This window comes from Capsicum annuum, chromosome 6, assembly GCF_002878395.1.
Source record: "Capsicum annuum cultivar UCD-10X-F1 chromosome 6, UCD10Xv1.1, whole genome shotgun sequence".
NCBI classification, from domain to species: Eukaryota; Viridiplantae; Streptophyta; class Magnoliopsida; order Solanales; family Solanaceae; genus Capsicum; species Capsicum annuum.
Genome location: NC_061116.1, coordinates 128,041,885 through 128,113,973, shown reverse-complemented (window position 1 = coordinate 128,113,973; position 72,089 = coordinate 128,041,885).

The following is a 72,089-nucleotide window of genomic DNA, read 5'->3' as shown; positions in this document are numbered from 1 at the left end:
TAATTAAAAATTCAATTCAACTCAATGTAAATATTCACTTACAAGTGTGCATACATATCTACTTATATAATATGCTGGGATAGAGAGCAGGGCTTAACATGTACTTTAAAACTCTAACCTAGATTTTGTAGCTTAAGTATATATAATAGTACCCACGCACTATATGGGACCCAACTCTTCCCCCTGGTAGGGTCCCAGTGTGAGTAGCTGCACGAAACTGAGAATAATCTTATATATATGCATGGTGGACTCAAACCTCCCAATCATAAACTAAGGTGACTTAAGTACCCAATCATGCAATGTAATGTGGGGGCTCAAACCTCCTAATAATAATAATTAGATGGACTCAAACCACCCACTCATAAGCAAGGGGACTCAAACCCTAGGTCGTTAAGATCCCCAACCGGCAAATGTAGTTTTTAGTATTGGTCCTTTGGGACTGTCATATTCACAACCCAACTAGACAATCCTTTTTTAAGAAATAGTAAGATATTTATCACACATTCCCATTCATTGAACCATAATACACATTTAGGCATACACTATTGGTATTATCATACTAGTTCATTAAACCATAATACACATTTAGGCATACACTATTGGTATCATCATACCAACTACACTTGTAAGGTAACAACATCAAGCCATTCCAAATTCCATTAACTTGGGGAAAATAACTCCCTTAATTGATAGAAGAAAGGGGAACACCGACTCCCCTGGTTTATTAAATCATACCATTGTTTTTGAAATATCCCTTTATATCATGCAATTGTTTTGAAAGTAGTTCCATGCAATTATACTTATACTAAAAACAAATTATACAAAATTTGGTTGGAGTTATTACTAATTCAATTGTAAATATTAAAAAAATTTGGGGAACTCACAATCCCTTAGTTTATTCACCATGATCATGCACCCCACAAGTTCAAAATCATAAATAAAGAATAAGGAATTATATGTAAACCATGGGAAATATTGTTAAACATAAACATTCAAAACCCACAACCCATATTCCAAAATTGATAACAAATCTACATGAATAACTATTTAGAACACATGATTTTAAAAAATAATAGTTGGGGAAGAGTAACATGCCTGAAATATCAAGAGTTATGGAGAGATGTTACCCTTGTGAGCTATAATTGATTAATTTCTTAGAAACCCTAAGTATCTTACTTTAGAGAATTTAGAGAGTTTAAGAGAGTGTTTTGATTGTGAATAGTATTATAATAAAGTCACACAGAGGGTTTTAGTCATGGGTTCTAAGTGGGATGGAGGGAAATCACTAGGATGCCCTTATTTAAAAGACCGAAAACTGACGCCCAGTCACTACGGGTGGCCCACAACTCATAGGGTCATCCTATGACTCACTTAGTCAAGTCGTATTTTAGAAAGTCTCCAGGGCTACCCTACACTGATCTAGTTATGAGTCATACCAAATGACTCATACTCAGATATTACAACTCACAATATTCTAGTTGCAGCACAATAGGAACTTAGGATAGTACACTAGTTTCCCTATGATTCACTCCCTATGACTCATTATGAGACCTTATGACTTCTAGAGTCCATGTCATATTCAAGATAGAAAATCCAAAATGACATACTAGCCAGGATATGATTGGGTCTCTAAGACCCGCAATGACACCCTACGACTCACAGGTGAGTCATAGTAGTAAGCTCAAAGATCAAGAAATTTTTGGGGTCTAAAAATCTGGGGTGTTATACTTAGGGTAGAACTTAATTATAAATCATTTGTTTAAGTAGTCACTCCTCTCTTGGGCTTATTTTAGGATGCCTAATAGCTTTACAATTACTAGTTGGAAGCCTAGGCCTATCTTTGGATAGTTATCTTGCCTTTTTATGGTTTTTGGGGAATTTTTCATTATGTTACTCATTCCTTTAATTCATTGTATGTTAGGTAGATCTTTTATTATCTCATTTCTTATTTGATCTAATATGTGCATTATTATGCATATATAGATATATTTAGATAGCATGCATACACTTATCCATTCTTGTACTCTGGATTTCATATGGTATGAAGCTAGTTTTTATTGACTTGAATTTTTCCTGGCCTTATCCCATGTTTTATCATATTCCTTTAGTTTGAAAGAACATATTTTTCCAATAGTGATCTTTTAGAAATAATTTTTCCACCTTTGTAAAGCTTGGACTTAGGAAAATTTTGGTTGTTTTATTTTTTTTATGGTAAGACCTAATGTAAGATTTTGAGAGTGAATGGACTTGATTAATTGGCTACATCCGATGTAGATGTTGGAAAACCTGAGGTAGATTAAAGTTATATCATTGCATGGCTTACATCCGGTATCAAATATCCCACATATTGTATTCATTTATCCATATGCGCTGCTTGTAGTTAGTATCAAGTGTTGTTTACAACTTTCATGGTTGTGGGGGCCAGTTAGGTTATTTTGTTTGTTGTTTGTGCCTTTCGGGATTATTGGTGCTTAGTTAAGTTGTAGCTAGATTACTATTGTTTACTTTTGGTAGCCTATTTACTTACTTTTATCCCATGTACTAATATTACCTAACTATTCTCCTTTCAGCTATTATGTCAGTAGAATAAGATTAAATTGCACTTTATTGTATTTATATATTATTTGTGCGCACTTGGCCTATGACCTACTGGGTACAACATATTTTTCTACTTATACTACATTATTTCTTCTTTTTTCTTGAAGAAGATCTTAATATAAGTTCTTTCCATTGATGCCTACCTCATGTGGAGCATTTTGATTGAAAACTTAGGGTGAGCTTCTAATAACCGGAGTTATTCCATATGCCTTTACTTTTGGAATAACCTTCCACTTGTATATTCAGATACAAACTGTACATATTATGTCTATTTAGTACTCCTGGTGTATTTAACAACATTAGTATTGATGGATACAAATTATTAGGATGTATTTTGTATATTTTTCTTTCTCACTCTATATATTGTCTTGTAATCCCTACATTTGTTGTGTGTCTTTATATTTGGCCTAATCGTTCTTTTGATTTGTTCTTTTATTCTACTAGCTTAATATTTATTATTCTGTACTATAGGGTTCGACTTACCTACTAATGGGTTTAATAGGTGCCACCATGACCTAAATATTTGGGTCATGATAGTTTAGTATCACTGCCCTAGTTAATCAGTATTATTAGTACAAGACCAAATGTCAGGTAGAGTCCCATAAATCAGTATGATAATGTATGTATCATTTTTTTGAGAGGCTATATGACATTATTAAGAAAATTTAAACATTTTGATTCCTTACTGTGTGCTCTGATTACTTTTGGTTTCATAAATCTTACTTTCTTCACTCTTTTGTAGATTGTTAGGATGAGGACTATACTAGTTGAGGGCGAGGACCCTTTAGTAGTACTTAGGGATATAGATAGGTTTCAATGTAGGGTTTAAGGCCAAGCTCAAGATGCCACACCACTCGATACTAGGCTAGATTGCCCTCACTAGAGCTAGTTATTGGTCAACAACCAATGCCAATTAATCCACCACTTCAGCAACTAATGCGACCAATCTTAACTCCATCCAAATTTGTGGCTATGTCAACACTACAAAACACTCTTGTTCACTTATTTAGTATTATAAGAGGAGCACATCAAACATCAGCTCTGGAAGTGACTCATTATGTTCAGGGTATAAAAGCATAATATAATGTTATAGCTATTGTAATACCCCTCAAAATCCTAAGCTTAATTCATTCCTTTAGGCTTGTCAAACAGTCCTAGACTTAGAATATTTTTAGCTAAGTACTCAGACTTAGTGTTATTTTAACCTACGAACATTAGCAGTCATATTTTCTGACCTTACATCCATTAAATGTTGATGTTTAGGTTGATTCATGATCAAGAATGTCCATAGGTGTTTTTGAACAAGTTTTAGATTTTTTTGGACTTCATTTGAAGCCCCTTTGGAATCTTAAAATAGTGGATCAATGTAATCTTGGCATGCCGCATTGACTATCGTGTTGATAATATTTTCCCTAGATACCAGCATCCAATTCCAGTGAATCTACGTGATCATGGCATGACACATTGGCTATTGCATTGATGCCATCTATACGCCGCATTGGCAGCCCAATTTTTAGTCATTAAAAGACCATATTCTTGGGGGTATTTAGGTCTTTTTCCCTTGACCCTCAGCCCCCAAAACATGAAATTAGACTTCCTATAGAGCAAGCATAGTCATTCTTTCTCAAATTTGCTAAACAACAAAACCATAGAAGATCAAATTTCAAATCAAGAACTCAAGATACAACCATAAACTTTTACAAATTCTTCAACAAAGGTATGTGAAGTGTTCATCCAAGAGTTCCTTCCACCCTTGGAGTCCAAAAATCTCTTGTGAACTTCAAGTAATTGATTTTATAATTTCCATGGTTGGAATTAAAGTGTATCCATGATTCCTATTTGGATTAAGTTCCTAATTCATGATTATATATATATATATATATATATATATATATATATATAGATGTATATATATATATCATGTGAAATTAATCATTATATGTGTAGATCATGTGTATCTATGATAAACCCTTGACTTATGAAATTAGAGATGAATTATGATGCTCACTTGTTGTTCAATACTATGTGCATATTCTATGTTCACCAAGTGCTTGATAAATTGTCCTTGTGAACTATTAAGAGAATGAAATCATGTCAAGATAGCTTATGTCCAAGTTATGCATGCCCAAAATGAATGAATGATGATCAAGTTCATAATTTACATATTTCATGTTATGCCATGTCTCTTAGTTTATACTATCGAGTCCTTGGGGTACTTGTACCCGACAAAGAGCCATGGTCAATCATAGAACAGTATCAGTCATGACACAACCAGTAGTACTCTAAGTTAGTTACAGAACTCAGGAAAACTTAGTAGATTCCATATTAGTCCAGTCTAGTTTAGTAACCAGTTTAGACCTCAGTAAACTCAATCAGCTAACATAATTCAGTAGTATTCCGTCAGTCAACGAAACTCAGTGAACTTAGTTTAGTTCAAATAAATAGTAAATCTTAGTAATCGTTCAGTCTAGCCTAGTACAAACTAGAAACTAGTTCAGTGTATATTTAGTTAGGAGTAGGATTTAGCACTTAGTTAACCCAGGGATGGGGGCATTCCTATCAGCAGAGGGTGTGACCCTTAACAACAATCCCTACATTACAGAACTACATAGCCAGTATAGTTTGAGGTATCTTCCTACCAGATATTATGAGGGTTGATACTTCTCATCCGAGTTAGCCTGCCAGCGAGGGTTGACGAAAGAGCTTCCTATCAGAGAGGCTTAACTCATAGCTTATCCTTACTCGTGGCACGGTATTGATATCCTTCCAACTAGAGTTACAGGTTGGAACCTAAATCCTATTAGAATAGGGGCATATCGGTTAGATGATTACCTCCCACAGTCTCAATTCCAGTCTTAGTCTAAGAATAGAACTCAGTTCAGTTCTATAGATTCAGAACTATCAGACATAGTCACTCAGCTTAGTACAAAACTCAGTATGGTTCCATAGTATTTAGAACTATAAGATATAGTCATTTAGATAATCAGTAATACAGTATTCATAAACTCAAATATCGATTATCAGTATTTCAATTCAGTACTCAGTAGTAGCATGATTTCAGTTACAGTTTATGTATTTATGCATGTACTCTTACTCAGTCATACTCATGTTATTCAGTTATTATTATGCATATATATGAACCCATGCATATCGGCCTACCTCACTGAGCATAATAGTCATTCAAAGTATTAAAGCATAATTTTCTTGCGCTATGATGTCTTATATCATAGGTTCAGATGCACGGCCTCCTGAGCACTCTTAACAGTTTAGATTATCAGCATTCAGAGTAGTGGTGAGTCCTCATAGATTGAGGACATGCTTTTTATTTATAGTACTTTAGTTTTATTTTAGTATATGGAGTTAGTTGGGGGTCTGTCCTATCAACTCTACAGTTCAAACAGTTAAACGTTTTTTCAGACTAGATATTTTCAAACAGTTGTTTAGTTTTTTAGTATTGATGTTCAGTTTTTGTATTTTGATACCGCATTCAGATTCATTTACAAATTTGAACCTTATGGCACATATTTTTGCCTATTTCTACAATCATTACAATATTTATTACACAATTATTATAGCAAGTACCAGCCATAGGTTAGCTTATGGTCCTTCGGGATTATGACCACCATGTCGTATCTAGGGTATAGACTCGGGGAATTAAAAACTTGTTATCAGAGGCTAAGGTTCAAAAGCATCCTAGGAAGTCTGAAAGCTGTATTTAGTAAAGTTTTGTGCATGGGTATATTGCGCGCCACATTTATGGACAAGAGGCTACGAGATGGTTTTAGGAAAAGTTTCTCTTTTTTTAGTATTCATGTCGTGCGAGTGAGAATGAGCTCCAGTTACACTCTCTTTCTAATCCTAGCTTCTCTTCCACTTATAGAATATGCCTTTAAAGAGGATTAAGGGAAGAGGAATGGGAGATCAGTCATCCCCTCAGCTCATCTATCCAGATTCTTTCAGCGAGCATGTCTATTAATCTTCTTCTAGATACTCAGCCCATCTCTTTCCCGCCATGCAGAATGCACCAACAAAACATAGAGAATTAAAGAAACAGTTAAAGGATCTATTAAAAAAGGGATTCATGAAACCCAGTGTGTCCTCGTAGGGCACACCAGTTTTATTCGTGTATAAGAAAGATGATTCTCTCAAAATGTGCATATATTACCATCAGTTAAACAAAGTTACGATCAAGAACAAGTATCCACTCCCTAGAATCGATGATTTGTTTGACCAACTTTAGGGTACCAATTATTTCTCTAAGATAGACCTCAGATCAGGCTATCATTAGCACAGAGTCAGGGAAAGTGACATCCCAAAAATAGATTTCTGAACTTGGTACGGTCACTTTGAATTTTTAGTCATGTCCTTTGGTCTTAACATTGCCCCAACAGCCTTCATGGACTTGATGAACCATGTGTTTGAGCATTACTTGGACATGTTCGTCATAGTCTTTATAGATGACATTCTTGATTACTTCTGTAGTGAACATGATCATGCAGACCATCTCAGAATAGAATTACAGACTCTAAAAAACCATCAACTATTCGCCATATTTTGTAAGGGCGAATTCTGGCTAAATTCAGTAGCATTCCTTGGCCATATAATTTTTAGTGATGGCATTAGAGTTGATCCACAAATGACCAAACCAGTGAGAAACTAGTCTAGGCCTATCTCTCCATCAGATATTAGGAGTTTCTTAGGTTTGGATGGATATTACCGATGGTTTTTTAAGGGATTTTCATCTATTGCATCCCCTATGTCCAGATTGACTCAGAAGAAAGTCAAGTTTTAGTGGTCAAAATCTTATGAGAAAAGTTTTTAGGAGTTGAAGAATCAACTCACCACAACTTTAGTTTTGACCCTACCATATGGTTCCAATGGTTTTGTTGTGCATTTTGATGCTTTAAGAGTTAGATTGGGTTGTGTTTTGATACAGAGAGGTAAGGTCATAGCCTATGCCTCTAGACAACTTAAGCTCCATGAGAAGAACTATTATACTCATGATCTTGAGTTAGCAGCAGTAGTTTTTGCCTTAAATATTTAGAGGCATTACTTGTATGGTGTTCATGTTGATGTGTTCACTGATCATAATAGCCTGCAGTATGTGTTCTCTCAGAAAGACCTCAACCTCTATCAGAGAAGGTGGTTGGAATTATTGATAGACTATGACATGAGTGTTCTGTATCATCCAGGCAAGGCTAATGTAGGTACTGACACTTTCAGTAGAATGTCTATAAGTAGTATTAACCATGTTAAGAACAGTAAGAAGAAGTTAGCCCAGGAAGTTTATCAGCTAGCCCGACTAGGTGTTCACTTAGTCGATTCAGAAAAATGTAGTCTATGGGTGCAGAGTAGCTCTGAATCATCCCTTGTTTCCGAAGTGAATAAAAAGCAGGATAGGGATCCCAGTCTAGTCCAGTTGAAGGAATTAGTCAGAAATTAGAAGGTAGAGGTTTTCTCCTAAGGGGAAGACGGTGTTTTGCATTGTCAGGGTCGTCTGTGTGTGCCAGGTGTAGATAACTTGAGGCAGTGAATTCTCACAGAGGCACATGGTGTGTGTTACTCTATTCATCCAAGGTCCATACAGATGTACCGTAATTTGTAGGAAATATATTGGAGGAGTGGGATGAAAAGAGATATTACAGAGTTTGTGGCTAATTGATCAATATATCAGTACGTTAAGATTGAGCATCAGAATCCTAGTGGGTCCATCTAGGAGTTTAGTATTCCTACCTTGAAATGGGAAGAAGTGAACATGGACTTTGTGACAGGCTTGCCTTGTACTCATCTTCAGCATGATTCAGTTTTGGTCATTGTAGACATGATTACCAAATCAACTTATTTCCTTGTAGTTTATACCTCCTATTCAGTCGAGGATTATGCCAAACTCTATATCAGGGAGTTGGTCAGATTTTATGGTGTTCCATTGTCAATTATCTCAGATAGAGGTACCCAGTTCACCTCTCACTTTTGGAAAGCATTCTAAAAGGGTCTTGGTACTCAAGTTTATCTCAGTACAAGTTTTCATCCTCAGACAAATGGTCAAGTAGAAAGGACCATTCAGACCTTAGAAAATAGACTGCGAGCATGTCCAATAGACTTTAAAGGTAATTGGGATGACCACTTGCCTTTGATTGAGTTTGCATATAACAATAGCTATCACTCCAGTATTTAGATGGCTCCGTTTGAGGTGCTTTATAGGAGAAGGTGTAGATCTCCCATTGGTTGGTTTGAAATGGGTGAGGCCATAGTGGTAGGGCCTAACTTTATGTTTGATACCTTAGAGAAGGTCCAGTCGATCAGGAAAAGGCTTAAGACCACTCAAAGCTAATAGAAATCGTACGTAAATGTGCGCAGAAAGGATCTTGAGTTTGAGATTGGTGACTATATGTACTTGAAGATCTCTCTAATGAAAGGAGTGAAGTATTTTGCCAAGAAAAGGAAACTCAGTCCCCGATATGTTGGTCCTTATCAAATTCTCAGCCATTTTGAAAAGGTGGCTTACGAGCTTGAGGTACCTTCAGATTTATTTTCACTTCATCCAGTGTTTCATGTCTCCTTGCTAAAGAAATGCGTAGGTGGCCCATCAGTCATAGTCCCTATTGAGGGCATAGATATTCAGAACAACCTCTCTTATAAAAAGATCCCAGTCGAAATCCTTGACTATCAGATTTGCAGACTAAGGAACAAAGATGTTTTTCTAGTCAAAGTTCTTTGGAGGAGTTAGTCCATTGAGGGAGATACTTGGGAAGAATAGTAGACATACGAACCAAGTATCCTTATCTATTCTCCACTAATTTAGAATCAGCTCAAGGTAATAGTTTCCTTAAGCTTATTAAGTTTCATATTCATATTTCAGTTACAAACTTGGTATCAGCTACCATTGCATGTTCAGTTATATGTTCATGAGCTAGTTCAGTCATGCATTCATGAATTATGTTCAACTATATCCATGCATCAGATATGCATGTTCAATATGATAATTCAGAATACCAGTAATATCAGTCATATAGCCGTGTTCCAGATGTTCATGTCTAGTAAGTAAGTCAGTCTCAGCAGTCTCATTCGAGGATGAATGTTCCCAAGGGAGAGATAATGTAAGATCCTACAAAATCCTAAGCTTAATTCAGTCCTTTAGGCTTGTCAAGGGGTCACAGACTTAGAATAATTTTAGTTAAGTACTCAGACTTAGTGTCATTTTAACCTACGAAGGTTGGCAGTCTTATTTCGCAACCTTTACGTCCATTAAATATTGATATTTAGGTTGATTCATGATCAAGAATGTCCGTAGGTGTTTTCGAAAAAGTTTTGGATTTTTCAGACTTCGATTGAAGCCTCTTTGTAATCTTAAAATAGTGGATCAATGCGATCTTGGTGCGCCACATCGACTATCGTATTGATTAATATTTTACCAAGCTACCAACAATGAATTCAAGTGAATCGATGCGATCATGGCATGGCGCATTGGCTATCACGTCGGCAACCCAGTTTTTACTCATTAAAAGACAGCATTCTCAGGGGTATATAGGTTTTTCCCTCGACTCTCATCCCCCAAAAAACAAAATTAGACTCCCTATAGAGCAAACACAGTCATTCTTTCTCAAATTTGCTAAAGAACAAAATCCTAGAAGATCCAATTTCAAATCAAGAAATCAAGAAATCAAGAAATCAAGATTTGACCATAAACTTTAAGAAATTCCTCAACAAAGGTATATGAAGTGTTTATACAAGGGTTCCTTCCACCCTTGGAGTCCAAGAATCTCTTGTGAACTTTAAGTAATTGATTTTATGATTTCCATGGTTGGAATTAAAGTGTAACCATGATTGCTATTTGGATTAAGTTACAAATTCATGATTCCATATATATATATATCATGTGAAATTGATCATTATGTGTGTAGATTCATGTGAATCCATGATAAATCTTTGACTTGTGAAATTAGAGATGAATTATAATGCTCACTTGTTGTTCAATACTATGTGCACATTCTATGTTCGCCAAGTGCTTGATAAATTGTCCATGTGAACTATTAAGAGAATGAAATCATGTCAAGATAGCTTATGTACAAGTTATATCATGCAAGTGTTTGTCCCAAATGAATAAATGATGATCAAGTTCATAGTTTATATATTTTACGTTATGCCATGTCTCTTAATTTATGTTATCGAGTCCTGGGGGTATTTGTACCTGACAATTTAGATGATTACCTAGAGCCATGGTAAGTCATAGAATAGTATCAGTACGACATAATCAATAGTACTCTCAGTCATTTACACAACTCAGGAAAACTCAGTAGAATCAATATTAGTCCAGCCTAGTTTAGTATCCAGTTCAGACCTCGGTAAATTTAGTTAGCTAACAGAATTCAATAGTATTTCATTAGTCAACAAAACTCAGTGAACTCAGTTTAGTTCAGCTAAACAGTAAATCTCAATAACCATTCAGTCTAGCCTAGTACATACTAGAAATCAGTTAAGTGTCTATTCAGTTGGGAGTAGGATTCAACACTGAGTTAACCTAGGGATGGGATATTTGTGTCAGCAGAGGGGTTGACCTTTAGCAGCTATCCATGCATTACGGAACTACGTAGCCAGTGTAGGTTGAGGTATCTTCCTGCCAGACATTATGAGGGTTGATACTTCTCATCCGAGTTATTTTGACAGCGAGGGTTGATGAAAGAGCTTCCTGTCAAAGAGGGTTAACTTAGAGATTGTCCTTACTCGTGGCACAGTATTGATACCCTTTCAGCTGGAGTTACATCTTGGACCCCAAATCCTATTAGAGAAGGGGAATTTTGGTTAGATGATTACCTTCCACTATCTCAGTTCTAGTCTTAGTCTCAGAATAGAACACAGTTCAATTCTATGAATTCAGGACTATCAGACATAGTCACTCAGCTTAGTACGGAACTCAGTATGGCTCCATAGTATTCATAAATGTCAGATACAGTCATTCAGATAATCAGTAATATAGTATTTATAAACTCAAATATCAATTATCAATTTTCTAATTCAGTACTCAGTATTAACATGATCTTAGTTACAGTCTATGTATTCATGCATGTACTCTTACTCAGTCATACTCATGTTATTCAGTTATTATTATGCATATATATGAACCCAAGCATATCATCCTACCTCATTGAGCATACCAGTACATTCAAAGTACTAAAACATTCTTTTCTTGTGCTATGATATATTATATAATAGGTTCATATACACGAGCTCCAGAGCACCCTTAGCAGTTCTGATTATCAGCTTTCAGAGTATTGGTGAGTCCTCATAGTTCAAGGACATGCTTATTATTTATAGTACATTAGTTTTATTTTAGTAGATGGAGTTAGTTGGGGGCCTGTTCCATTAACTCCATAGTTCAGATAATTAGAGGCTTTTTCAGACTAGAATATTTTCAGATAGTTGTTCAGTTTTTTAGTATTGATGTTTAGTTTTTGTATTTTGATACCGCATTCATATTTATTTTATAGATTTAAACCTTATGGCATATATTTCCGCCTATTTTGACAATCATTACAATAACTATTATAGAGTTATTACAGTAGGTACCGGTCATGGGTTTGCTTGTGGTCCTTTAGGATTATAAGCACCATGTAGTGTCTAGGGTACAGACTCAGGGCGTTACAGCTATCCATGTTGTGGGTCTACTGATGCTGGTTATTGCTCTGCTAATAACAGGTTAACACGTTATAACTATAGGAGGCACACTAAGGTGCATATACATACCGATAAGGCGCTTAATTTTAAGGACCCTCACGGTCATTTTCCTTGTTTTCATATATTTTCAGTGTCTAGAGCTTTTTCTAAAATTTTCCGAAGTTATTTATGACTTGCTAGGACTGTCAGTTCCATTTTGGGTGGTTCATTTGAGAATTTTAGTGATACTAAATATATTGTGGAATATTTAATTTAAATTTGTATTTGGTATGAATACAATTTGTTACTCTTCTAAAGTGATTTTGATAAGTATAAAATTCTTTAGTTATGATATATCTATATTACTTTATAAATATTTTTATAACCTTTTAATATTTTAAGTGGAGATAGTGAATCTAGGCATGTTAAATTATTATTATCATATAATAGAGGTTTTATTCGAACTAATTTTCTATTAATTACGGTAAATTAAAAAATATTATATTTATTTTACCACAAACCTATGTAGTATCCAATTGTATAATAAGATGTTAATTTTTATGGTGATGACACCATAATCTCCATATGGAAGATAAATAACATGGATGTAGCACTTGTAATGAATTTTAAACTTTACATTAAAATCTTTGCCACCTATGTTTGATTCAATTATATAAGAGAAAATATTTATCACGTATCCATTATGTTAAGTGCCTCTTATTTTTGTATATATATATATATATATATATATATACATAGTAGCCTTTCAGTTTAAGCCAAGCTTATTTTGCCGATTTGCCCTATATGTATATGTGTATATCATTAAAAGGTGATAGGATGAATTTTTGTGGAAAATTATTTTTTTGTTGTTACATTTGGTTCAAAAAATAAATTAACTATCTACATCAATTTTTCTAGCTCGGGTTCTAGTAGGGCACTATTCAGAGGCTTTTCAAAGAGGTTTTTAACTTTGGCATCCATGTAGTCTAGGCTTGCCTATATTTAGATTGAGCTTAGTTTTAGTAATTGTGTTTTATTGTGTTAGTTGTGATAGTTAATTTTAGTTTGTGTATCATTTAATACAGATGTTGTGCCTTATTTATACGGTGAAGACCCTGTACTAGTAGATTAGATTTTGTTATCTTTTAGTATAATGTAGTATTATGAGCTTAGCATGTGGTATTTATATTGTGAAACCTTTGAATCATCTCCTTTTAATTAAGTTACACAAATAATTATTTAAATGTAATTTAACTATAGTTTAACATTAACATATACCTTATTTCTGTCATTTATTGTGAAATTTGACACATTATGGCATCAATTATAATATTGTTTGTGTTTTTAATTTTATGGTTGTATATTATTACTATAAGTTTCACTTTGAGTATAACATCTGGTAGTGATGAGTTGGGAATTCATGTATTATTTATTATTATTCTAGAAATTGTGGTTTTTTTGAGTTTAGGTTTAAGTCTGCCATCTGATTATGAGTTTTGCTGTATATCGTGTATGTTGCCTTTTGTTAATACCCATTATTTCTCATTTGAATCTTGCATGTGGACTTTAGTTATTATCTACCACTACCGGTTTGAGTTTAACGTCTATTGATGTCTGTTCAAGCTCGATGCACATTTGGGAAACTAATACAGTTTTTTTGGGATTGATTCAGTTATGGATTATTTATTTTATGTTTTTATAAATACTTTATGTCCCATCAACTGATGGGGAAATGGGCAGGTTAATTTTCTTCTTTAGTGTGCATGACGGGCTTATGGGTTTGGTTTGCCTTTTATTACTGCGTTATTTATCTTTCTTTATCTCTTTTAATTATTCCTAATTGCATTTGTGTTACTTGATAGTTTTTTACCTTTTAATCCCTATTACTGCTGACTTAGACTGCACCCTTACATTTTAATTATACTTTTCTTGTGTTGAACTCAACGGCCGATGATGCATACTAAGTACCCAATGCTTTGGTACTCATACTATACTTTTTCATCTTTCCTCTAATGTAGATCTAGTACTAGCAGCCAACGTTGACATTATTCCTACTTTCTAATACTAATCAAAAGCAAGGTGAGCGTGCTACTGTCCAAGGATGATCCTTCTCTATCTGTTATGGTTTAGTATTTTGTATTTAATATTTTTTGTACATATTGTGTATATTTTGGATTCTGTCTAGTACTCAGGTATCTTTTATTAGTGGCTCTAGTACCAACCTTACCAGAACTTGGGAAGGATTTTTTTGTATATTTTGGTCCTTTTTCTTCACTCATTTTGATATACTTTAAATGTTTACTTTTTGTCTTTTTTCTTATTATTACTACTATTATCATCATATGTTGTCATTCCTGGTTTCTTCCCGTTATCGCATTCCCTATTATTTTGGGCTATGGCTTGCCTTGCCTACTAGTGGTATAAAGTAGGTGCCATCATGACATTATAAATCGGGTCGTGACAGCTTGGTGTTAGAGTCTAGGTTTTACTAGTATTGTTAGTACAAAAATCATGTTTAGTAAAGTCCTAAAGATCAATGTGGATCCTATCTTTGGGAGGTTATATAGTACTTTTAGGGAAGTATCTTATTTTCCTGATCCATTAATGTGTGTTGATCCTGAGATGGTTTTTAATCTTTATGGGTTCACTCCTTACGTAAATGACTATGATGTAAGGTGGGGAGCTACAGATCAGGACTCCGAGCCTACTTCTAGAGTTATAGTTAGGGTCCAAGGTCGACCTAGAGGTTAATAGAATGATACAGAAGTAACCCTAGTTCTATATGAGGCTAGGGATCCATCACCTAATCCTGTCATTGCTCCTGAGACCGAGAGAGATCCAAGTATTCTACCACTACTGTCACAGGTAGGCAGGGGGAGCCCAAGCTCCACCAGGTTTTATATCTTCTGCAGTTCTTCGGGATATATTGGTATAATTATTGGAGTTAGTTAATTGTCCTCCAATCATGAGAGCTCAACCAACAACACAAGATGGTGTTTATTTAGTGCACAACCTGCAGCAACAACGCCTAGGATAGACGTTCCGCCAGTACTAGTAGTCCCACAACCTGTAGTAGCCAAACAAATTATGTCTTTAGTGAAGCATAAGATGCTGGGCCAATATCTGAAAATGATGTCATCCAAGTTTGCCGAGACCCTAGGAGAGGATGCTTATGAGTTCCTATCCAGTTGCAAGAAAAGCTAATAAAATTTTAGTTTGGTCAAGTTGCATGGAGTAGACTTTGTTGTGTATCAGCTAAACATGAAACAAAGAGGTGGTGGAGAGTTATCTTTATTCTGGGCTAGCTAGATCTCCACCGGTTATTTGTACTCAATTCTCTAAGGTTTTCTTGAAGAAGTATATGCCTTGCAACATGCTTGAGCATCTTAGAGATTAGTTTTTTGCATTGATATAGAGTTTTATATCTGTTGCTGAGTATGAGGCTAAATTTCATGAGTTATCCAGGCATGGCACTATGATTGTGCCTATGGAGTATGAGATTCAAAGCTTTATTAGGGGATTGAGATTACCACTTTTTTAGGGCTACATAGAGTTTGGTGACTTTAGGGAAGTCCTAATTTAATATTGCTGAGCATGTTTATTTTATAGAGAAGATGGATCATTAGGCCCAAGGGGACAATGATAACATACCTCGTTACCAGGGCATTTCCAGTGGGAGCACAATTGTTCACAGGTAACAAGCTGATAATTTCATGGTATGTATCCTAGCAGGAGCATTAGGGTTAGCCTAGTCAGCTAATTCATGCATCACTTCAGATATTATATAAGGGTTAGCCTGGTTAAAGTGGTTCTAGTGGTCAGAGCAGTAGTTATTCATAGCAGGCTGTTCAGTTAGGATCATCAAATTAGGGTGGTCATTCTGGATCTGTTGGACCTTTTAGACAAAGCAGGCTGACCAAGCAATTTTGTGACAACGGAGTTGTTGGTCACTTTTCCTGTGAGTGTCTCATTCTTAGGATAGTTAGTCCTTTAATTCAGACTACATAGTCGATTAGATCAGTGCCACCGCTAGCTAGGGGTGATGCACAGGATCATAGGGGGTAGTCCCTTGGGTTCTAGAGGTACTCCATGGTGAGGTAGGATAGGTGGTTGGGAAGGTACCTAGTCTAGCAGTGGACTAGATCATTTGAATGATGTACTAGGAAGACTAAAGGCTGAGGCTTCGGATGTTGTGATCACAGGTACAATTTTCGTATGCCATCAGCCAACTTCTACTTTCTTTGATCCTAATTCTACATCTTCATATATTTCGATTTATTTTGCATTACGAATGGTTTTATGTTTGGAGTCCTTATTTGTGCCATTTTATATAGCTACCCCATGGGTGATTCTTTAGTAATGGATGGGTATATAGATCTTGATTGGTGACTATTCGGGAGTTTGATACTCAGACTGATCTCATTTTCCAAGATACGGTAGATTTTTATATGATTTTAGATATGGATTAGTTATCTCCTTACCATGGGTCTTGGATTGTTTTACTAAGAACGTTACTTTGGACATGTGTGGATTAGCCGTGTGCTGTGGAAGGGTTCTGTTTGCTACTCACCGGCAGGGATTATTTCTTATATTTAGGCTAGGTGAGTGCCATCGAGGGGTTATGAGTAATTTCTTACTTATGTTTGAGATGTCAGTGGTGAGAGTCCATCACTTGGTTCCATAGCTATTGTATGCTAGTTTCCTAATGTTTTCCTGACTGACCTTCCTGGCCTTCCTCGTGAGCGTGATATAGAGTTTTTCTTTGACTTTGATGCAAGAACTCGACCTATTTTTAGGGATTCATATTGTATGTCTCCTGCTGAGCTAAAGGAATTGAATAGTTAGCTTCCAAATATTCTAGGCAAGGGATTTATCAGATCTAGTGTATCATCGTGGGGTGCTCTTGTTACGCCCTGATTTATGAGTCATGAAGGTAACTACTAAATCCCACCAGTAGGAATGTCAATTACATTAACTGAAGCTAACAAAATAGGTTAATTTGGTAGGGAATTCCCAAAATAGACCAGATTTAATGAACACAATTTATAAATAAACAATATGTTCTAAATAGATAACATAGAAAATACACGATACCAATCCCACGACCTGGTAGAGCAAGTACAAGAGCATCTAATGTCAATAATACAACCAAAAAGACATAGAATATAGCCAATACATCTATCTTAATATAAAAGACTGAATAACAATAAGATAGAAGGAAATAGGCAACTCGAAACTCCAAGAGCTCACCCTATCTCCAAAAGGTCAACTTTGCATGAAAAACGATCAATGATGACAACTAGTACTCGAATCTGCCCCAAAAGGTACAAATGTATAGTATGAGTACCAAAATAATGGGTACTCAGTAGGCATATGCATGATAAAATGAGAGATAACATAAACTAAGTCAAGGTACAAAAATGAACACAAATCACCTCCAAAACTACCATACATAATAAATAATTTAGCCGAACTAACAAAATAACATAAGGCATCAACTCAAGCCAACATCGCTATGCATAATAAGCACATAATTCAAAATAATAATAGCACATCATAAAGCATCAATACAAGTAAACATAATTACAAAGTTGGTTCCTATACGCCAAATAGTGCTAAAAGTAATGAACTCATCATAGCCTCCCATAAGACCAGAGAGTACACCCAAGAGACAAATAAAGGAATGAACCGATATTATAACCAACTTACATCATCATTACATAATTATCATCAATCGGTCGTTATCGACATTTTAAAACTTACCAACATTGAACAAGTACCCACAGTTTGTAATATTACCATCTTAACCACTTTATCACCGCTACTCATTAGTAAAAACTTAATAGCTAACCAACTTTCATTAACTAAGTCATTTGATTACTAGATATCATATAACCTCCAGTCCTTAATTAGGAAACTATTGACCACATATCCATTAAATAGACAACATTCAATAGCTAGCCACAATTTATCAACTAACATCATTTATTAATTATACAACTATATCCATTTACCAACTAGTCATTATTATCCAATTAAACTATCCACCGCAAATCCTCATTTTACATCAATCATCAACTATACCACTTTTTATGCATTTATCAATAATGAGCTATAATTGACACCCCTATTATCAACAACATACCAAAATTATACATAAGGATATATATAGGCATGTATTTTCCAAACATATGGCCAGTCGGACTCGAGCTGATAGATGTACATATAGGCACATCAATATAATCATTATCCGAATTTATCGGGTATCAATGCATCATCATAATCATCCTTTGGCCTTAGTGGGTATGATCATAATTTTCCTTTGGCTTTGCCAGGTATCATCATCATCACAATATCCTCCGTCCTTTTTGGGTATTATCATATCATCATAATATCCTCTGTCCTTCTCGGGTATCTTCATATCATCATAATATTCTCTATCCTTACCAATATCATCATATCACATAATATCCTCTAGCCTTGCCAGGTATCTTCATATTATCATAACATCCTTTGGCCTTTTTTGGTATAAATATATGATCATAATCATAATTGGTGGAAAAATCAAACACAGAACTAACCATATAATGAAATATTATGATTTCAAAAATAATTAATAACTCAACATCCTATAAAACCAATAAACATGACCTCTAACATAATTCATGGCACCATTGCAAATATCATCATAAGGAATGTTTTCAAGTATGATTACTCTTATACTTTCTTAGCATAATCAATATCATAAGAAATATCATAAGAAATCACCCATTAGTAGTGTACTTAATGCCCTATAATTCGCAAAAAGATAGTTTATCAATAACTTGAGCAATAGCTAATCCGTGGTATCATCCAGCTTACTCATAGCATAGTCAATAACATAATTTATGGCATAGGAAATATGCTAGTCAAGAGCTCATTCAATGGTATATTCGTAAGCCCAAATCAATTGCCAAAAAATAGAATAATCAATGGACCATACCCTAGACAAAGCGTAAAAACCAAGCTAATTTGGGGCTAGAATCAAGCCCTCAAGCTATCAGGGTTTTGGTCAAGAAATCACTAAAATTCACCTTGAAAAGATTGAAATCTTACCTCAAATCGAAAGGTAATTCTGAAAATAGATGTTAAACAATACCCCAATCACCCACAACTTTTAACTTTGAGCTATCACACTCTTAAGGGTTTTATCTTTCAAGTGGTGGGCGATAAATGGGCACATTCGTGACCTTAAGGGTCTATTTACACCCCTTTGAGGTAATCAGGTGTTTCAATCACACATCCAGGTGTGCAATCGCACACCCTGGCCCAAAAAGCAGATTTGGAGATCATCACACCATCTAGTGTGATCACAGTACTCACTTTACACATAATAGTACGATTGCTGCTAAAGTGGTGTGATCGCAGAGGCACACGAAACCAACTGAAACATGAATATTTTACTAAGTTTTTGCCAAGGCCTTAGGATTCATTCAGAATCCAATATGTGCAAATGAAATATTTAACCATACTAAATTCAAAAATCTGGATGCAATGCCAAAGTTTGATTTTCAATTCTAGGTAGTTTTTACCAAATATAGATCCGACATCCAAATTTCTAATTTTTAACTTTTGGACCAATAGGTCAAAATGATCTCGGGTGCTTCAGGATCCAAACCAAAGGTCTACCTAGCCTAAAATATATATTCTAGAGCTACAGGGGTAGTCAAAATTTACATTCGAGTTCATTTAACTGACGTTTTAGCCTAGTGGTCATTTGGAACCATTGAAGACTTCAAAACAGGGAATTGGCTCTAAAAAACAAACGAACTGTCCGGTGATCAAACTGTCAGTCCCAACAAGTCACAAATGACTTAGGGAAGCAATAAAAAAGCTCTAACGGCAATAAAAATACAGAAAATGACTTAAAAGGTCATTAAAATATCCACTTCTAAAGGAACATTTGTCCCTAAAAGTTAGAGACTAGGAAATACCTGAAGTTTCAAATAGGTAGGATACTAGGCTTGCAATTGCTCTTGATCTCCCAAGTGGCCTCATCCCCTGGGTAGTGTCTCCACTAATCCTTAATGATAAGAATGTCTTTAGAGGGAAATAATCTTGCATCATCAGTAAAAATAAGCACCAACTCCTCCATAAAAGTCAAAGGCTTATCTAGCTGGACTAAGTCCTATCTAAGAACATGAAATAGATCAAGAATGTATCATCGCAAAATAGAGATATGCAAATGTATCATCGCAAAATAGAGATATGCAAAATTGGATGAACAACAACAAAATTTGGAAGTAAAGCTAAATCATAGTCTACCTCACCAAAACCACAAACAATATCAAAAGGTCTAATATACTTTGGACTCAGCTTGCCCTTCCGCTCAAACATCATCACACCCTTCATGGGTGATACACGGGGTAATACACGGTCACCAATTCCAAATCTCTAGGCATAAAACCTATGGTCTACATAGGCCTTCTGCCTAATCTGAGCCGCTCTAAATCTATCCTTAATCACCCTAACAATCCAAGGACTCCTAAAGCAAATCAACATATAGGGCCTAACATATGAAGTCTCAAACTTTCCAATCGGAGAACGATATCTCTTACCATAAATGCCTCAAAAGGTGCCTTCTTAATACTCAAATGATAATTGTTTTGTGTGAACTTTACCAAGGTTATTTGCTACTCCCAGTGTCATCCAACATCAAGTACCCAGGCTCGGAGCATGTCCTCAAAAACCTGAATAGTCCACTTAGATGGGACACTGATCTGCAGATAAAAGGTTGTACTTAAATCAACCAGAGTACCTAAATCCTCCTGAAATGTTTTTCAAAAGCTCAAAGTGAATGCAAAACCACAGTCTAAAATCATAGAAATAAGCACCCCATGCAAATAAACTATCTCTCGAACATAGATATGGGCTAACCTCTTAGCACCAAAGAACATCTAAATAGGAATGAAATATGTTGACTCAGTCAAACGATCCATAATAACCTATATACCATCAAAGCCATGGGAAGTATAAGGCAAGCCACTAACAAAATCCATAGTAATCTTTTCCCATTTCTATTCGAGAATGGGTAACCTTTAATTCAAACCACCTGGTTATTGATGCTCAGCCTTTGCCTATTGACAACATATGAAATGATGTACAATTTTTGCCATATTTTTCTTTATACCACTTCACCAATAGTGTTTTCTCAAATCTCCATACATCTTGGTTGTACCGAGGTGAATAAAAAGTCTAGAACTTTGAGCCTCATGCAAAATTACCTAAATCAAGTCATCAATAGGGAGAACACAAATACAACCATCAAACCTTAAAATACCCTTAGAATAAATGGTGTGCCTCTCAGACTCACCACTCAATACCTTATCATGAAGGAAGCGAAGATCGCTATCCTTATATTGGCGATCCCAAATCTATTCAAATAGTGATGGAATAATCTCTACACTAGTCAAAATCCTCCTATGGTCTAAAATGTAAAGGCGAGCTATGAAGTAAGCTAAGTACTGAATGTCACATGCTAATGGACTATGAGAAACTAAAATACAAGCCAAGATACCCATACTCACTACGTTGCAACTTAAGGCATCTTCTACCATATTTGTCTTGCCCAGACTATACAAGATGGAAATATCATAGTCCTTGAGCAACTCCATCCATCTATGTTGTCGAGCATTAAGCCCCCGCTGGGTCATAAGATACTGAAGGTTATGATGATTGGTGAAAATCACACAATGCACACAATAAAGATAATGCCTCAAAATCTTAAGTACGAAAACTACTGCCATCATATTCAAATAGTGAGAGAGGTAGTAGCAATCATGCACCTTAATATATATAGATGCATAAGTATTAACACAACCCTGTTACATCAATATGCTACCTAGACCAACAACAGAAGCATCACAATACAAGGAGAATTCCTCACCCTCAACAACAAGAGTTAAAGTAGGAGCTAAAGTAAGAAAATTCTTGGGCTTCTGAAAGCTCAACTTACACTCCTTGGACCTTTGAAAAGAAACATCTTTCTGACTCAATTGGGACACAAGGGAGGAAATAGTAGCAAAATCATCGATGAAATATGTTTAATAACTGGCCAAACCAAGAAAGCTACAAAACTCAATCAAAGATATAGGTCTAGCCCAATAACGAATCCCCTCAATCAAAGATACTCGGTTAATCAAATGTATGAATGTGGCTGGGGAATTAGTCAACCCAAAAGATATAACTAAAACCTCATAATGACCATAACGGGTCAAAAAAGCTATCTTCGGGGCATCCTAAGCCTGAATCCTCAACTGATGGTAACCAAACCTCAAATCAATCTTAGAAAACACTATCGCACCGTGAAGTTAGTTAAACACTTCATCAATGCGAGGCATAGGATAACAGTTCTTCATCATCACCTTATTAAGCTACCTATAATCTATGCACATTCACATGGAACCGTCTTTCTTCTTTAAAAACAACAATGGAGCTCCTTAAGGAGACACACTCAGTGTAATAAAACCCTTACCAAAAATGTCTCAAAGTTTAGAATTCATCTCCGTAAGCTCGAGTTTAATATAAAACTCAATCTCATAGACAGGGGAAATACCGGGAAAGTTGGTAGGGAATATATTAGGAAACTCAAAAACAACATGAACAGAGTCAAACGATAAACTCTCAATACTAGTATCATAAATATAAGTGAGATAATACTAGAAACCCTTTGATATAAGCCTCCATGCAAGAAAGTTAGAAATAATCCTCGTCGGCTCATGGCTAACTGCTCTCTGCCACATGATTGAGGGTACGCCAAGCATGGCTAAGGTAATGATCTAGGCAAAATAGTCCATGACCGCATGATGGTGGGATAACTAGTCCATGCCCAAAATCACATCAAAATCCACCTTATCTAGAATAATAAGATCAATATAAATATCAATATACTTATGGTTACATCACATAATCCAAATACTTGATCCACTAATAAAGAATTACCAATGAGAGTAGATACGTATAGTAGAACAGATAATAAATCAGTAGTCCACTTAAACAGTGCGGCATAATAAGAAAAAATATATGAATCAATGTATACAAAATTAAGTAAAGCAAGGGACAACAGGCTACATACAAAAATTATACCTATAACAACAACATTCGAAGTCTCAGACTAGGGAAAAGCAGGTATTACATACAACAGACCACGCCTTCCCACCAGCTGGGCACCTAATTAACCTTCTTTTCTTCCTATTTGAGAACCTTCTCGAGTATCCTAGGAACCACATTTATGACCATGAGAACAACCTCTAATTGAGAGATGAACTTCTTTAATAGGGGGAACACTTTGAGTTGAAGCAACAATCGCCCTACGACTAGGGCAATCTTATGAATAGTGACCAAAAAGTTCACAAGAATAACTACCATAACTAGAATAACCAGAAGATGAACCGCTCAAAGACTAACAATTTCCCTTACTAGGGAAATCACTAGCACTAGACTAACCTCCATCAGTCATTTTAAGTGCTACCTAAATTGGCTAACTAGGTTGACTCTAAGATTGATAGGATAAATATATAGGATACCTAGTCAGATAAATTCCATCTCTGGGTTAAAAACTACGATGAATCCAACTAAATCTACCCTGAAATCGAAGCCTCTTATCATAACCTTCATGACCCTCACGATAAATCTCCTCTATCACCCTAGCATGGTCTGAAACCTTAGAAAAAGACCTACCTACATCATCCAAACTCTAAGTAGCCATACGAATAGGGAGTCTCAACCATCTAATAAAGCAACAAACACTCTTATACTCAGTGTCTAGAATAAAAGTTGCATGCCTAGCCAACCCATGAAAATAACTCTTATACTCTGTATTTGCCATAGAGCCCTGCTCCAATATAAATAACTGATCCCTCAAATAATCCTCAGGCTGCAATGCATGAACTTCTCAAAGAACATCTTGGAGAAATAAGTAAAAGTCAAGGGAGAATATCCAATAGGTCTAGAATCTATATAACCTCTCCACCAATGGCGAGCAGACCAATCTAACTAAAATATAGAGCAATCCACACCATGAGTCTCAACAAAGCCCAAACCACTAAGCCTATCCTCAAAAGCAATCAAAAACTCATATGCATCCTCGCTCGGAGCATTAGAAAACATAGGCAGAGCCAGTCTCAAGAATCTAACAAACATCTTCTGCCCCTCAAAAGTTATAACAGGATGAGCAACCAATAGCTATACAATAACCAGCTGAGAAACCATCGGTGCAGGATGAACCTCAACTTTAGGAGTCACACCTACAGGTTATACCCATCTCCATACCACTCTGATTAGTAGATTGTGCACCATAAGATTGCATATTACCAACTATCCACAAAATTTAAATTAATACATCTCTGAGAAATGACTAATGCTAAACCCTGGTAGAGCCTAGCTAGTCACTGGCCTAGCACTGGTTGTGGCAGAAGATCCTCTAGCTCAGGTACAGTAATAGCATCTGGGGAAAGCATCCTATCCTGGCCCCTAGTTGCAAACATCTCATGAGACTATCCATAGCCTCTAGGTCATCCACGAATAGGAGCAGGATCCCTAGGCTCGATCTTGGGACCCTTGTCTTATGTAGCATTAGCACATGCCCTGGCCATGTGTGATAGAGTAAAGTCAAAGGAATACTCTACAAACCAACTGAGACTCTTAGAACTAGAAGAGTGAAAGAAGTGATCAACTTCTAAAAATGTCCCATAGGCTTCCGAAGATTGGAAACAAACATCAATATTTCAATCTATAGGACTCTACTAGACACTTGTTCTTGTACCAACAATAATAGTGAAATTTAGCCTCTAATACCAATTGTTCATGACATAATTTATGAGTACTGATGACACCTACTAAATCCCACCAGTAGTTAAGTCGATACCTTAACCTAGAGCTAATGCAATGGGCTAATTCGGTAGGAAATGTCCAACATAGGACAAATTCAATGAACACAAGTTATAAATAAATAAAGTGTTTGAAATAAATCACATAGACAATACATAATACCAATCCCACAACCTGGCAGAGCTAGTATAAGAACATCTAATGTCAATAATACAACCCAAAAGTCTTAGAATATAGCTAATACATTTGTCTCTATACAAAAGATTGAATAATAATAAGATAGAAGAAAATGGGAGACTTAGATCTCCAAGAGCGTACTCTATCTTCTAAAGGTCAACTATGCATAAACAATGGTCAACGACCATAGATAGTTCTAGAATCTACACCAAAAGGTACAAAAATGTAGTATAAGTACCAAAACAATGGGTACTCAATAGGCACCATCGGACAACTGAGCAAAATCATGATATAAGAATGATAAATGCGAGATAATATAAACTAAGTCTAGATACATAAATAAACCCAAATCACCTCCAATAGAACTGTATATAATAAATAATTAAGCTAAAATAATAGTGTAACATACGTTATCAACTCATGCCAACATCCGTGCATAATAAATACATAATTCAAAATAATAATAACATATCATAAAGCATTATCATAAGCAAACATAACTACAATGTTCGCTCCCATACGCCAACAGGTGCAAAAAATAAAGAACTCATCACAGACTTTCATACGAATAGAGAGTACACCCAAGAGAAGAATAAAGGAATTAAACGACATTATAACCAATATTTCTCATCATTTAACCATCATTCCACAATTATCCTTAATTGGTCGTTATTGATATTTCACAACTTACCAACTTTGAACAAGCAACCACATTTCATAACATTACCATTTAAACCACTTTATCACCACTACTCATTAACCATCACTTAATAGTTAACTATCTTTCCTTACCTAAGTCATTACATTACTAGCTATCATATAACCTCTAGTCCTCAATTAGACTACTATTTACCATATATCTATTAAATAAAAAACATTTATTAGATATACATCATTTAGTAACTAACATAATTTATTAGCTAAACATCATTATAGAAATAATTCCCAATTACCATTTAGTCATTATTATCCACTTAAACAATATCCACCACTAATCATAATTTAACATCTATCATCAACTATATAACTTTATATGCATTTATCACTAGTGAGCTATAATTGGCACCCTTATATAAACAACTTACCCAAATTAAACATCTGGAATACATACAAGCATGTAATTTCCATACCTATGGTTAGCCAAACTCGAACTGGTAGATATACACAGAGGCACATCAATATAGTCATCTTCTATCTTTGTCGGGTATCAATGATCACTATAATAATTCTTTGGCCATGTTGAGTATCATCTTAATCATCCTTTGACTTTGTTGGATATCAACATCATCACAATATCCTTCGAATATGCCAAGTATAATTATATCATCAAAATATTATCTAGTATTTTCAGGTATCAATATCATCATAATATCTTTCGTCATATGGCCTTGCCAAGTATCATTATATCATCATAATATCCTCAAGCCTTTCCAGGTATTATTATATTATCAAATATTCTCCGACCATGTTGGGTATCAATATATGAGCATAATTATAATTGGTGGCAACATTAATTACATAAGCAATCATATAATGAAATATCATGATTTCAAGCATAATTAGTAACACAACTTCCCATAAAATCAATAAAATGACCTTTAATATAATTTAGAGAGCCATTACTAACATCATCATAAGGAATCTTTTAGAGAATAATTTCTAGAATACTTTCTTAGCATAATCAAAATCATAAGCAATATCATGAGCAATGATCTATTAGTAGTGTAGTCAATGGCATATCATTAGCAAAAGATAGTTTATGAATAACTTAAGCAATAGTTAATCCATGGGATAATCCATAACTTACTCATAGCATAGTTAATAAAATAATTTATGGCTCAGACATTATCCTAGTCAATGGTTCATTCAATGGTATATTTTAAAGTCCAAATCAATACCCAAACAATAACATAATCAATTTATCATCATGATCTTAGCCAATAATTCATATACATAGAACAATTGCTAAGAAATTAATATTAATAGCCAAACAATGGCATAATCATTAGCTCATCATACACTTAGCCAATAATTCATATAGATGGCACAATTGCTAAGGCATTACTTCTAACGTCATTCATCATAAGGAACAAGTACCAAGGATTCCTCAATATTTCCCTAAAATGGGTATTCTCTAAGAATTTATCAACGTATAAGGGTTTCAAGGGAACTAGATCAAATCTTAACTTAAGGTGGGTAAAAGAGCCAATTTCTAAATCCCTGAAGTATATTCTAAGTCAAACTCTACCCCAAACTAGGATAAGGTATCTAAATCAACCGTTAGATGTGTAGCTAGCCACATTTAGTCCTAAGGTAGAGATTCTACTCAAGCACTATAACTAAGTCCATTAGAACTAAAGCAAACTTCACTATAATAAACAACTAAGGCCAATCTCACGTAAAGTATAAGTGACAAGTCACTCTATCAAACTTGAGTCACCTAAATCACCCTTATTCTAAACATGATCCATTAAGTTTGATTCACTAAGGTTAAAGGAAACCAACTACGCATTCCTACTCTATGGTCTAAAAAACTTAGATGACCCAACTAATTCCAAGTCTTGTATCTCATCATTCCAAAAACTAAAACCTATCAAATCTAACAATATATCACAAATATACTATGAAATAGCTCAATTTAAAAAGGGATAAGCCTACCCTACCTTGATGCCAAAGTAAGCTCAACAAATCACTAAAACTTTCCTTTTTCTTTTCGAATAGCCTCCTCAAGATGCCAAACTATCAAAATCACTTTCTAAATACCAATATAAGTATAAAGATACTCATATTACACTATTGTTCTTTAGGTTGAAAAATGACATCAAAACCCTAAGTGGATACAACTTAGGAAAATCACGGATTTGAGGCACACCCAATGTTCAAATATTATCAAGGAATTATAATCCTCAAGAATGGGTAAAAACCAAGATAATTTGGGGCTAAAATTAAGCCCTCGATCTACTGGAGTTTTGGTCAATAAATCACTAAAATTCACTAAGAAAAGGTTAAAATCTTACCTTAAATCTAAAGATAATTGAAAAATAGATGCTGAGCAAGCTCCCAAGTCACCCACAAGTTTCAATTTTGAGATATCACACTCTTTAGGATTTTTTTCTCATGGTTTAGCTGAGAAATAGGCAAATTCGCGACTTAAGGGATCTATTTATACCCTTTCCAAGTATTCAGGTACTGCAGTTGCACATTCAGGTGTGCAATTGCACACCCTGGCCTCAAAGTAAGATGTAGAAATTACCACAACCTATAGTGGGATTTCTATACTTACTCTGCACACACTAGTGTTATCTGTGAGTCACTAGAAACCAACTAAAACTTTGAAGTTTTTCAATGTTTTCGCCAAGACCTTAAGATTCACTCAGAATTGTGTATATGCAAATGAACTATGTGACAACAGTAAAATTCAATGTTTGAGATGCAACAACAAATTTAGATTTTTCATCTGAGGTCATTTTGACCAAATGTGGGTCCTAGACCAAAATTTCTAATTTTTCAACTTTCCGACCAATAGGTCAAAATGAGCTCGAGGTCCTCGAGACACAAACCAAAGGTCTAACTAGACTAAAATTAATATTCTAAAGCTACTAGAATAGTCAAAACTTATATCTAAAATTAGTTTACTAAGATTTTTTCCCGATGGACATTTGGAACTAATAAAAATATCAAAATAGGGAATTTGCTGTAAAAATAAATTAAACTGCTCGGTAACTAAATTGCCAGTCCCAGCAAGTCATACATGAATTGTGTCAACTATACAAAAGCATAAACAATGAAAATAAGTGAAAAGATAAAAAATCACCTTAAGGGTTATTATATCTCCAATTCTACTTGTGAAAAAAAAAGATGTGTCTATGAGTGTGTGTATCAACAACAGTCACCTGAATAAGGGGACCGTGAGGAATAAGTATCCTATACCTATTATAGATGATTTGTTTGACAAGATTCAGGGTGCAACAGTGTTTTTGAAGATAGATTTGAGGTTTGGTTACCATCAGTTTAGAGTTAGAGTTGTAGATATCCAATGATAGCCATCAAGACTCTTTACAGTCATTATAAGTTCTTGGTAATGTCTTTTACGATGACCAATGCCCCAACAACTTCTATGGATCTGATGAAACATGTGTTTAGTCCATATTTAGACTCCTTTATGACAGTATTTATTGATGATATTCTTGTATATTCAAAGAGTACGAAGAAGAATGAGCAATATTTACGGACTATGTTCCACATATTGAGAGATCATTGACATTATGCCATGTTCTCAAAAATCACATTCTGGCTTTAGTTTATATCTTTCTTAGGGAACGTACTGTTCATGGATAGTATTATGGGGGACCCAACAAAGATTGAGCTATTCATAGTTGTGCTAGGCCTATGTCACCTACTAAGGTTCAATGTTTTTTGGGGTTGGCAGGATACTATAGGTAGTTCTTTGAGGGTTTTTCTTCTATTTTATCCCCTATGACTAGATTGACTAGGAAAGAGGCTTTATTTCAGTGGTCTGCTAGTTGTGAGGTGAGCTTTCAGAAGCTCAAGGAATCGCTTACTTCATCTCTTATTTTGATTTTTCCTATTACTGACAAGGGTAATATTGTCTACTGTGATGTATCTAGGGTTGGTATGGGGTGTGTCTTAATATAGAGAGGGGCTATCTTATTGAAAATAATTGAGGTAGCTGATGGTGCATGTGCGCAACTACCTCACTCTTGTCTTGGAGTGGCAGTGGTAGTGCTTGGGCTTAGAATTTGGAGACATTATTTAAATGGGTTATGCTATGAGATTTTTATTGATCTCTGTAATCTTCAGTATATTATGACCTAGAAAGAGATTAATTTGAGGTTGCATCAATGGATTCAGTTATTGAAGGACTATGATGTCTGATAATGCTCAACTTACTCCATGAATTATGGGCAAGGCGATTGTTGTCAAATATAATAACCCAATATGAGTTGGGGTCGAATCCATGAGGAGATTAACTATTATTCAACTCCTATGTGTGTTTTAGGCTACTAGTGGTTACCCGTAATGTTAAACGTGAAGTAAAACATAAATTAAAATTGATGGATATAGTGTGTAAGGTTGTTTCAGCAAAGTCTACTCAAACTAACAATTAAGAGAAATAATTGTAAATGAACTTTCAATAGGAGATAAGTCTTGGGATTATGTTTTCTTAGGGGCAAATAGTGCATGGGTACATGAGAATCAAATGCAAACTCTAGTTAATTACTACATGGCTAGTTAGGGGTTTTGATGTTAGTTTTTCTCCAAAACACCAAAATATCAGCCATGGATCCTTTCGAATACCTCATGGGTGTAGCAAGCAAAACAACCCAAAACCTTAATTGGGCACCCCTATTTCTAGGAAGATGCCCAAGACCTAGCAAATTCTTAATCAATTATTTCTAAGACAATGTAAAGAAATATGCCAAAATCTAATCTATTGTTCACAAACACTATTCACCCACATCCCTCATTCAAGGATGATGTGCACTTTGGGAAAATTGGGGTTTCCACCCAAAAAATTCCAATCTAGCAACCAAGTATTGGTGAAACCCACAATCATCAACTAAGGATTTACACTAATAATCAAAACCCACACGCAGTTGTACCCTATTCCAACATAACCCCAAGATATAATATTTAGCTACTCATGAAAATAGGAAAAAAAGCATTACCCAAATTTACATTCATTTCGTCAATTCAAAATAAAGAAAGAGTAATCCTAAAATTCCAAGATCCAGTTACAACTAAAAATGTCCTTTTTGAAGATTTAATGCAATTGTTCTCCTAAAACTAATTGGAAGTTTTCTCTCTATATGAACTTTAAAGGTAGTTGGAAGATGATGCAAAAGTGAAAAGTTCTTTACCCTTTGAAAGTTTTGGGACCCGTTGTGGGAAATTACAAATCTGCCCCTGGGCTGATTTCCACTTCACCGCGATCACGATCGAAGAGAACCGATTATGATCGCTAGCTTTGATTGATTTAGGCTAGTTGCAATCGCAAACCTCAGACCACGATTGCAGTACCTGAGGGTCAGTACCTGCTCTAGGTTTCCAACTTTTGCAAAACTTCTTCCCTTTTTGATCTCTTTTCAGCTCACTTTACTTTTTTTTTTCCCTTGACCTATGTACTTAAAAAACATGGGAATTGGTGCATTCAAATGACAAATTCATCTCATTAACACCATTTCATCATAGTATTGTGCATGAATTCAGGTGTCAATGGGCGGTAAATTTACCACTCATCAACACCCCCAACTTAAACTTTTTCTTGTCATTAAGCAACACTACTTCTCACTCAATAAGACTATGGAAATTTAAGCCAATTAATATGACCAAATGATCACAATGACTTCAAATATGATTAACACCAACAAGTAGCTCTCAAGCATGGGCAAAGCTATTCTTATAACTCACCTTAATATGAAGCACAATCTCAAAGAGGCAAAAGACTTTAAAGAATAATAATGCAACAATCACTAACTCTCTAGATGTGACTCCCCATCTATATAGACTTAATTATACTCCTTTGCCTCATTTTTGGAGGATGATGATTTCACCTGTCTTAATTAGTTTATATGCCTCCTCACAAAAAAAAACCCCACTCACCAAATTATCTATCATAAAATAAGAGATTTAAGTGTAAACACCAACTCTCAAAAGGAATCTCTCAATGCGAACGAGTACCATAACATATGGTTGCCCTTATTTTCAATCGCAACTATAATGAATACACTTGGTTGATGATCTCGAATGACTTTTTTAGCTTTTACCATAGGTTCAAGAAATGGTATGATATCATTTGGGAACACAATGACAATACCCTCCTTGAACACCTATATCACACTGTTCACCCCAAATTTTGACCATAGACCACTTCATTTATTTCCACAATTCACATATGCCTAGTTTCGCTCCTTGATTCACCCATCTCTTTGAAATCATCTTCTTTTCTCTTATTTCTTTTGCAATTTATGTTTTTCCCTTTTTTGATTATTTCTTTATTTTTCACTTTTTCCTTTGCTTTCTTTTCTGTATCATCTTAGGCATCTACTTACATTACCATGGACAAAGATTACCTCTTCCAAACTTGCCACCCCCAAATTAGGCATTTGGCCTCAACTTTTATTTGCAAAGTTCAAGGAGGGTAGGTATCAAAAGAGGGATTCAATTCAAATTGTTCGAGGCTTGTAATATGGTTTCAAAAGAAAGGTTAGAAAGCTTAAAATGGATGACTAAGGATACTACTCCATGTCAGGGTAGGCTATTTAGGCTAAAGTGGGTTCCTATGTTCACAAAAAGGGCCTAAGATCACTTCACCAACCAAACATAATAACAATTAGCATTGAGAGACTAACCGGGCAAGTTCTAGATGATACAAGTATGTGTGAGAATTAAGCAACTACACTCATTGTACATGGCATAAAAACTTTTCAAGAAGGCTCAATTGCATTTCCCACTAGAGAATAAAGGTAGTATTTACCATATACTACAAACTAAGAACTTTGGAGTCACAAAAAGAGGTAAAGTATTGTTACAAAATTATTCACGTCCTTGCCCTTGGTTTTACAAATTTTAGGAATGGGGGGAGGGGGGAGGGTTGTTTTCTTCGCATTTACTCCACACAAAACTTGCTATTGATGGCACCAAACCAAGCCGTAGTCTCACATTTTGGTTTTCATGAGGGCAAACCATATGGCAACGTAGACTTCACCATAGGTATAAGGGCGACTCCAAAGCTCCAATGCTACGGGTACTTAGACATCCCCTGCATCTATGTCTGAAAACTGAATCGCAAAAATTTTCCCTTAAGAATGTTGACACTTAATCCATCATTAGGAAAGGCTCATCCGATATCACTCAAAAGAAACACAATAATCTCAATGCTTATTGTGAGACATTTAGATTATGATGCCTGAACACAAGGTGACCCCTCACCCCCAACATAAAGGGTTAAAGTGCCCTCACTGCAACAAATAAAAGAATTAGAAAGGTTTCAAAGGGCTCTCTTAAGCGGCACCAAAAATTTCTTAGGACTATTTCGACTGCGATAGGGTGTACCAAGATTGCAAGACCATGATTGCGACTCTCAAACCTCGATTGTGGTATTTGAGATTAATTTTTCTTCTATTTTGCTTTATTTTTGGCATTGTTGACAACTTTCTAACTCTATTTTGCACTGTTTTTGGACTTCCAACTTGTGTCAAAACTCCTACAATATATCAAAAAGAAAATAAGTATGTAAAATATGGGTTACCTCCCTTCAAGCACCTAATTTGACATCGTTACACGATGCTTCTTTATCAATATTGTGGATCTTTAAAACATACAAACTCCACCTTGGTTAACCCCTTCCTCCTATATTATAGTGTTTCTCTCTTTTCCCATTTATCACAAACCTCTTTTTCTCATGGTCTTCTAATTCGATAGCACCACTAGGGTAAACACTTGAAATCACAAAGGGGCCCGACTAATTAGAACAAAGCTTTCCTGCAAAAATCTTCAAATAAGAGTTATAAGAAGTACAATAACACCTACATAAAATTTGCACGTATTTTAGCATATGCCATATCTCCATTTTATCCTTATACAACACAGAACTTTCATAGGCCTTGAGTTGTAAATCCTCTAACTCATGAGCTTAGTGACCCTTGACTCAGAAGCTTCTTCACAATTCATATTTAGCATTTTTAATGGCCACAAGGCTTTATGCTCAAGCTCAATGGGCAAGTGTCATGGCTTCTCGAACACTAATTGGTAGGGAGACACACCAATTAGGGTTCGTAGGCCATCCTATATACCCAAAGTGCTTATCAAGCTGCCTTTCCCAATTAGTTCAGCCTACATTTACGGTCTTTTCAAGTATATCTTTGATATATCGATTGGAAAATTTGACTTGGCCACTTGTTTGGGGTGATATGGGGTATCAACCTTGTGCTTTCCCCCATATTTGTCAAGAAGGTCCCCAAATACCCAATTGTAAAAGTGTTAGGCTCCATCACTAATAAAGGCACATGGTGTTCCTAATCGTGTAAAAATGTATGTCTTCAAGAAAAAAATAACACTTTTTTTTTTGTTATTCGGAAGTTCCACAAATTATACTTATTTTGAATCATAATCAACTGTTATCAATATATACTTGTTAATGGTCACACTCATATATACCGTAGTTTGATATAGAAAGATCATTTTCAATAAAGCTTAACTCACGTTGAGGTCTAATCCTCAAGGAGTGTGTCTAGTATTCAAACCCTATAGGTGTTGATAGCATATAAGTGTATTCCTGTAGTGTAAACAAAATAAAATGCATGAATTTAAATGGTGATATTTTCTTGGAAAATTCTTTTATCAAAATCAAATCAAACTACCAACTTAAAGCGATGATTATCATTAAGATTTTAATATGAGAAAAGTCACGGGGTTATGTCATAATAGGGGAAAATAATGCTTGGGTTAGTGATAATTGAGTGCAAATTCTAGTCATCAACTACATGGTTAGGCTAGGTTAGGAGTTCTTGAGGCTAGTCTTTCTACCAAACCTAAAGATTTTCACCCATGGATTCTTTTAGATTCCTCATGGATGTGGCAAGCAAAATACCTTAGTACCTCAATTAGGCATCCTTATTTCCAGGAAGATGCCCCAGATCTAGTTGATTCTCAACTTACCCTTATTTCTAAGATGATGAAAAAAGCATAAGCTAAATCTAACTATTGTTCACTAATGCCTTGTCACCCATATCCCTCTTTCAAGGATGGCATAGGATCCAGAGGTGCACACACATCCCTCTTTCAAGGATGATGTGAGAGTTTGAGAATTTTTGGGTTTTCACCCATAAATCTATTTTGGGAATTTGGGGTTTGGTTTTCACCCATAAATCTATTTTGGGAATTTGGGGTTTTCACCCAAAAATCCCAACTATATAAAGTAAGCACTAGTGAAATCCACAATTAATAACCAAAAATCTATACTAATATATCATAACCAACATATATTAGCACCTTATTTCAACATAACCCCAAGATAAATTATTTAGATACTCGTGAAGTTAGGGAGAAAAAATATACCAAAAAGGTCATTCAATGTATCCATGAAAATTGAAAGTAAGAAGATTCTTCAATTTAACTTCAATTTTACTAAACTCAAATTATAAATTTAAACACAATAGTTTCCCAAATTATCAGAGTTTTCAAAGTGTAACACCCCATATTTTACATGTTTTGGTTCTAGTCACATGGAACTTTGTATAGCCTTGTGTATTCGTAATGGATGAGATTTGTTACGTGAGTATTAATGGCATAGATGGAATTCTAGATGCTTCCCGTACGCTTTAATGTAATGAGACCAAGTTAACATTGATACAACTATTTAAACCTGGGATCATAAGATGGTACGTGTATCTAAAGTTTAAAGTGACCAAGTATATACAAGTTTTAAGTTAGATTAAATGGGTTAAGAACTGAAAATAAAGTAATTTATTGAGGTATTTGCTTGACTTAATCAAGCTAGTTGGTAAGTCACCTACTTGAGCTATATTGACCAAGTTAATGGACCCAAGGTTATGGATCAGATTTGGTCCTATATTAAGATACTTATTTGGATCTAACTCAAATAAAAGAAAAGAAAAGAAAGAAATGGCCCAACACTTAAATATTCCAAAGGCCCATGTTAATTGATCCCAAATATGAATTTAAGAAAGTAGGTGCATCAGTTACTTTGAAATTTTGAGTAGCCTGACCTTTAAGTAGATTCATCACCTACCTGGATAATTTGTTGCTGAAAAAGGGTTCAATAAGAGAGGTTCTATAGGGCTCAATATAATACCAATATAGCTGGTTGTTTTACTCATTTTAAACAGAATATTCACCCTTTTAATTTTATCTTTCTCCCTTTCCTAATAAGGATAAAAAAACAACCCTAAAATTCCTTCTAGGATTCTTAAAGAAACCCTCATATTTGCAGGCCAAGGTAAGTAAAAACACTTAAGGTTTAGCTTTTTTATCTCATGAAATATTAGAAAAACATGCTATAAGTGCTTAATTATTAATACATGGAAGAATATAGAACAAGCTACCTGCTCACTTTTCTTTGTTATTAAGAGACATTTCTTTTCATCTTTGGTTTAAAGTGTAAAAAAATGTTCAATTTCTCGAAGAGTTCAAGTTAAAAGGATAAATTGCAGAAGATTAAGGTAAGGTGACTGCTCCATTTTGTCCTCCTTATATATGAATTTGACAAAGAATTATGGATATGTTGTTATTGAGAACACAATGGATGAGGAGTTTAATATTTGGTTCTTGCGACAAAGGTAACTTTCGGGTTATTGTGGATTATTTTGTGTGTGTATGTGGGGGATGCCAGGTTGATGATTGTGAAAAGTGTAGTTAGTTTGTATTGAAATATAGAAGAAGGGTGGGGTGGTACACCACCAAGCTAATTATTGTATACATTTATTGCCTATTCTATTTTGTGTATCGTTTTGAGGTGTAATGGAGTCAAAGTTGTTTTTGGGGATCTTATAAGAATTTGTATGGTATGAAGATTTAATTTGTAATACCTCAAACTTTCTTTAAGTCAAATATAGTGTCCAGAAGATTTATTAATGACTTCCTAAATGATTACGATTTAAATTAGATAGAATTTCCCTAATTACAAATTTTTATTATGTGGGAAATTGAATAAGCTTTCCATCGATACCTACTTTGTTAAAATCCGATATTGAGGTAGTAAGTTATGGCCGAAATATAGAAAGCAGTCAAAACTGCCCAGGTGCAACGGTGAGAGCCGACAGAGCATTGAGCTAGTGACAGACCATCACCCAAGCCATCGCACCAGAGACAGTGAGACCATATTTTACCTAAGGGTGATGGTTCAGGCTAATGGACCGTTGAGGTAGTGAATCCCTGTTCTGCCCAGGTGTGATGGTCAGGACCGACGGACCGTCGACCCAACGCCGGACCTTCACACCTACCATCGCATATTTTATTCAGTTATTTTCAATCATTCTAAAAAAGGGATTTTTGGTATTTTACCACCCTTTCTAATACCTAATAATATCAGATCAAGGATCATAAGTTCATTATCCATCTAAATAGCAAATTAGGGTTTTCTCTCAAAGATAATCTCTAACAACATGATTCAAACCCTTCTTTAAGAAGCTAAGAGATTCCAAGTTATTCAAGTCCAAGAACTTCAAGGAACTCACAACCCAGGTAAGTCATGTGTTAATTCATGGGTGCCTTTCACCCATGAAGCTCAAGAATCTCTTTTCAAAATCCAAGATTTGTATATTTATGAATGTGCATGATTTAAATTGAATTGACATTCATGTTCGTGATGTTGTAGGATTTTGATTAATGTTTAAAATTACATATTCCAATGATTGATCCTAGGATGTGGTGATTTACATAATAATCATGATAAACCCTTAAATTTACACGTTGATTGATGTATCCGTGATTATTAGATGTGATGATGATTATATTCTCACATTCATGTTATCCAGTCAGTTAGTGTAGTTCATGCATGTGAACCCTTTACATTCAGCCTACCTCACATACATACCAATACATTCAATCGTACTAACGTATTTGGGCTATGGTGTTTTATACCATAGGTTCAGAAGCATGAGCTCTAGAGCATCAGTTGTATTCCAGTCTCGGCAGTCAGAGTTAGCAGTGACATCTCATCCTTTGAGGACATGACCATTACTTTATTATCTCATTAATTAATTTATTTCAGTAGTTGGAGTTAGTTGGGGACATATCCCACCAATTCCTTATTCAAATAGTTTAGAGGCTTTCGAACTAGTATGTTCAGACAGTTATTTCAGTTATTTTGGTATTGATATACCATATCTTTAGATGTTATGTTTTATCAGATCTTTGAACCTTTAGGTATTTCAATCTTTATTTCCGTATTTATATAGTATTTTATGTAGTGTTCAGGTATAGATATCAGTCATGGGTTAGCTTGTGGTCCTTCGAGGTCATGAGCACTATGTAGTGTTCCAGGTACCAGATTCGGGGCATTACATAATTGGAGGAGAAAAGGGTTAATAACACCCTTGATTGATAAATTAAGGGCTTACTGCCCTGCTACTGTGTTGGTGAAGTTAAGTAGCGTAAATATGTTGGTTGGTTGCATATATTAATTTTCCATATATTTTACTATAGCTAAGTAATCTAAAAGTCAGGAAGTAAAGTTGGGTTAGTTTCGGAGTTATACAACCAGGTATGTAAGGCTACTCTATTTCATATTCTTTGGCATAAAATCTAGCAATTTTGGTACAAATTAAGCTTTTAAATCTTTCCCATAGTAAATAATACCAAATAGCAACACATGATCACCCATCAAGCTAAAGACCTTGCTCCTACTCCCCAATGTGTTAAAATACCTCGTCAAATGCTTATTATTAAGTCTCCATTTTTACATTCACTAACAAGTCTCTAGAGTTCACCTTTAAGTCAAATAAGACCCGTATGTTATTTTCAACTCCTAAACATCTCATTCATGTACAATTTGCCCCATTGATAACACTCAAATCACTCCCATAATTTAGGGGCGAGGCGGTTATTGTCATGTAACCCAATATAAATTAGGGTTGACTTTCATGGAGTGAATGCAATAGACTTCGAACCTATGGGTGCTCAAGTTACTATGAGGTTACCCGAAATGCTAAGGAAAACAACATGTGTAAATAAATGGGAGATTGTTTGAAAAATTTTCATATGAACTTCAACAAGTAGGCAGGCAATGCTATCTTAGGTTTGAACTTCAAGGTTTGGAGAGATCATGGGATTATGTATCCTTAGAAGTAAAGCATGCGAGGTAATTTTGGTTTAATATGGAATGTAGTTGTTAATTACCGATAGGCTAGGTCGAAGATCATTGAGGCCAATCTTTCAATAAAACCCCAAGGATTTCACCCATTGGATCTTTTGAGCACCTAACAAGTGTGGAGCTTATATAGCCACCCAAAACCACAATCAACCATCCCTATTTCTAGGATGATGCTCTTAACATGATTTACACTTCCTAAACACTTGTTTCTAAGATTGCAAAGGGTAGTAAACCATAGGCTTAGTTGTTCATCATTGCTTTGTCCCCCAATAACCCTCTTTCGAGGATGTCATGGGTTACCTAATATTCACCTAAACTCCTCTTTTGAGGATGAAAAAGGGTTTCTAGACCTTGGAGCTTTGACCCATCAAACCCATTTGGATATTTGGAGTTTTCACCCATCAAATTCCAACATATAAGCTCAAGCAAGGGTGAAATCCATACTCAACAACTAGACTTCATGCAAACACAACAACACCCATACACAATCACACTCTTGTTCAACATAATCTCAAGACTAAAGAAATTAGCTACTCATTAGATAAGGGAAAATAAAATTACCAAGTAATTCATCCATGGAATTCATACCAAGAGAGGATGAAATAATCTTCAATCCCACAATTCAATTTTTACTAACTTCTTCTTAAAAAAATCACAACAATAGAAAAACTATCTAAATTTCTCCTTTTTTCTCTCCACCCAAAATCTAGGGTTTTCTTGCTTACTTTGGGTGTTTTTAAATTCTCCATCTAAATCTTGACTTAGCTATGCAATTTACCAAACTGCCCTTCCTTCATTGAGCCCGCTGTGCCTCAGTTGTGGGGCTTGACTGCGATTGTATAACCACGATTGGGGTTATAACTTAGCGATCGCATGATGCTGGTCAACTTGATTGATTTACGATTGAGTACATCAGAACAAGATTGCATTACCAGAGGCTAAATAGGTTCTTTGCTTGGCTGATAGAAATAGTGGTGATCTGCCCGTGAGTACGACACTAGAGGTCCTTTCGACTATGACTATCAGCTATAATTCTCTTACTTCCTTTTGATCATTTCAAGCTTTAATCCACTTTTTTCAATCTTTTCAACTCTATACCTGCAAGAAGTGGATATTAGTGGACTTACTCACACTTAGGTCTCACAAAATCAATTAAATCAAGGCAAAGTGTATGAATGTTGTATATAAATGAGTGGTAAAATCACCACTCATCAACACCCCCAACTTAGAGCATTTACTTGTCCCCAAGAAAAACCACCTCTTACCATGAGATATAATTATCTATGCCCAAATTTATGGCTTAAAGGCCATATCGACTTCAATTTGAATCACAACCGCAAGTAGCTTATTGCATATGTGCTAAACTAATTTCACAACACCCCTTATTATAAAATACAACACTCAAGGAATGCATAAGACTTTAAAGAGAAATAAAGCAACCAATACCAATACTCTAGAAGTGGCTCACCTTTTAACAAACACTAAACCATACTCCAATTGCCTCATTGTCCGAGGGGTGTGTGTGACAAAAGTTACTCACTTTAACTTTCTTATATGTCGTCCTCACAAGAAAGAGAATTTTCATGCACCAAACTACCGAATATGCAACACAGAAGTTTTAGCTCAATAACTCTCTCATCATAAAAGAAATCTTAATGCATCCAGTGTCACACCATAGGCTTGCTCTTATTTTCAATCATCACTACAAATAAGGTAAATGGTTGGAGATCCCAAAGCACTTTCTAAGCTCGTAATATAGGTTTGAGTTAGGGTAAGATATTATTTAGGGAACTTAATTATACCCTACCTTGAACATCTCTATCACACTTTTCAATCCTCCTTTTTTACTATGGTCCACTCCTCTTCGTTTTCTCTCATTTCATATGCCAACTTTTTGCTTTCATTGTTCACCCATTTTTTTGTATTTCTTTTCCTTGCAATTTCCATGCAATTCTTTCCTTTGTTGAAACCTTGCTTTTTATAGTCATTTGTTTTCAATTGTTAAGAACTTAGGGATTTCACTAACAACTTTGTGCCCCCTTACTTAGTTCCATCAATCTTCCCACCCCCAACTTAGGACTTTAGCCTCAAGTTGCATTTTCAATTTCAAGGAGGGTATGATTCAAAAGAGGGATAAAATGAATAGTTCACAACTTGTAATATGTTGGCCAAAGAAAGGTCTAACCGCTCAAAATAAGCACTAGGGAATGCAATTATGCACGGGTAGGCCTTTTAGGATAGAGTAGGTTCCAAAATCACAAAGAGGGCCTAAGATCATTTCTCCAATAGAATAAAATCAAAATTAGTTTTTAAAGACTAATGAGGTAAGTTTTATATAAAACAAGTATACAAGAGATAATACAATATTCTCACCACACATGGGATGTGAAATTCGTTAAGGGAGCTCAAATATCCCTCCAGATGGAAATAGTCATGGAGTGTCTATTTCATGTCTACAATTCAAAATCTATGAAGCCATAAAAAGAGAAAAAGTTTTATTGCACATTGGTCACGTCCATGCCCTTGAATTTTTAAAAATTTTTAATACGGAGGGGGTTTCTTGATTTGCTATAGTACAATGCACAATATTGCTAACGTACGGCTACAACAGAAGCCTTAGTCTCACATCTTTTTCTGAATGGGCGAACTAACCATACGACTAATACTTTATCAATGGAGTACAATGCTACAGGTACTCAGACTTTCCTTGTATTCTTATAGAGAATTATCATAGGGCAAATTTCATTCATAGGTAGGAGACCTCATGTTGCCTTTCTACTCACACAACCACGAAATACCCCCAACTAAAAAGTCAGAGTTTCCTCACAAAAACAAATTTAAAATCTAAAAAGTACCAAGGGGTGAGAAAGGCTCCCTTGAATTAGTAGGCATCGAAAGAGTCTGGTGCTGCGAATGCAGCATCATGCCCCCGATTGCGAACATAATCGTGGTAAATGAGAGGGAAATCCCATTTTTTTTTATTTTTAATTTCCTGAACAATTATCAGTTTTCCAGCTCTATTTTTCTGCTTGTTTTCTTAGTATCTTATTTGTGCTAAAAGACCCACAAAAAACCAAAACTACACAAAATAAGTTAAGGATGGGTTTCCTCTCATTAAGCGCCTAATTTAACATCGCAACATGACTCTTTTTCGTGACCATGTAGGATCTTTGAAGTTAATGCCTTTAGATTTAGCTAAGATGGGGAATTTTTCAGTGTAGTTCTTCACTCTTTGGTCATTATCTATGAATTTCTTCCCTTTATTATGTTCCAATTCAATTGCACCACTTGGGTAGACTTTAGAGATCATGAATGTCCCAACCATTTTAAGCGGAGCTTCCCCGAAAAGAGTTTCAAACGAGCATTGTAGAGGAGTAAATTCTCTCTAACATAGAATTCTCACCTTACTATCTGAGCATCATGCCATTTCTTCATTTTCTCTTTATACAATTGTAACACCCCATAAAATTCTCTCCTAGTCTGAGCCTCTAGTACAGACCTACCGTCCTTATCAGGTCTTGGGAGGGATTCTTTTACATATTTTGGTCCTTTTTCTTCTCTTATTTTGATATACTTTACATGTTTCTTTTCTATTTTTTTGTTTATTATTACAACTGTTTTCATTATATATGGTCTTTTTTGGTTTCTACTTGTTAACCCGTTAACTATCATTTTGGGTTATGGCTTGCTTCCTTACTTGTGGAAAAAAGTAAGCGCCATCTTGACTTGAGAAATTAGTTCGTGACACCAATACATAATAATGATATTGTACCCACATGGAATATGATCTGTCAAATAATACCATACTGACAAGGTTCCCAACTACCCCAATTCAATTCAAGAACAATAATCTCATGCTAGGAAGCATTAATTACACCTTAGAATCAATTCTAAATGATATATTAATCCTTAAGTTTTTCGTAAATCTTCAGCAAAGTAGGTTTCTAACCTAAAATTCTTCCATTAAAAATCATCATAAAGATTTTACAATAGGAATAGATTACAAGGTTAAAAAATTAATGTAATTGTTTACTTCAATGGAGAAAATCACCTTAGTCTTTGGAGAATTACTTCTCTAGGGGTCTGGAATAAAGTATGCAGTTTATGAGATAACCCTAGAATGTGACACTTAAACAATCATTTTGCCTTGTGACTTTTGTTGCATAAACATATTTCTCAATATAACAGACTCATTGTAGTGAACTAGGGCTCGCTATGACGTCCCTTAACAAATTCACTTCCCCTTGCTATGGATGATTTTTGGCTGATATGGCAGTCTCACTGCTACATAAATTTCCACTAATGTAGCAGTCCTAATAGAGTAACTCCGAATCTTCCCCTATTTTACACTAGATATCATGAGCTTAAGATATCGCAAACTATTGCAATCCAGAATTCACCAAAATGACAAATTATGAATTTATTTTTAGTCCCAAATTTTTCCAATGAAGGTCTAGATACTAGGTTACCTCCAAAAAAATAAAACACCATAAAACACAACAATATGAGTCATAATCAACACAAATTCCCATGATGCTAGCTTTTATCCTTAAACTACCCCATCTTGAGATTTTCTAACTCAACTCATTAAAGGGACTTCTAATAAGGTATTTAGGACCTAACTTGTCATGACCCGATTTCACGAGTCATAATAGCACCTACTTTATCCCACTAGTAGATAAGCTAAATGGCTAGCTCAAAACAACATGCAATGGGCTAGTTGGTGAAAAATAGCCTAAATGCTAGAATCTAGCAATTAATTAGGTTATAAGCTATGAAACATAAGGTATACAACATAACTAAAGACAAATAAGGAAAGACTAAAAATAGGTCACAACCTAGTACGGTTGGTACAAAGGCTTCTAGCAAAAGAATAAATTACTATAAGTAGCAATATATAATAGGCTCGTATAGAAAGACCATCAAAAAATAGAATAAGGAGATAAATTCAAATCTGTCTCTGAGAGTTCACCCTATCTCCAAACTCTGAACAGCACTAGCACAATGTCAATAATAGTATCTAGTACTTATATCTACATAGAAAAAGGATGCAAGTGCAGTATAAGTACTTTTAATGACCTTTCAGGTTATTTTCTATATTTTTACTAATTTTCACCATCAGATCCTTTCAATAGCTTCCCCAAGTGATTTATGACTTGTTGGAGCTGACAATTTAATTTTCAGGCATTTTTTTGTTTTATAAAGTTAATTTCCTATTTTGAAGTATTCGCTTATTTCAAATAGACACCAAGCAAGAACATCAGTTAGATGACATCAAATGAAAATTTTGATTATGCTAGCAGCTTTTGTATAATAATTTTAGGCTAGGTAGACCTTTGGTTTGGGTGCTGAGGCACCCGAGCTCATTTTATTCTATTGATAGGAAAGTTTTGAAAATAAAATATAGATGTAGGACCCAATTAGGTGGAAACAACCTTGGATGGAAATTTTGAGTACTTTATTAGGTCCAAAACATCAAATTTAGTGTGGTTGTTTGATTATGTATACAGGATTCTAAACAAATCTTGAGCACCCAGTTAAAAGTCCCATTTTTGATTTGAAAAATCTGGTGCACCACGATTGACATTATTAGATGTGATCGTGACTCATTCGTGTAGGCCTAGATATCGCGATCATGTACTAATGAATGCAATAAAAAATTATGTAGGAGGAAAGACATGGTACGATCACAAATATTAGGGTCACAATAGCGACTCCTATGTACCTAGATCGGGCATAAATATACCCCAAATGTCGCAAAATCAACCATTTTCATTTATCACTTTAGAGAAAAAACCCTAAAGAGTGAGAAATCTTAAAATAGAAGATTGGGGGTGACTTGGGAGCTTGTTTAGTATCTATTTTTACATTTATCATTCGATTTGAGGTAAGAAATCACCATTTTCTTGGTGAAAATACTTGATTTATTGCTCAAATCCCCCAAAAACCATTAGGGCTTGATTTTATCCCCAATTTATCTTGGTTTTCACCTATTTTTGAGGTAATGATTCCTTGAGTTTGATATTATGTTAGGTTGATTTTGGAATTACGATTTCCATAAGTGGGATCCATATGGTGTTTTTGGTATATTTTTGGACCTAAATTACAGTGGTAATATGGGTATCATTATTCTTGTATTAATAAGTATAATATGTTTATGATAGTTTGGCATCTTGCAGAGGTTTTTTGGAAGGAAAAATAGTGGTTTAGCGGTTCATTGAGATTTTTTCGGAGTCAAGGTAGGCTACGTTTATCCATTATTAGATTGGGCTATCTCATAGTATTCTTGTGATATTGTATTGGTTTTGGGATGAGTCTTAGTTTTTGGATTGATGAAATGTAAGACATAGATTAGTTGGACCCTTTAGGCCAATGTGGAACCATAAAGTTGAAATAGTTGACATATTTCCTTATGCCTTTGGTGAATTAGACTCCATTACTTGTGTTTAGCATGGCAATGCCTTATATTACTCAAATTAAGTAAACATGCTTTATACCATCATACGTTGGGTTAGTTTGGCCTTAATTGTTTACATTAATGAAGGTTGCCATTGATTATGTTGGACTTTGTTAGAATGCTTGACAATAATCTCTACCATAGGGCTAATTATTGTAAGATATGCTATTGATTCATGATTTTGATTTTTATTATTTTCTATGTTAAATTATTAAGCTAAAGATTTGCTAATATATATTTTAATAATTATGCTATTGGCTATGATGTTGATGTATATATATACACTTGGTTTGATTCTAAAAGATGACTATGGTGATATATAAACAGTAAGAATGAATGATATTGTGATGATATATTGATACCTGGAAAAGCTGGTGGATTATTATGATAAATACTCCGCAAGTTTGGAGAATGATTATGTTGATGTATACCCTACAAGGAAAAAGTATAATTATTATAAATTTACCAGCAAGACTAGAGGATAATTATGATGATGCAGTGTTATCCGACTAGGCTAGATGATTATTATATTGATGTGCCTGTGTGTATATCTACTGGTTTGAGTCTTCCTATGTATATATTCCAATTATATATATATATATATATATATATATATATATATATTTGCACATAGTTGGATAATGATGACAAGAGGTAATGATGAATACTGAAATTAATTATTAGCGATAATGATGATTAGTTTACATAATGACTAGTCAAGAAAGAGGATTAGTTGGTGAATAATGATTAGCAATTATATGATGAGTAATAATCAAATGCACTTGTTAGTAAGATCTGATTAGCTAATGAAAGTTGACTAGTATGGTTTGATGATAAGACTATTATATGGTATTAACATTATAGAATGTGGGTACATAGTCAAATGATGTAAATTATGATATGTGAGTAAATGACTGATTGATGATAATTATGGAATGATGGTTAATTGGTAATAAAGTTTGGTTATAATGCTAGTTGATTGCTTTATTCTAACCATAAGAGTACTCTCCAGGTGTATGGGAGTTATTTATGAGTTATTTACTTTTCAATATCAATTGGCCTATGGGAGCCAATTTTGTAGTTTGTGATTAATTGTGTGATGCCTTGTGATGCATTATTGTTATTCTAATTCTTTACATATATTGAATGGTGATTATTGCATGTGTTGGTGCCTTATGCTACATTATTATTATCCCAATTACATTTATCACTATGCATAGTGGTATTGGAGATGTTTTATGTTTGTTTTTGTACCTTGACTTAGTTATGTTATCCTGCATGTTATCATACTTATTTCATGATTTGGCTCAGTCAGTTGATGATGCCTACTGAGTACCCGTTGTTTTATTACTAATACTTTCTATACCTTTTAGTCATAAACCTGAGTACTAGTTGTCACCATAGATCATTGATTGTGTTATGTTGATATTTCTAGAGATAGGGTAAGCTCGTAGAGTTAAAGTGGCCTATTTGCCTCTACCTTTTATATTTAGTATTTAGTGTCGAGATATATTTACTAACTATATTAGAACTTGAGTTGTATTATTTTTATTTGATGATCTTGTATTGGCTCTACCAGGTTATGGGATGGTGTCTTTTATTGACTGCTTTATCTACCTAGTTCCCCTTGTGTATTTATAAATTTTGTTCTTGAATTTCACCTATGATAGGCATTATTCACAAAATTAACCCATTTCATTAGCTTTGGGTTATGGTTTGGCTTACCTACTAACGGAATTTAGTTGGTTTTATCATGACTCATAAATAGGGCCTTGACAAATTGGTATTAGAACCTAGGTTACACTAGTACTTTTGTTATAAGAACACGTGTAAAGTAGAGTTCTGTGGAATGAAATGGTGACATCTATTTCCTATCCTTAGTAGGCTATGGGACATTCCTAGGAGTTTTTCACTTGTTTCACTCATATCGTGGTAAGAGTCTGAGTTGGTTTGTAAAAGTATTCCTTTGACTTTAATCTTTCATAGATAGATAGGACATATGTGCTATACAAGAATATGGTCTAGAGATCAAGCCTAGAAAACCCAATCCAATTTGTATATGACCTAGAAGTCATGGAAAATCATATGATATGTCCCCATCTAGGGGCCAGGATAGGTTACCTCCCAAGGTTTTTTTCTTTTTCCTGAGATAGAGATTCTTCTACCCCAGCCATTGGTGAGCCAGGGACCAACCTAGTCTCCACTAGTATTAAATTCTTCTTTAGTGCTCAGAGATACATTGGTTTAGCTTCTGGGTTAAGTTTATAGTGTACCATCTAATAGTGCACACTTTACAGATTTGAGTGATATTAAGGTAAGGGTACAACCTATAGCTGTGGCTCCCATAGTTGAGGTTTCTCTTACACCGATAGTTGCTCATCTAGTAGTTACTCATCCAGTGATTGCTTAGCCTGCTATGTCTTTTGAGGAGCAGAAGATGTTGGTTATATTCTTAAGATTTGCTCTGCTAGGTTTCTCATGCTCTGAGAAAGGATGCATATGAGTTCCTAATTGCTTGTGAGAAATTGAGACTCATGGTGCGGATTACACCATATTTCAGTTAGACTTTGCTTCTCAACTTTGATGAAGAGGTTATATAGATTTTAGATTAGCTGGATCTTCTCCTTTATATTAGACTCAATTCTCAATTCTCAATTTAGTTTTTTGAATTAATGTCAAGCACCATGACAGTTGTAGAGTATGAGGATTATTTTCATGAGTTATCTTGGCATAAAACTTCTATATTCGACATTGAGTCTGAGAGAGTTTGTTGCTTTATCAGAGAGTTGGGACTTTTAATTTATATGTCTACTTAGAGTATAGTTGTAGTGGGAAGGACTTTTGTTGAGGTGTCAAATCATTCTTAAGTGATAGAGGAGTACACCATGAGGGTTATGAGGGATATGATAAGAGGCATATATTTTAGAGAAGATTAAGTGGGAGTGGTCAAAGTTTCTAACCTAGAGATAGTAGTTCTTTGAGTAGGTATCCTCTACGTCCATGCTATCAACCTTAGAGTCAGCCCAGTTGACCTAGTAAGATAGTGCTTTAGATTACCAATGAAGGTTAGTCTAGTGGCAGAGATCGCCTTGATCATGTTAATGGTTTAGTCTAGTGGCAGAGACCGCCTTGGTCATGTTAATGGTTAGTCTTTCAGGGGTTCATCTTCTTATTATTCTAGATAAAGTGGTTATTTTGGGATATCCTGATCTGTTGGTTTTGCTTCAGCTCATGTTTCCTATTTTACATATGGAGCTCTTGGTTAATATTCATGAGATTGTCCTAGTCAGGGGAAGGGGGTGATTAAAGTTTCAGCTTAGTGTTTTTACTCTATTAAGTCAATTCATCCCTTAGTTAGAGATTGTTCTCATGGCCGTAGGGGTAGTTCCCAGGTTATTTAAGGATATTTTTGGGTAGGCGTGATAGGAGGTCAATTAGTTACCTAGCTAGATGACGGGTATGGTTAGTTGTATGTAGTACCTTCTTGGCCCGACGCTGAGACTTCGAATGTTGTTGTAGGTATGATTATAGTTTGCCGCTAGTCAGATCATACTTTAATTTATTTAGGATCCATTTATTGTTATATATTTGCTTATTATGCACCATATTTTAAGTTGTCTTGTAATTTATTACCTATGCCGTTACATGTATCAACTCCGATGGGTTATTCTTTAGTAGTGTATCGAGTTTTCATATTCTGTGTTGTGACTGTTAATGATGCAGGTACTTATGCTGATCTTATGATTCTGGATATGGTGGATTTTGATGTGATTATAGGCATAGACTGGTTAACTCATTATCATGCAATCTTGGATTGCTTTCCCAAGACTATTACCTTAGCCACGCCCAACTTACCACTAGTCATGTGATAGGGAGTAGTTAGCCATGAGCCAATGGGGATTCTTTCTTATGTTAGTGCTAGGAGGCTTATTTTGAGAGGTTAAGAGTCTTATCTCACTTATATTTGTGATACTAGTATGAAGAATCCATTGCCCGAGTCAGTTCTTGTTATTTTTGAGTTTTCTAATGTATTCCTTACCAAACTGTCTAGTATTCCCTCTATCCATGAGATTGAGTTTTCTATTGATCTCGATTTTGGCACTCGACCTATTTCATGGTACCTTAGTACATGGCTTCTATCGAGCTTAAGGAGATGAATTCTCAGCTTCAGTATCTTTTTACATAGGGTTTTTCTAGACTAAGTGTGTCCCTTAAGGGAGATATTGTATTGTTTGTGAAGAAAAAAGATGGTTCAATATGTATGTGTACTAATTATAGGTAGCTTAATAAGGTAATAGTGAAGAACAGTTATCCTATGCCTCGTATTTATGACTTATTTTACCAGCTTAAGGGTGTTCTGATGTTTTCTAATATTAATTTGAGACTGGTTATGATCAATTAAGGATTCGAGCTGAGGATTTCCCAAAGACAGTTTTTATCACCTGTTATGGTCCTTAAGAGTTCTTAGTAATGTCATTTGGATGGACTAATTCCCTAACCACGTTCATGGATTTGATAAATTGACTATTAAGGGCTTACTTGGATTCCTTCATAATTATGTTCATTGACGACATCCTTATGTATTCGAGGAAAAGAGAGGAGCATGTACAACATTTAAGGTTTGTGCTCCAAACTTTGAGATATCATGTGCTTTTTTCCAAGTTCTCTAAGTGTGAATTTTGGCCTGAGTCGGTGATATTCCTTGGACATTTGATGTCTAAGGATGGTATTATGGTAGACCCAACCAAGATTGAGGAAATTTATGATTGGTTTAGAGCTACATCTCCGATTGAGGTTCATAGCTTCATTGGTTTGGCTAGTTATAATAGATGCTTTGTTGAGGGTTGTGCTACTATTATAGCCCCTATGACCATATTGACTCAGAAGGAGGTTCCATTTTGATAGTTTGAGTCGAGCTTTTTAAAGCTCAAGGACTTTCTTACTTCAGCTCCTATTTTAGTTGTTCCTATTAAGGGTGGGGGATTCACCATATTTTGTGATGCTTCTATTCTTGGTTTAGGTTGTGTATTAATGCAGTAAGGTCACCATTACTTATTCTTCTAGACAACTTAAGGTGCACGAGCGCAACTACCCCACTTATTATTTAGAGTTGGCGGTGGTAGTATTTATGCTTAATATTTTGAGGCATTATTTTTATGGTATGCATTGTGAGATTTTCACTAATCATTACAATCTTTGGCATCTTATGACCCAGAGTGAGCTTAATTCTAGACAGAGTAGATGGATTAAATTGCTTAAGGACTATGATATTTTGATCTTGTATCATCCAGGTAAGGAAAATGTGGTAGCAGATTCCTTGATTTGAAAAATTGTTAGCATGGACGGCTTGGCTTGTATTTCATTTTCTCAGCAACCGTTGGCATAGGATAGTTAGTCCTTAGCCAACTTTATGGTTCACCTTGATATTTTAGATGTTAGAAGGATTTTGGCCAGTATGGAGTTGAGGTCATTGCTATTAGAGCAGATCGAGATTGTCGAGTATGCAGATAGTAAGATTTGATTCCTTTATGATCAGGAGTTGAGTGGTGAGTTTAACAAAAAACCATAGATTCTGAGGTTGTTTTGATAATTGATGACCGCATTTGTGTTCCATAGATCTATGACTAGATTTAGTTGATTTTGCATGAGGTGCACTACTCTAGATATTCCATTCACCCCGGCACAACCAAGATGTATGGAGATTTGAGGCAGTATTATTGGCGGTGTGGTGTGAAGAGAGATGTGGTAGACTTTGTAGCTCGTTGCCTATGTTGTTAGCAGGTAAAGACCGAGCATCAGTGACTCGATGGTTTGATTCAAAGGTTATATTACCATGGATTTTGTTAGTGGTTTGCCTCATACATACCATGGTTCCAATGGTATTTCGGTCATTGTAGATCACTTGACCTAGTCAGCACACTATATTCCAATCTAGATGTCTTTCAGTGCTAAAAAGTTAGACCATACCTATGTTTGAGAGATAGTTCATTTGCATGTTGTGCCCATTTCTATTATCTTGAACTGTGGTTCTATGTTCACTTCAATAATTTTAGAGAGTGTCTTAGGAGGAGTTGTGCACTCAGATGGATCTTAGTACAACTTTTCATCCATAGACCAATCTACAGTCTGAGCAGACTATTCAGGTTCTTGAGGACATGCTCTAAGGTAGTGTTATGGATTTTGGAGAACAGTGGATGCAACACTTAGACTTAGAGAGTTTTGCTTGTAATAACAGCTACAACTCTAATATTGAGATAGAGCCTTTTGAGGCTTTGTATGGTAGGAGATGTCGTTCTTTGATCGAATAGTTTGGGACTTTAGAGATTATGCCCCGTACGTCTGATTTCCAATAGAAGACTTTGGATAGAGTCAGTGCGATTCATGATAGGTTGAGAGCGATTCAGAGTAGGTAAAAAGCCTATACAGATAGTAGGCTTCATTTCTTGAGATTTGGAGTTGGTGATCATGTATTCCTCTATCTATCCCCATAAAAGGTTTGATAAGGTTCATGAGGAAATGTAAACTCAGTTCTAGATATATTGAACCTTTTGAGATTCTTCACATTTTTGGTGAGGTTTCTTATGAGTTAACTCTACCCCCAAATTTTGTTTCCAATTATTCAGTTTTCAATGTTTCTATGTTGTGGCTATACATTCCTAATCCATCTCATGTTCTTAGGTGGGACTCAATCCAGTTGGATAAATGTTTGACCTTTGTAGAGGAGCTGGAGCCCATTTTGGCTAGTAATGTCAAGCGATTGTGCACTACAAAAATTTTTGTAGTTAAGGTTCAGTGTAGGCACCACCTATTTTAGAAGGCCACTTAGGAGATCGAGAGTGAGATACAGACGCAATATCTGCACATGTTTAAGACATCAGGTATAGCCTAATCCTTAACTTTCAGTGATGGAAGTTACTTTAGTAAGGGATATTATAATAACTCTTCAGGTCCTTTTCCATAGTTCTACTTATTTTTGTTGTTAGATTCTTGCCTTAGCTACCCTAGTTATTTATCACTTGCTGGAATAGGAAGTTCCATTACAGGGTGGTTGATTTTGTTTTAAGAGCCAATTATCTATTTTAAAGTCTTTGATGGTTCCAAAAGTCCACGGGGAAAAAACCTAAGTTAAATGACCTCAAGTTCAAATTTTGACTACGCCAACAACTCTGGAATAAAGATTCTTGGCTAGGTAGACCTTTCATTTAGGTCTCGAGGCCCCAGAGCTCATTTCGACATATTGGTTGGAAAGTTAAGAAAATGAAATATGGGTGTGGGATGCACAATTTGTCAAAATGACCTCGAATGAAAATTTTGAGTGTGCCATCACGTTTGAAAAATAAAATATTTCAGGATTACATAGTGTGTTTTCACATGCAATATTTTAAACTAATCATGTGCACCCGGTAGAAAGTCCATTTTGGACTTGGAAAATTAGGTAATCATAGTTTCTGGTGCTCCGTAATTGCGACTTTATTGGGCACGATCACAACTTTTTCGTGGAGGCCTAGATGCTGTAATTGCATAGTGATGGTTGTGATCATGACTCGCATAGCAGCAAATAGATGGTGCAATCGTGAACCTCGAGGTCACGATACCAATTCCCAATTAAAACATTTTCATCCATCATCTTAGATAAAAAACGCTAAAGATTTAGAGATATCAAAACTGAAGCTTGGGATGACTTGCCAACCTGTTTAACATTTATTTTCGCGATTACCATCCGATCTAAGGTAAGAATCTATCCTTTTCTTAGTGAAATTTCATGATTTATTGCTCTAAACCCAAAAACCTTAGGGTTTTTATTTTAGCCTCAAATAGCTTGGTTTCCACCCATTTTTTAGTGTAATGATTCCTTGAGATTTATATTATGTTGGGTTGATTTTGGAATCATGATTTTCATAAGTAGGACCCACATGGGGTTTTCGGTATGATTTTTTTACCTGAAGCACATTGGTGCAATATAGGTATCGTTATTAACGTATCAATGAGTAGAATGCATTTATAACATGTTGGCATCTTGAGGAGGCCTCTCAAAAGGGAAAAATGGTAATTTAATAGTTTGTTAAACTTTTTTCGACATCGAGGTAGCCTATGTTTATCCCTTGTTAGATTGAGCTATATCATAGTATTCTTGTGATATTATGTTGGATGTGTGATGGGTCTTAGGTATTGGATAGTTGAAATCTAATATTTGGTTTAGGTAAATATGGAACCATAGAGTTGAAATAATTGACTTATTGCCTTATGCCTTAGGTGCATTAGACTTTAGTACTTATGTTTATCTTCAGAATGCCTTACATTACTCAAATTAATAAGAATGTTTTAGACCCTCATGCTGAAGGTAAGTTTGGCCTAAGTTGTAGTAAGTTTGGCCTTAGTTGCTTACAACTAATAAAGGTTTCCTTAGTTTCCATTGGACTTAATTAGAATGATTGAGAAGAATCTCTACCTTAGAGCTAATTGTGGCTTGCTATACCTCTAAGAATGGGTTTAGATAGCTTATCCTAGTTTGGGATAGAACTTGCCTCAGAATGTGTTTTGGGGATATAGATGTGGGATCTTTGAGCCACCTAAAGTCAAGATTGATTATTAGTTCTCTTGAAACCCTTATACTTTTACTGAATAACTTAGAGAATTCGCCTTGAGGGTATATTTTGGAATCTTTTTACATGATGGCATTAGAAGTAATGCTCATGGATAATGGATTAGATTGTTGATTAAGCTATGATGAGTTATTGATCATGTTGTGATAAGCTATTCGTTATGCTATGTATAAAACTTCTATTATGCTAATGGCAAGCTTTTGACCATGCTATAGATAAGGTATTACCTATGCTATTGCTTATAATTATGACCATGTAAGAATTTATGCCAGTAATTATGCTTGAAAACATTCATAATGATGATGTTAGCAATTGTGATGATAATTACGCTAAAAGTCATGCTTATTGATTATATGGCAAGATATGCTATTGATTATGATAAGATTCACAATTTTTATTGTGATTAATTTCCATGTCGAATAATTATGCTAAAGAAAGTGCTATTATATATTTTAATGATTATGTATTGTATATGATATATATATATATATATAGATATAGATGTATATATAACTAGTTCAATACTGAAAGATGGCTATGATGATATATACCTAACAAGGCTTGAGGATATTGTGATGATATATTGACACTCGGTAATATCCGTAGATGATTATGATATATACCCGACAATGACAAAGGATGATTATGGTTATGTATCCCCAACAAGGCAGTAGGATGATTAAGATATATACCCGGCATGGCCAGATAATGATTTTGTTGATGCATTGATACTCGGCAAGAGTAGAGGATGATTATGTCAATGTGCCTATTTACATCTACTAGTTTGAGTCCGGTTAAGCCCTATGTATTGCAATTGTATTTATATGTATACTTGCACCTAGCTGGTTATTATGAGGGACAAAGAAGACTAAAGGTAACTAGGAATAGTGACATTAATGATTAGCAATAATGATGATTAGTTGATATAATGACTATTTGATAAAGTGGATTGGTTAGTAAATGATGATTAGCAGTTTTATGATGACTATTAATCAAATAAGCTTGTTAATAAGAGATTATTAACTAATGAATAATGACTAGTAAGGTTTGATAATAAGGTTATTAAATTGTAGTAACATTATTGAATATAGATACATAGTCAAATGATGGTATTTTGTGAAATGTGAGTAAATCACCAATTGATGATAATGGTAGGATAATGGTTAAATGATGATGAATGCTAGTTATAATGTTGGTTGATTGCTTTATTCTACCCTTCAATGTACTCTCCAGGTGCATGGGAGTCTATGATGAATTATTACTTACTTGCAACAATTGGCATATGAGAGCCAATTTTATAGTTTATGATTGCTTGTATGATGCGTTGCAATGCATTATTATTATTTCTAGTATCTAATTTTATTGCATCATGATATTGACATGTTATGGCGACTTATACTATTTATTATTATTCTGGATATATCTCTCATTATGTACACCTGTGATGATTGAGCTTCATTTTTGTACCTTGACATAGTTATGTTATGTTGCATTTTATCGTACTTAATATCATATTTAGCTCAGTCTGCCAATGATGCCTACTAAGTGCCCATTGTTTTGGTACTCAAACAACACTTTTATACCTTTTTGGTGCAGATATAAGTATTAGCTATGGTTGTTGATTGTTTATTGTGTTGTACTGATATTTCTAGAGATAGGGTGAGCTTTTGGAGTTAGAGTCACCCATTTCCCTTATCTTTTAATTCAATTTTTTATGTAGAGATGGATGTATTGACTATCTTAGAACATGAGCTGTATTATCGACATTTGATGATCTGGTACTAGCTCTACTAAGTCATTTGATGCTATCTTATATTGATTGTTTTATCGATCTAGTATCCCTTGCTTATTTATAAATTGTGTTCTTGAATTTCATCTATCATAAGCATCTCTTACAGAGTAAACCCATTATGTTAGATCTGGGTTACGGTTTTCCTTACCTACTGGCGGGATTTAGTAGGTGCCATCATGACTCATAAATTGGGTCGTGACATGTCATAACTAAAAAATTTGATGAAATATAAGAATTATATTTTTTGTGTGATTTAACAATTTTAACTGTCTCTATAGTTGCATTGTGATATTTCATGGGTGTGCAGGTGATTGACATAATTCCCAATTCATTTTGGTGCTATTTATGGGATATTATCGTTTTGGTGGCTTCAAGAGCCTTATTTTGGACTTCTATAGTTATCTTTTGATTTGTGTAATGGATCACTGATGAGTGATGATTTTACCACTTATTCGAACTAAACATTTGTGCACATTACCTTGTTTTGAATGAATGAATGAGACATATTAGAGATAAAATACACTAACATTCACTCTTTTCAGGCATAGAGTTAAGGAGATCAAAAGATGTAGATTGGAGCTTAAAATAATCAAAGGAGAGCAAGAAAAGTGCAACTGAAGACTTAGAGCAAAAAGGCCTTAGGTACCACAATAGTGGTCTGCTGACCGCAATTGCGGCAGTCAAGCAAAAGTCATTCATCCATGATCACTGAAGTTACCTGCAGTCGCGTAACCACGATCGCAGCCACACCCATGCAATCGCAGCTTATCATAAGAAATCAACCCATGGGCAAAACTAGAAATGCACGTTACTTATCCCAATTTTAACAAAAAGACTCAAACCCTAGCATCATGAATCATATTCCATTTTCCCCAATTTTTAGGTTTAGCTTTTTTAGTTGATAAGCCTCCATTTTTGGACAAGAAAATATTGTATAATTTTTGGGTGAAGAATATATTGGAGAATTTCTAAGTGGAAGATTTGCTCACTTCCATTGTTTATTTCTAGGAGTGCCAAGTTTGAAGTAACATTCTCTTAAGCTTCAATAAATCACTTCAATGGAGATAATGGGTATATCTATGCTTCTTTATCTTATGTGTTGCTACATCTCTCTCTTGGGGTTATGTGTGAATAGGGATTAAAGTGTGTGTGTTGTTGTTGATTAGCTTCTATTTAGTAGTTCATGTTTTGGATTTTATCATTGTTATGCTAACTTGTTGGAGTTTGATGGGTGAAAGCCCCAAATACCCACATGGGTATGATGAGTGAAAACTCTATGCTCTAGAAAACCCAATTCCATCTTCAAAAGAAAGGTTTTGGTTGAAGTTTAGGAATCCATATCATCCTTGAAAGAGGGATGTGGAGACCAATACAATGATAAATAATTATGGGTATAGTTTGCTAAATTTTTACTATCTTTGACATAAGAAAATAGGGATGCCTAGATTGAGGTTATGTTTACCAATTGTTGAACACACCTATTGGGTATTCTAAAGAATCAATGGGTGAAATTTTGGTGTTTTGTTGAAATACTAGCATCAAAATCTATAGCCAAACCTACCCATATTTGACTTACTAAATTAATGTTGATCATTCACACCCACATATCACTCTGTTAGTAGTGCATAATCCCTAGATCAGTGCGTACTTGGTAAATCTCTAATTAATTGTAGCCCTAAATTTATTCTGTAAAAACCCAAAAAAGAAACATTAGTGTATATACCAATCTCCCCCATTTTTACGTTTTTGTAACATTGGTTTGGATTTAGCTCATAACTATTATTTCAAAGTAACTTGATTGCCGCTCACATTGTTTCTCATGGATTCAACCCTGACTTTAAAGTTGGGTAAATTTATTGTCAACGACTACCTTTCACTTAAATTGACGTGTAAGTTGAGCATTATCAATCAATAAACGGACAACGCTAGTAGATCTGAAACATCGATTTTAGGGTGTAACATGTATAGTGTAGTTTTGTAATTCTTATTTTGACCCTGAGTTTGGAAATTATGATTTTGTATTTTAGGGTTCAACATTTTGAAAATGATGTCTTTTTAAAAATCTGATGTCTGGAGCATCAAACTAAGTGTGGTTACATAATTTATTAGCACATATCAGGTTCTGAATGAATCCTGAGGGATGATGGAAACTTGGAAAATTTCCAAGTTTTAGCAAATATCTAGTGTGTCGGTGATCATATTCCTTTACTATAATCACGAGTAGTGTGATCGTCGTGGCCCCAGTGTGATAACGACAAGCCTTTCTAGGCTGGGGATAGTGCGATCACACACCCTAGGTTTCTATAGCAAAAATTGAGAATCTAGAGGGTATAAATTGAGTATTTTTCCAAGATTTTAGGCATTATTCATCTTTAGAGTTCAACCCTAAAATAGTGTGAGATCTTAAAAGTGAAGCTTGTGGGTTCTTGGGGTGCTAGATTAACTTTCATTTCTTTATTCTCTTACTGATTTAAGGTAAGAATTCACCCTTTTCTTAGTTGAATTTCTTGATTTATTACTAAACCCCAAAAACCTTAAGGCTTGATTTTAAACCCTAATTTCACTCTTTTTCACTGGAATAATATTCCTGATCCTATAATTACTAGTTTTTCCTCAATTTAACCATAAAAAATACATTGATTATTGATTTTAAACTTGATTTTAGAGGTTTTACTCGATAAAGAATTAAAATGTGTTTTCTTTGATTTACAACTCATTTGTAACTTGATTTGACTTGGGTTTTCAACTGTAGATTCCCAAGAACACAAAAAACATATTTTTGAAATAAAGTTGTGATTTTCCCTAGTTTTTCTTAAAACCTATTTCAGAGGTCCATTTTGACCCTGACTCAAAACTAGGCAATATAGTTGTTGTTCGCTTTATTTTAATGCGTATATTATATATTTATTAGTTTTAATTGATTTTGAGATTGTTTGTGAGAAGTAAGATAGTGGATTGAAGTGTTGCAGACCGATTTTCAGCCTTAAGGGAGGTTATGTCTTAACTCTTCAGACTGAGCTGGGTAGTTAATTTGTATACAAAATGCATGTTAAGGGGATGGGAACTATTCATGAATTTGTCTATCTTAATGTGTTTTGCTTATATGGGGGCCTATATGTGATATCATTATTGGTTTGAGATATTATGTTACATGTGTGACCGTGTGGGATCCTATGTGATGTTAATACCCTGAAATACAAGTGAATAATTGTATTGTGTTGTTGAAATACCTATTGTGGTACCATTTGTGTACTGTGTTATATTATTACTTTATTAGCATATGAATCATGTGGAATTTCATTGATGGTTGAAATAATGAGTGAATATCGTCTCACGTGATTGTTTAATATATCATTGTGGATGGTTGTAGAAATATATCATTGTGGTTGGTTATGGAAATCCATAATGTGGTTGGTTGGTGAAATATTCATTATGATTTGTTATGATCATTAAATCCTCATATTATACTCATACATGAAATATTGGTACTACCATGGCAATATTTGAGAAATACTAGTATCACCTTTTTATGACAGAAGATATGACATCTTATAAAATCCTCCCTGAGGGATATGCCAGGGAGGAGATATGGATTGTATATGGGTTGATGAACCTCCCATGAGTCCTACGTCTGGAGGCATTACTCCGTAGGTTTATATGAGGATTATGCGATGATCTTGGAGGTTGTGCAATGACCTCCTACATCATCATCATCATCCTTATCATTTTATACATTGTACTTACTTGATTGTGTTATGTTGTGAATGAATTACCATATTGACTTATCTTATATCTACTTGTTCTCTCTCCGTTATTTGTACTTGACGATCTTGTATATATATTTTCTTTCTTGTTTCTACTTGTGTGTGAAATGATGTATACTTGTGTTCTACCTTGTGGTGTTGTTAAAATATACTTGATTTATATATTAGAACTGCTAGTGCATGCGGTGTGGGCTACCATTATGGGATATTTTTTAATTTCAGCGACGTTCCCTTTATGTGTATTTTGTATATTTTATTATTTACTTTTCTCGGTCGGCCTATGATACCTACTTAGTACAAGTGGATCGTACTCAATCCTACTGCGCTCTTTGTTTGAAGGTCCTAGTTTGAGTGCACCCCAACTTGGTTAATTCGGCCGATATTTGGTGCTTTCAAGGTAGTGGTTGACTTTCAGGTGTTCAGATATATTCTACTACCTTTCTTATAGACTATGACTTTAGTTTAATTTCAGAGACAGAGTTTCTCTTGTATTTGGACATCTTATGTATTTTATTTAAATTTGAGTTCTACTAGATACATTTCTTATACTGTTGACATCAGGTTTTTGGAGTTATGGTTGTATTTTTTTATTTTATTCTTTCCGCATTTATTATACTTATATAGTTCCACTTCATTCTAGAAGACCTAGCTTAGGGTTATTTCTAATTTCTATCTTTTTCTCTTTTTGTATCAGTTTATGTGATAGGCTTACTTTTCATGCAACGTCGCGATAGGTTTCATCATGGCCCTTGGATTTTAGGTCATGATAAATTGGTATCAGAGTTTACAGGTTTCATTGTTCTGAATGGTTTAAAAATAGGATGTCTAATAGAGTTTCATGGATCAGTATGTCGACCTATATAGCTATCTTTGAGAGGCTATAGGATGTTTTTAGGAAACTTCCTTTACTTTATGCCTTATCATAGGAATTTCTTTCATGTCCTCTATTCTGAGTTATGTTTCACTCTATCTCCATAGATTATGTTGACTTGGTCTCACGAGAGTAGAGATGTGAAGCCTTCTCCTAGAGAGCGAGCCTCGATTCATGGACAAACTTGAGAGAGTGGACTGGCCTATGGATCATCCCTATCTAGGTAGAGTGCTAGGGGACTCTCCTCAGAGCCTCAGGTTGAGCATGTTGGAGGCATTGGTTCAAGTCCAGTTCCTCAGAGTTTGTCCACCCTAGTTTTTGAGTGGTAGTTGGTGTGCTTGCTGATCCTCTTAGAGGGTTCTCCTTTAATTATGCCAAGTGTTTCTCTAGGCCTTAGTGAGGATCCTGGAGTGGAACCTACTCCTGCTTTGATGTTCCTTGGTCCTAGAGTACTATTCTTATTTTAGTGTCGAAATTTGAGTATGGAGTTATGTGATTGATAGTCCAGCCTTTATCTATTTACCTCCTCATATGGGATCTTAGCCTTTAAGCTTTACTATGTGTTCTCATGCTATGGTTATCATTATGTCTTTTGAGGATTAGAAGAGGTTCGAGAGATTTACTCGCTTGGGTTCTCCTAGATTTAGTGGTGCTATGTACGAGGATTCTTATGAGTTCTTTATTAATTGTCGAGAGAAGTTACATAGTTTGGGTTTGCTCGAGTTGCATGGAGTTTCTTATATCACGTATTAGTTGAGAGCTATAGCTAGAGATTGGTGGAGGTCACTGGTTAGTTGCAGAACTCTTAATTTTCTTGATATGACATGGAATAAGTTTGCCAATGCATTTTTGGAGAGGTTTGTGCCATAAGTCTGAGGGATCGAATGTGTTATGAGTTTGATTGCCTAGAGCAAGGCTCCTCGACTATAGAAGAGTATGAGGCACGCTTCCACGCCTTGTCAAGATATTCCAAGGGTAGTATTTCCACCAAGTCTTAGAAGATTTAGATATTTATGAAGGGTGATGTGTTATAGAAATATAGCACTTTTTTGCTTAAAACTATGAGAATATACATGTAAGGCTATTTGGTTGGATTTAAGGTATTTTTGGAGTATTATGTAGGAAATCATGTTATTGATGAAAATTTTTTGAAAAGAGGATAAAAAGTGTGTTACCTACTTTTTGGTGCAATTAAGGATGTTCGATACACTTTTTTTCTTATTCATGATCAAAGTATATTCAAGAATTGAAGAAGAGAGGAAAAGATTACTTTCAGCACTTACTTAGTCAACCTACGGACAGCAAGTAGGACCTACGAATCACAAGTAGGCAAAGCAAGTACCAAAAGTTCAAAATCCCTAGAGTTAACTCCCGAATTTTTTCATTTGCTACCTATACCTTGTACCTGCACCCAGGGTCAGAACCACAGGTAGTACAAGTATCTAGGCCAGACCGCAGGTGCAGACCGCATGTGGCCGCTGGTAGTGATTTTCCTGAATTGTTTTGAAATCATTTCCTAGAGTTTTTATGTATCCCAATTACACTCCTATAATATTTTTAAGTGATATTATGTATGCATAATTAGGTTTTCCTATTTTATTTAAGATTTGACTTCTAAGTTTTTTTGTAATCTATAAATACCCTTTAGGCTTGGTATTCATTCATTCATTAATTAAGAAATTCATTGAAAAAATACATTCACATATTCACGGGTAGGCCATTAAACAATATCCTATACTCTCATTGTTCTTTCTTTGTTTTTGGTTTGTTATTTAATTTATAAGTTTGAGATTTCTTCTCTTATTATTGTGAGATTGGTTTTGTAATTTTGTTTGTGGATTCCATGATTGACCTCATAAAAATAAGATTCTAAATCCCTTAGCTAGGATTATTGGAACCCTGGCAAATTAATAGAGTAAATGAAGTGCCAAATCATTCTAGATAAATATTCTAACATGTATTGGGTTTTTTTCATTCTTATTGATCTTTTAGCGGTGGCCAATATTTAGATCCCTCCGAGATTATTGCTTCTTACTCCAAAAGAGCAGTAGTGACTAGGAATAAAAGGGCACAACAATAATTTGATGATTAATAGTCGATCCATGCTACTAGGTATTATCTATGTAAGATCGTTAAATATCATCAAATAACTAGAGGACCAAAAGGTAATAGTTAACTGGGATCCAAGATAAGGGTTAGTAAGGTGACATCCTTAGACTTAAAAGATAAAGGGTGAAATCCTTTTGCTCATCCAAAACACTGTTGATGGTACATAACATATCAGTTCTAAATGCAAGGTATTGGAATAGTTCCATAGTGCACGATAAGTCTACTGAGTTGAGAAGCCTGTGGGAACACAAGCGTAGTGTTTATATTTGATTGTTTACAACCAAGAGCAACCGATTCTTTTCCTTTTTCTATTTCAACAAATCACCCTTTTTAATTTTCGGCAGTGCCTGGTAATTTCACTAAGTTTGAGAAGAATTTTCAGCCTATTCCTTTGGGATCGACCCTAACCTAATTAGGTTATTGTATTTGACAGTGGCCCCTTCATCCTTCAATTTGAGGTGTATTTCAGGCGTTATCAAATTTTGGTGTCTTTTTTGGGGAATACGGTTTTGGAATTCTCTATTGAAATTGTTAGAGTTATTGGGTTTTATTTTTTTTCTTATTTTTTTTGTTGCCTACTCTTCTTGAGATGATAGCCTGGCCAAAAAAAGTGTAGAGTGATGATGACTGCTTATTACTTGATCTTTTTCCTTTTGATATGGTGTATTAATGCAAGGGCATGATAAATATATTGATAGAACATAATGAATGCATCCTTGACACATTAGCACTCATGGAAAAAGGAAGACAATATCATTTTCAAAGGGTTGATAGGTTTGGCTTGTATATCTTCCACTTACAAATAGAGTTTTATGCAAAAGTTACTGTGTATAATTCCCAACAACTTAGTTATGGGTAGTATGAGATTGAACGAATTCTAACTATCCATCTTGAGGACCTAAAATTTGAGGAGTCTAAAATTTATCATGATTTAATGGATAGTTTCATTCTTAAGGAAAGCATACTAGAGTTATGTGAGGATGTAAAAGATATTGTAAATCTGTAGTTGGGACATAGTGGACCTCATTCAAAGTATTTTTGCATATTGTGTATTGATAATCATATCTTGATTGAGCCATCCAAGCCTGAAGTTTTGTGCAAGGAGGAGGAAATATATGTCTATATTCTTGAATTTGCTGAGACAGAATCAAATAACTATATTCATCAATAAGGGCCAAGAATTACAATATGCCACATCTATTTCTTGGGTCCTTTGTTTTTATACCTCTTCCCTGATGTAAAATTAGAAAAGTAATTAGGGGTGAAATTCATAAGTTCAAAGTGGAAAGAGAAATTTTAAGGCTAACTTTTGGGCTACCTTGATGAATTTTGAGTAATCAAGGTACCCATAGGTTTGTTGGGCAAGTTTGAGTACCCAACCAAGTCCTGTCATGCTGCAACGTAAAATCAGACATTTGTTTAGAGGCAATCCAAGGTATTTGGTTGTTTTTATTCGTGTTATCTTGTTGATGTCAAATCTTGGCACCTATGGTACGACAAGTATGTTCCTAACTCTCTTGGTTTGTAGAGGATTGATGTATTGGGGACAATGCATGATTTTAAGTTGGGGTGGGGCTACTTGTTGGTCTTAATGACCTCTTGGGGTTTTTGTTGTCATGTCTCTTTTTCCTGGAGTCCTATACCTAGTAGAGAGGGCATGTTTAGGCGTATTGTGTTTTTTTTTGTGATGTTTTATGTTTAATTAATAGAAAAATGAGTATCTAGGATAGTTGATATGTTTTTATTAATGATACCCCTTTAATAGCTTGTTTTTGAACGATGATATGTATATATATGTAATTGTTGTGAATCTTGTTATGGCATTAGAATTAGGGACATGATAATCACTTGTTGACAATTGAATTAATAGATATATAGTTGTTGGTAATATTACTTCTGTGCCATGTGTGAGTGGGATATTGTAATAAACCGTACTTCTACCTAGCTTAAAATTATCCCAAAAATGTTAAAGACTTCTTTCAAAGATTAATCCACTTTTATACATATATTTTCAAGATTTTCAATTTTTGTCATATGGGAAATTCAATATACTTTCCATCAATACCAAATTCGCCCAAATCCACCCGGGCGAAGAGTTAAAGCCTTTTTAGTGAGACAGTGTATCACTTGAGCTATCAGCGCGTCGCGGAGCCACCTTAAATGAAAATTGTCAATTTCCAGTCGCGATAGTGGCACGTCGCACCAAACTTCTAGGTCACGAACAAAGTGGCAACACGATAGCTCCGTGTCGTGCCGTCAGCCCAGTTCCCAGTTGGCAATTTCTAGTGAGACGGCGCGATAGCGTTGCATCGTGCCAGCCTGCCAAATCGGGAAATTTTCTCAAAAATAAAATATGCATCCAAGGGTTAAAAAGGGTCAATTTCTCAACCCTATATAAACCTAATAACATGTGATTCAACCATATTTCACCCAAAATATAGGGTTTCTCTCAAGAACAAGCTAGGTTTTTCAATTGGGGATTCAAATTCAAGACTTAAATTCAAGAATCTCTCCGTCAATCTTCATATAATAAAGAACTAATGTTTGTACAGTATTCATTCATGTATTCTTTTTCTCCATGAAGCTCAAGAATCCTCTTCTAAACTATAAATTGTAATGTTTATGTTGTCGGTTGATTGAAATCATGATAGTGTTGTTTATGATTTCCAAGTTGTTGTTTTTATGTTTTTGTTGAAATTACATTAGTATGTAAGATGAAATCTATGAATTGAGTGGTTTATCATGTGTAGTTTGATGAATATACCTATTCCCTAAGTGTGCATGCATAGTGTTTGATTATATGCCCTAATGAATGAATGATGATCAAGTACTTAGTTTCCATGTGTCAAGATTATGTCATGTCTCTTAAGTTATGCTATACCTATTTGATTAAGATACTTCCATGCTAAACCTATGCATTGTTATTGATTGGTGAGATATTTATAAGATTAGAAGCATGAAATTATGCTATGTTTATACGCATTACTATCCATGTACAACATTATGATAATCATGTGCTTCATGAAATTCCCAACTATGAAATTATGAATTGTTGATATTGGTCATGTGATCAAAAGTTTCAAGCCTTGTCACTTTTATTCTATCGAGTCCTAGGGGTACGTGTACCCGACAATTTAGCTATATGTCTTGAGCCACGTCATGTTTTCATGATAATATCAGTCAAGCCATGATCAGTAGAAGTTAGTATTATGACTCAGGAAAACTCAGTAAATTCAGTATCAGTCCAGTCTCTTCTAGAAATCTCAGAAATCTCAGTAATTTCAGTAGCTCAGTAATCTCACTGACCTCAGTGGTCTCAGTAACATCAATAATCTCTGTAAATCTTAATACATCTCAAAAACCTCTGTGAACTCAGTCAGTTATTAGATATCAGTAGTATTTCTTTAGTCACAGAATTTAGGAAACCCAGTCGTTGTACATTTTAGTTAATCATGTTCAGATCTATTTAGTTAGGAGTAGGAATTAGCATTGAGTGAACCCAAGGATGGGAACACATGTTGTTAGATGACGGTATGATTCTCAGCAATCATCCTTGCATTTCCGAACTATGTAGCCAACATAGGTTGAGACGTCAACACTATCAGATAAGGGTTGATGAGGTGGATAAACACTGTCAGATGAGAGTCCCACCATTCTCTTTTAGGGGACACTATCAGATGAGGGTCACCCATAGCTTGTCCTTACCAGTGGCGCAATATTGACACCCTTTTAATTGGGGTTACAGATTGAACCCTAACTCAACTATAATGGCATATTAGAACATGTAGGTTAGATAACTACTTCCCACAGTTTCAGACATAGAATCAGAACTGTTAAATACAGTCATTTAGTCTCAGTAATAGAACTCAGCTTAGTTCTATAGAAATTCAGGACTGTCAGATATAGTTAACTCAGTATAGTGCAGAACTCATCTAGTTCTATCAGTATCAGGACTATCAGATAAAATCACTTATGTTATCAGTACTCAGACTTAGTAATCATGTTAATACAAACTCAGTTAATAGTATATTAACTATACAAAACTTATATTATTAGTATTTAGACTTAGTACTGTTAAATATAGTCAATCAGACCAGTTTTTCATAATTAGAATGTCAGAACTAGTCTTTCCTATATTAGTGATACAACATCAGTCTTTCACTATTCAATAGATTCGTTTATTCATATTCAGTGTCCCAGTATCAGTACTCAAATATCAGTAAACCCATATTATCAGAATTCATGAGTTAGTGTTATCATGATCTCAGTTACAGTTATGTATTCATGCATGTATTCTCACATTCATATTATTCAGTCAATTATTATTGTTCATGCATATGAACCGTTGTATTCATCTTATCTCACTTGCATGCCAGTACATTCAACGTACTGACGCATTTGTGCTATGGTGTTTTATACCATAGTTTAGAAGCACGAGTTCTCGAGCATCCTTAGTAGATTAGACGTTCAACAGCCAGACTATCAGTGAGTCCTTATTATTCGAGGATAGCATAATTATTTTATTACTTTATTATTTCAGTAGCCAGGAGTTAGTTGGGGACATAACCCATCAACTCCATAGATTTCAGACAGTTTAGAGGCTTTGAGACTAGAGTGTTTTCGGACCATAGCATGTTTCAGATAGTTCATCTCAGTTTTAGGTATTGTTATACCCCATTACAGATATTGTATTATATTCAGTATTAGATCAGTTTTGAACCTTATGGCCTTACAGCTTATATTCCATATAATTTCAGTGGATTATTCAGTGCTCAGTTACAAATATTAGTCATTGGTTAGCTTGTGATCCTTCGGGGTCATGAGCACTGTGTAGCATTTCGAGTACCAAATTCGGGCCGTTACAGATACTACTTAGTTCCCTTTGTGTGTTGAATTCTGAACTTTCCTAGTTAGTCTTGCTTAGGTTGAAAGATAGTCAGTTAGGACAGGATTATAGACCATTTTTTTATTTTAGTCCACCTTTGGTCTATATGACCTTCTATGTGTGAATTGTATCCCTTGATCCCTGTTTTGAGTCTTGTAGTCTCTTTTTCTTCTTTCACCTATTCACCTTCCTATTTATGCTGAACCAGTTTTGGCCCTAGTCCTTCTTAAACATTGTACACCTTAACTCGGGCAAAATACCTAAGTTGATGGTGGCTATCGTAGGGATATATAGAGGGGTAAAATACGAAGAAAAAGCTAGTAGGGCTAGGTGTGGTAGCAAAAGAACAAAAAAGAAAAAAATAGAAAAGAAAAATTATGAAAAAGGAGAAGAAAAAGAATAAAGACCACACCCAACGTAAATGTTCATCAAATAATAAAAAAGGGGAGAAATAGGGTGGAATAAAAGAAAATTAGGGAGTAAGTGAAACCCAAAGATTAGTATAGTGCCAATGGGGCTTAGTCACTTAATATGTCCATATCTACCATACCAGCCCCTAAGCCTACATTACAAGCCGAGAAAAGTCCTATAGTGATCCTAACTTCATATCTGAAACTTAAGGTGAAGAAAATAAGGGTAAACCTATGGTATTTGACATGAATTGGTTGGACTTTTTTTTTGTGAGTGTGAGTGTCTCTTGACCGTTCTTGTATTTTTTTTTATTTTATAAATGAGAGAGTGGGACTTCGTTATTGTGAGGGAACATGGTTTGTATTTCTAAATTCTTACTTGTTTGGGTAGTGCAACTTGTATATATGCATGGTTGTTTGTTGCTAGTGTAATGCCATAGCATGATTCCTTTATGTCACATGATGATTGACGGCAATAGGTATCTTTACTTTCTCTTGGTTAAGCATCATCGTATTGTTTTGTTATGTTTTGTTTCCTAAGGACATGCAACATTCTAAGATGAGGGTGTTGATGTGTTATAGAAATATAACACTTTTGATGCTTAAAACTACAAGAATATGCATGTACCTAAGGCTATTTTATTGGATTTAAGGTGTTTTGTGAGTGTTTTGCTGGAAATTATGTTTTTGATGTTATTTTAGTAAAAAGGTAGGAAAAGATGTTTCTGGCTAATTTTCGGTGCAATTATGGATATTCAGGATACTTTCTGGCTTGTTTGTGATCAAATCATGTTTGAGAATCCAAGAAGTGATGAAAACATCACTTCTGATGCTTACTTAGTAAACCTACGGACCACAAGTAAGACCTATGGACCGCAAGTAGGAAAAGCAAGTGCCAGAAGTCCAAATCTTGAGAACTAAACTTAAAGGATTTTTTCATCCGTAACCCGTGCACTATACCTCTGTCCAGGGTCAGTCCCACAGGTAGTACCTATGCCCAGGGTCGGACCACGGGTGCAGACCATATGTTGTAGCCAATAGTGATTTTCCCGAATCACTCAAAAATTATTTCCTAGAATTTCTTTGTATCCCTATTACACTGCTACAATATTTCTAAGTCCTATTATGTATGCGTAATTAGGTTTTCCTATTTTATTTAGGATTTGAATTTTAGGGTTTCATGTAATCTATAAATACCCTTTCGGCTTGGTATTCATTCATTCATTAATTCAAAAGTTCACTAAGAAAAATACATTGACAAATTTAGGGGTAGGCCCTTAGGGGCTATCCTATACTCTCATTGTTTTTGTTTTTAGTTTGTTATTCAATTTAAGACTTTGGGATTTCTTCTCTTATTATTGTGAGATTTATTTTGTAATTTTATCTATGGATTCCATGATTAATCTTATAACTATGAGTGACTAATTCCCTTAGCTAAGTTTATGGGGACACTATCAGATTAACAAAGTAGAGGAAGTGCCAAATCATTCTAGATAAAGATTCTTGCATGAATTTGGTTTTCATCGTTCTTATTGATTTCTTTGTGGTGTTCATTATCAATATCCCGCATAGATTATTGCTACTTACTCAAAAAGAGAAGTAGTGACTAGGAAAAGAAGATCACAATAGTAATTAGAAGATTAGCAGTCTATCCACGTTACTAGTTGTTATATAAGTTAGATCGTTAACTATCTTCTAATAACTAGACACCCAAAAGGTAATAGTTATTTGGGATCCAGGATAAGGGTTAGTAAGGTGACATCCTGAGACTCAAGAGGTAAAGGGTGAAATCCATCTGCTCATCCAAAAAACTATTCATGGTACATAGCTTAATAAATTCTACATGTAAGGTATTGGAATATTTCGACAATGCACGATAAGTTTACTAAGTTGAGAAGCTATGGGTAACACAAGCCTAGTGTTCATCTTAGATTATTTACATCCAAGAGCAACTGATTATTTTCCTTTTTCTATTCAAACAAATTACCCTTTTTTACTTTCCTATATTGCCTAGTAATTTTAATAAGTTTGAGAAGAATTTTTGGTCTATACCCCGTGGGATCGACCCCAACCTAGTTGGGTTACTATATTAGATAGCGATCGCTTCATCCTTCAATTGGAGGTGTATTTTGAGCATTATCAAAGGGTTTAAATGTCTTTCTTTGGTTGTATATGTCTTAGATCGTTGTATTTGACGTGTCCTTTTGGGGTCTGGTAGATCATGCTAAGATGACTAAGGGTACTCTGCCAGCATCCTAGGGAGATGCCAAAAAGGTATGGCATTTTTGTGAGTTTAGAGGTTAGGTTTCTCGAGAAAGATATTTTAGAGGTTCTTGTAGATATCAGGGTAGGATGGTAAAGGTGCCTTTGCAGAGTTTGGGTTGTGGATCTTCTGGTTTAGTTGTTCAAGGCGGTTGTCCGAGTCTAGTTATAAATTCTCCTATTGTGTAGGGATATAATGCCTACTTTGTGTGAGATAAGGTTGGTCATGTAGCTATGGACTATCCCCATCATATGTTTGTATAGAGCCAATCCTATTACAGTTGTGAGAGGTAGGGGTACTATTAGGGGTGTGAGAGGCATAGGTAGTGGATCCTGCGATAGTGGTCATGGCACTAGTCAGCCGGTTTATGGTCATGGACAGTTCTATGCTATACCAGCCAGACTTGAGGCAGAGACTTTAGATGATATGATCTAAGGTATTTCCCCCATTTGCTTCAGATCTACATCTATTTTATTTGATCTCGGATCGACTTTCTCCTATGTATCTATATATTTTTCTTTTGATTCTGATTCTGTTAGTGAGCTTCTTACCTATTCGTGTATCTACCCTAGTAGTTGATTCTTTAGTGGTGGATCAGGTGTACCAATCCTGTATTCTGACTTTTGTTGGGCATGAGACACTGATAGATTTACTCGTGTTAGATATGTTTTTTTTTGATGTTATTTTTGTGTTATCAATTGCCTATAATAAATATAATCAGCATAAACCCATACTTCTTTTGTCATAAATAAGATGGAACAACCCAAGGAGACATACTAGGTTGGATAAATCCCTTATCTAACAACTCTTGTAACTGATCCTTCTATTCTTTCAACGCGGTTGGGTCAATCCTAAAAGGAAGAATAGAAATTGGCTTGGTGCCCGACTCAACATCAGTGGCAAAATCAATATAATGCTCTAGAAACATACTAGGAAAATTAGTAGGGAAAATATCCATGAACTCATGTACAACACAAATTGAATCTAATGAAGTAAGTAAAGCAACACTTGTATCATGAATATAATAAAACTAAGATAAACATTCCCTCTCAACAAATCTACAAGCCTCACCATATGATATGATACTTTTATGATCCAAATAAAATACACCCTTCAAATCTATCCTTGGCACACTCAGTGAAGCTAAGGTTATTGTCTTAAAAGCTTTTCTAATTTTACACTTAGCTTCTATCATGACTTTTTCCAAAGAGGGTGTGGTTCTTACTATATTTTGTGATACTTTAGGTGTTGATTAGGTTCTTTGTTAATGCAGGAGAGTAAGGTGATTGCATATTTTTCTCATCAGTTGAAGCCCCATGAGAGAAATTACCCTACCTATGATTTGGAGTTGTGCGCAGTGGTTTTTACTTCAAAGTTGTGAAGGCACTACATGTGTAGAGTTTGTTTTGAGATTTTATCAAATCATTGTAGCCTTCAGTATTTCTTAACCTAGTGAGATTCAGTGTTTTTATCTTTAGTTGATTAAGGATTATTATTTGACTATTCTCTATCATCTTGATTTATTGCTCAACACTCTAAAAACCTTAAGGCTTGATTTTAAACCCTAGTTTTTACTCCTTTCCCTTGAATAATGTTCTCAATACTATTATCACTATTTTTTCTCAATTTAACATTCAAAACAACTTCAATTCTTTAATTTAAAATGGATTCAAAGGTTTTACCTGGTAATGTTTAAAATTAGCTTTTATTTGATATGACTTGGGTTTTCAGCTGTAGATTCCTAAGAACATGGGAAACACTCTTTTGAAATAAAGTTTTGATATTTT